The 72,089-nt window shown below is 38.9% G+C and overlaps 1 protein-coding gene across 2 annotated transcripts; it reads right to left on the bottom strand.

Annotated features, from left to right (window-relative positions):
* Window positions 1-19,114: 19,114 nt before the first annotated feature.
* AKR1D1 (aldo-keto reductase family 1 member D1) lies at window positions 19,115-58,400 on the bottom strand. Of its 2 annotated transcripts, XM_065884155.1 has the most exons (9): window positions 58,236-58,400; window positions 50,490-50,657; window positions 46,850-46,966; window positions 43,357-43,434; window positions 39,290-39,412; window positions 26,183-26,292; window positions 25,325-25,490; window positions 22,076-22,158; window positions 19,115-19,529 (listed from the first exon to the last, which is right to left on the bottom strand). In XM_065884155.1, the coding sequence occupies exons 1-9, from the start codon at window positions 58,326-58,328 to the stop codon at window positions 19,487-19,489; spliced, it is 981 nt and encodes a 326-aa protein (XP_065740227.1). In that variant the 5' UTR covers window positions 58,329-58,400; the 3' UTR covers window positions 19,115-19,486. The 2 variants fall into 2 exon arrangements, with proteins under 2 accessions (XP_065740227.1, XP_065740228.1); XM_065884156.1 differs by lacking the exon at window positions 39,290-39,412 and having other exon boundaries at window positions 19,487-19,529; window positions 58,236-58,328.
* Window positions 58,401-72,089: the final 13,689 nt, after the last annotated feature.

Below are 72,089 nucleotides of genomic sequence, written 5' to 3'. Positions count from 1 at the left end.
CCAGTAGGTTGGCAAACAGACATCTTCAGTCTATAGATCAGTGATAGTTACAGCAGACATCTTTTGTCCAGGCAGCTCTCAGGGTCATTGTACCTACAACGGATACAAGCATTGAGCTGGGCATTTTTGTTTTCACCTCGGTCCAGAGAGGAGTCACTCACTCCATCATGCATTTCCCTTCAGTGAAGTCTAGCCTCCCTAGAGAAAGCCTGCTGTGAAAGGCGTGGCCTTCTCAAATATCAGTGCATAGTCTGGTTTATGCAGACACAATGAATAATGCACAGAAAATAAAATTAATGCAACTGACCCGAGGTATTTATCTCTGGCACTGGAATTCCCTTCCCAGAAGTAGAAACCCTGACTCTGTGAAGAATGAAAAGCACATAGTACAACAATTTCAAAGCAAAACCCCCAGTGTGCACAAAACACTGCTTTGGATAAAAGATGGCAGCTGCCCAGAGCTGGAATGGTAGCTGGTTGCCATGGTTACCAAGGCTCTGATTCAGCCACCATATGCCACCTGGTGTTCTCAGCCTGAAAAAGCAGGTCTGTGGTGTCCTAGATTGGAGATGGAGCTATGGCCACAGTTCTTCAGAGAAATAGTACTAGCTTTGGATGTGAAGCAATATTTGCACTATTTTATCCATTGATAGATTTGGAGTCTACAGCCTTATCACTTAAGGCAGGGGTTCAGTTGGGGAGAGGAAACAAAAACAGCCCCTCCTCCTTTTTAAATAATTCTTATACTGTCATGGAAACACTGCTATATGGACATTCATTCTCAAAGATCTTTGTCCTCTCTTCAGGGCAAATTTGCTCCCCAAATATGCTAGGTCATACAATATTGCAATAGCAACAAACTCAAACAATAATTGCAGAACACTAGATTATACCAATTCTAAGGCATCCAGAATCTTTAGTACCTTATTTCCTTCTAAAAGTGCTAATGGCAAATAATAGCTGTATGACTTTATTTTAATATTGAGTTGTGTCCAAGTTTTATTTATATATATAAATTATTAATATATATTACAAACTATAATAATTTTTATCCTGTTCCACAATAGAATATAGAAGTTCTTAGTACTTGTCTTGGGCTTCCTTGAGAATGTTCATAGTTACTGGGTAGTTGTCCTTATGCAGTAATAAATAAATATACAACATACTATATAATGATAATAGCATATAACATTTTCAGCCTTTACTATAAATTTTAGGGACTTCATGTTTGATTTTTGTATATGATAAAGACACCAACTAGGTTTAGCAATTGCCAGTGGTTTAACTTTGAAATCAACATTTCATGTTGTACTACTTTCTAATTTCAAGAGCTATTTAAAAAGTGATTACTGACTTCACATTAATGATTTGAGCATTCAAAATTGTATATGTTATTTTGCTGTCATTTTTACCAGAGCTGAGGAAACAATTATCAATATAATAAATAAGGCGGGTAAAAAAAATAAGAAAAAAAATAGTAATTGTTACTGTTTTCAACTATTCCTATATTGTGTCAGGATTTTTAGTACTATGCAATTAAAAAAAGGAAATTTGATCTAGAGATTGCTATAACACTTAATATCTTAAAATTTGGGGGTTTATCAAAACATCCTCATTATTCTAATTAATTGACTTTATAATAATAAATATTACAAATTTGAATTTATAAATTGCATTATGTCAATTAAAAATAGCTTTTATTTCTCTTATATATTGGGGTCCCAAATTCAATTTTTTTTTTCCCCAAATGGGTTCTGCTGCTAAAAACAAGTCTGAAAAACACTACACTTGATAATGTTAGGGCCCTAGTTAAATACCCTTTTGGAGAGGATTGACCCAATCTCAGTAGACAAATCAGTTGAGGGAATTTCAGGGAATTTGGCTTCCCTTCTGGTCCAGGTAGAAGTGCCAGTAGTTTTAATCATCCCCCAGAGAAACTCCATTAACAGCTGTTCCCCATTTCCCCAAATCTCCCAAACCTAGGTAACCACTAATCTGCTTTCTGTCTTTATGGATTTGCCTATTCTGGACATTTTATATAAATGGAATCATATAATATATGATATATGACATTGAAAACAGAACGGATAAAATGTTGGTATCTGATCCAAAGTTAGAAAATAAATATTACAATTCTCCAAAATACAGAAAAGATATTTGCTCTATATCATAACTTAGGTGAGAAAAGGCAAAAACTGTTCAAATTACTTTTTTTTTTTTTTTTTCGGAACGCGGGCCTCTCACTGTTGTGGCTTCTCCTATTGCGGAGCACAGGCTCCGGATGCGCAGGCTCAGCGGCCATGGCTCACGGGCCCAGCCGCTCCGCGGCATGTGAGATCTTCCCGGACTGGGGCACGAACCCGTGTCCCCTGTATCGGCAGGCGGACTCTCAACCACTGCGCCACCAGGGAAACTCCCTGTTCAAACTACTCTTGATCGAGTTTTTTTTACAAAGAAATAAAACACTTGAATTCTCAATGTTACTAAAATTTAAATTATGGCATAGTGAATATTCTATTTTTTTTCAATTTTACTCTACATTTATAATTAAGAGAATTTTCAATGTTTTGACAAAAAATTTTAAACATCACAGGCAATTTTAATTTTTCCTATTGATTATTAAGATTGCTTTGCATAGTTTTAGCTTGCATGGACTATTTTTAATAGTCCTACATGCAAAGGGAGGATTGCCTGTAGTTGATACACTGTTGCTTATTGGTATAAATTTATGTACATTTATTATTTAAAATAATTTAATATTATTAATGCTTTTCTACATTAAACTTCAAGCTTCTGTGCTGTGCCTGGCCCACAGAAGTTGCTTAATTTTATACATAAATATTTTCTTTTTCTTGAATACCTCATTTCATTATGTTTATATTTACTTCTGGATACAGCCTTTACCTTATATGTTGGTAAAATAAATGCTTTAAAATTTTCCAGTTTTTAAACAGTATTGTAAACGTTCTGCTCACCTGTGTGTGTGTGTGTGTGTTTGTGTAAAATAAAAGAGAAATGGTTTAATCTAAAATTTCTTTTTTCCCCCTGCTCACTCTGAAAGGAAAGCAATTACCAATCACCTACTTTCTAAAAATTGAAACTTCAACATATTAAAAAATACTATGATATATAAGAAGATAACTTAGAATGATCTCTAGATACAAAGTAAATAGTAAAAAATCAACAGCTTTTCTTTATAATAGCATTCCAGTTAGAAATGGAAATTTAAAAAAATTTATAGTAACAACAAATTATAAATTACCAAGTATAAGTTAAACAAGAAAGGTGGAAAACTTATCTCAGGAAAACTATACAATTTTACTGAAGGACATAAAACAAAAGCTGGAATACAAAGACGTACCATGCTCCTGGGTGGGAAGATATAATATAAAGCTGTCAATATTTCTCGGAATAACATGTAAATTGTATGTGATTCCAAACAAAATTCCAATAGAGCATTTGGCGGGGATCTATTTTTGATCTGAAGGGAAAAAATGTGATAATTACCAAGAAATTATTGAAAAAGAATAATAGGGAACACCTAACATATACTAAATATACTAAAATATAAAGCAACAGTAGTTAGTAGTTTGAGTAGAATAAACAAATAGATCAGAGGAATAAAAAAGAACCCAGAAATAGACTTGTGTACATATGGGAGTTAAGTGTATAATAAATGGAGCATTTAAAATCAGTGAGGAAAGGACGGCTCCTTGAATATATTGCATTGGGACTAGATTTCCATTAAAAATATGGTTATGACTATTCTGCATAGCAAATGCAAAAGCATTTTCAGATGAATTAAAGATCTAAATGCAAACACACAAAGCAACTAGAAATGATTAGAAAAATAGAGGTGATTTATATAATTTTAGGGTAAGGTAAAGAAGTCAGAATGTCTAAAGGAAAATACTGACAGATTCAACTATGTGACATTTTATTTTATATATGTTTTTCTTAGTCAGACTTTATGTACAGGGGGTTGAGTTAATCACAAGCCTCGTTTTATGGCACGTTAATATTATTAGGGAGTGTGAGGCACCTCTTTTGTTTTTACATATGTATTTGTGTATTGTTATTTATCCCTTTTCATTTTCTCCTCTCTCTATATAAGTAACCATTCTAATTTTTTTTTTTTTTTTTTGTGGTACGCGGGCCTCTCACTGTTGTGGCCTCTCCAGTTGCGGAGCACAGGCTCCGGACGCGCAGGCTCAGTGGCCATGGCTCACGGGCCCAGCCGCTCCGCGGCATGTGGGATCTTCCCAGGCCGGGGCCACGAATCCTTGTCCCCTGCATCGGCAGGCGGACCCTCAACCACTGCGCCACCAGGGAAGCCCCATTCTAATATTTTAAATGCATATTCTGTGTTTGTATTGCTCTAACACGGGTAACATTGCTTAGAATACATGCCTCTAATTATGTAAATTGTATCATTACAGCTCTCATCTTGTTTCTTATTCTTTTATATTTTTCTCTCTCAGCACTATGTTTTAAAGATCCATATTGCTATGTTTACAGTTAGCCTGGTGCTTCTTCTGGCTGCATTAGTACTCTGTGCATTTACCGTATTTTTCTCATTCTCTCCCCTGCCATGGGCATCCAGATTGCTTCCGACATCCAACTACAACAAACAATACTTCCATGAATATCCTTGTGCATGAAACCTTATGGACATGGATGGGGATTTCTTTGGGATAAATACTCAGATGTGGAATAGCTGAACCACAGGGTATTACAGACTTAATTTGGCCAAGTGCCAGATTGCTCTCCAAAATGTTTGTACTGGTAGAATACACTTCCATCAGCAGTTCATTAAGGCCAATATCCCCCAATTTTCCTAACAAGTATAAAATGATCTCATTAATTTGTTTACAAAGATATATTTTAAATGAGTGTCCTATAGACAGCATATATACTTGGGTCTTACATTTTTATCTAGTCTGACAATATCTGCCTTTTATTTTGAATTCTCAAACAAATTACATTAGATATAATTATGAATTTGATTGGGTTTGCATCTACCATCTTACTATATGCTATTTGCTCCAAATGTTCTTTGATCCCTTTTTCTTTTTCTGCCTTTTGAATTTACTGAATATTTTTTATTACATTTATCTCTACTATTGACTTATTAGCTCTGCACTTTAACGGTTGCTCTAGAGTTTTCCTCATGCATGTTTAACATAAAATAGGCTATTGTCAAATAACTTCATATTCAATATAAAAGCCTTATTATAATATACTTTCATTTCCCCACTGGGTAGCTAGTTGGCAGCTAGTATGGGGTCGGTCTGGATATTCTGTCCTTAAGAAGGCCAACTATGGGTATCTAAGAACTTCATTGGTTTATGGATTCTCCAGAAGAATTTGGGAGTTTAGTCATGGAGTACACACAATAGCTGTCTCTGTGTAATGTCTGCCTGGGTCCTTTGGTTAGCCCCACCCTTCGGCTGCACCACTTTCCTCACAGGAATTTCTCAGCTTCCCCCTCTTGGTCAAATGAGCTCCAAGTGAAACAGGTTTGTCCGTAATGGGTTAGGCTCTTCTTGACACAGTCTTATCAGTTGAGTGTCAGCTTGGGATAATGGGATGGCTACACAGCAACATTTTCACACCTGGTTATTTTCACACCTGGTGGAGGAGGGCACAAAGGGATGAGGACAGCCACAGATATTAACAGAAAATTGGGAACGTAAAGCCTAGCAAGAAAAGTAGCTTCACTAAATTTAAATAAGCTGTTTTTGATGTGCCTGTCTTGATGGAGTATTTTAACTGTTATTTGGTTTATCATCAAAACTAAATTATGGATCATACATTGTAGTTTTTGAGACTTCTCACCAGAGTAGAATCCTCATAGAAATCAGTGAAATCAGGACTTCCCCGTGGCGCAATGGTTAAGTATCCTCCTGCCAATGCAGGAGACATGGGTTTGAGCGCTGGTCCGGGAAGATCCCACATGCTGCGGAGCAACTGAGCCCGTGCACCACAACTCCTGAGCCTGCGCTCTAGAGCGCGCGAGCCACAACTACTGAAGCCCGCGCAGCTAGAGCCTATGCTCTGCAACAAGAGAAGCCACCGCGATGAGAAGCCGGTGCACCACAACAAAGAGTAGCCCCTGCTCGTCACAACTAGAGAAAGCTCCCATGCAGCAATGAAGACCCAACACAGCTAAATAAATAAATATTTTTTAAAAAAGAAAAAAAAAGAAATCAGTGATATCCAGTGTCTTAGATCCTTTTTGATAAGTTTTGATATCAGGCTTTGTTTTAAATACTTTGGAAGGTTGGACAACAAATTTAACAGTTGGAAATTGATAGTGTTGCCCACAGAAAAGATTAACGTGAAAGGAGTAAGGAAATGGAGGTGAGATGATTATTAAACCTAAGCTCAAATGTAAATCCTATATCCTGATTACGAGTCTTGATTTGAAGGCCTTGGCGGGACACTGTCTGCACCCAATGTCATCTTGAGTCAGAGAATCTTAATTACAGAATTCACAGGAAGCTGTCTGCTTTGGTCGTGGTCTGTTTCTGGAGCCTTTTAGTGGGTTTCAGGGTCAGGCCTCTAGCAGGTTTGTATGGCCAGGTTGTAGAATCTTAAGTTCTTCTCTCTCCTTCTCCTTTTCCTTCCTGTGGTATAGTATATATAAAACGAATTTTATCATTTTAACCACTTTTAAGTGTATAGTTCAGGGGCATTACTCACATTGTGCAACCATCACCACTATCCACCTCCAGAGCTTTCATCTTCCCAAACTGAAACTCCATATCCATTAAACACTAACTCCTCATTCCGCCATCTCCCTCCCCACCCCCCTGCCCCATCATCCCCTGGCAACCACCGTTTCTGTGAGTTGACTATTCTAGGTACCTCCTCTAAGTGGAGTCATTCAATATTTGTCTTTTGTGACTGGCTTATTTTACTTAGCATAATGTCCTCAAGGTTCATCCATGTGGTAGTGCTTCTAAACTAGTTGGTCTGTAGAGGTGTATTATTGGTTTCCCTTTTGGATGTGTGGCTGGCAGCTGCTGGGTATACAACTAAGCACATAAATGAGCTAAATAATAATACTCAATGAGATCAGGATGCATCAAGGCAGAATCTGTCAGTAGAGAACTCAAGCCAAGCCTAAAGGTAATTTTAGTAACAATATAATGAGAGTTCATGGAGATTTAAAAATTTTTAAATTTATTTTTGGCTGCCTTGGGTCTTTGTTGCTGCGCGCGGGCTTTCTCTAGTTGTGATGAATGGGGGCTACTCTTTGTTGCCGTGCACGGGCTTCTCACTGCAGTGTCTTCTCTTGTTGCAGAGCATAGGCTCTAGGCGTGCAGGCTTCAGTAGTTGTGGCACGTGGGCTCAGTAGTTGTGGCTCACAAGCTCTAGAACGCAGGCTCAGGAGTTGTGGCGCACGGGCTTAGTTGCTCTGCGGCATGTGGGATCTTCCCAGACCAGGGATTGAACCTGTGTCTCCTGTATTGGCAGGCGGATTCTTAACCAGTGCACCACCAGGGAAGTCCCCATAGAGATTTTGAGATAAGATCCCATTATCATTCGAGGGAGAGTAAGCTTCTTTGGAAGCTGGGCAGTATTGACTTTAAAATGTCATTAGCTTGCCTTTTTCTTCTTAGAGCTTTGAAAATGATGTGGACTTTTCAGTTAAATGTGAATACTTTGCATACATTTAAAAAATATTTTACCTGTAAAGTGAGCTTTCACTGTTATTGATATTTCCAGGTGGGAAAATGAAATCTTTGTTTTTATATCAGCATGTTAGTCTTTTGGCAAAAGACTGCTTAAATTCAACCAAAATATTTATTTATAAATAATCATTAAAAAATATATATCAAAGCTTGAAACAAAAAAGTGAGATTCATTTGTAAATGTTCAAATGATTCACTAGGTAGGGGTTTCAGTTCTTGCCCTACAGCTTCAGTTTATTAGGGGTTTATAAAAATTACAAATAATGGAAGATTTTATCAATAAGGTTTTTTTCCTTCTAGAAACTATATTACATAACTATCTTTCTATTGACTATAAATGTTTAGTCTCTTTTGGATGAAAACCAGTAAGAGTCACTAGTTTGCATAATAATAGAAAATGCATTTTCTTCATTGGTTTTAAGCTTAATAATGAGATTTTTTTTTGATGTTGGATAATCTCCAATAATTTTCTTGGGCTTCACAAAGAAGTTGGAAAACTCCTTTATTTTTGTAGCATGGCAAATTCATAAGCAACTTTAAAGGCATAATATCTACTATTAAGTATATAGATGTTAATTCTTTTTTTTGTGTGTGTGGTATGCGGGCCTCTCACTGTTGTGGCCTCTCCCGTTGCAGAGCACAGGCTCCAGACGCACAGGCTCAGTGGCCATGGCTCACGGGCCCAGCCGCTCCACGGCATGTGGGATCTTCCCGGACCAGGGCATGAACCCGTGTCCCCCGCATCGGCAGGCGGACTCTCAACCACTGCGCCATCAGGGAAGCCCTACAGATATTAATTCTTAAGCCTCTGGTAATGTGGCATGCTTGGGTCAATTATCTGAATGGGATGATTTGTTAATAACATATTTTAAATAAAATATTTAGAAATTACCTTAAGTATTCCTAATACCAAATAAAATCATATTAAGATTGTCATCAGAGTTTAGTATCAAATTAGAATGAGAAAAGTTTAGGATTTTAAATTGGAGTTACTACCCTAAAACACAAGCTTGACTTTTATCAATTAATAGTGAAAAGAGGCTTAGCATAGTTTGAAATGCCCAGAGACTGGGGGCTGTTGCTATAACACCTGTTAAGAAAGGAAGGTCTATTTAGGATCTGGCTTCCAAGAGAGGGCTTTTGAGATCTTTAACTATAGCAAACAAATTTTGTACCCAATTAACAGAGAAAATTAAAATGAGAAGAAACAAGGTCTACAGCTATGTTTGTCCATAAGTACTAATTATCTACTGTCAACTGAAATAAAAAAAGCACAACGTGAGAGTTGTGAGTTAAGTTTTACTTGGGATAAAATGAGAACTATAGCCAGGGAGACAGCCTCTCAGCTCTGAGGAACTGTTCTTTCTTTCTTTTTTTTAAAACATCTTTATTGGAGTATAACTGCTTTACAATGTTGTGTTAGTTTCTGTTGTATAACAAAGTGAATCAGCTCTACGTATACGTTTATCCCCATATCTCCTCCCTCTTGCGTCTCCCTCCCACTCTCCCTAACCCACCCCTCCAGGTGGTCACAAAGCACCGAGCTGTTCTTCCTATGCTACGTGGCTGCTTCCCAGTAGCTATCTATTTTACATTTGGTAGCATATATATGTCCATGCCACTCTCTCACTTCGTCCCAGCTTACCCTTCCCCCTCCCCATGTCCTCAAGTCCATTCTCTAAGTCTGCGTTTTTATTTGAGGAACTGTTCTGAAGAGGTAAAGAAGGAGGTCAGTATATCCAAGATTTTAGTGAAGGGGGAGACGTGCAATCAAGCACACATTTTGCTGGAAGTTTACTGCTAGTCATGAGGAGCAGATGTCTCTGTTAATGATTTTAGTGCTTTTCTGGATATGAGAAGATGTAAGAAATTAGGCTCATAAAACCTTCTTCTGAAAACATCTAACTATCTGAAGGCCTGTTATGCCAGTTTTTCCATGATCTCCGCGCTGAACCCCTTTCGGGGTGTGCTGAAGGACTGCAGTGGCTAGTGACCTAATCCCTGTAGAGGCAGATGGTGAGCAACAATTTTTCATCCACACTATCGTCTTATCAAATTTTAAGTTGGCAAAAATATTCATGTATATTTTCATTTAAGGGCAAGTTCATCCTTTAATCTGCTGATTGCCATTCTATAGTTTTTGTAAAAATAAGAAAGAGGGTAAATTAATATGTTTAGTGATCAATGTTTTGTGTCTTTATCTTACCTGGAAATTTTTCAGGTACCCACATATAACTCAGTGATTAACACAATTTAATATTAGTTTAAGTATTTAAAAGTAAGGATTTGGATATTATAATTTATGCTGACACATTAGTCTGTATGATTTATAGCATTGTAAGAATCCCTCTTATAAAGAATTACCTATTATAATTCAATTTATTTTGACATATAATTTTAATATTTTATAATCTATTATGAATTGGCTTATTTGGCCATTAAAATCAGTAGAGGAAATCTAGAAAACTCAAATTAATTAGCTTTTTTATTAGAAAATAAACCCAAGAAAATATGCTAAATAGTATTATACTGGTAAAATCAGAGAAAAGATAGCTATTTCTAAACCAAAAGATTAAACCAGTATAATTTATCCAAGGTATCATCTTATTATATAAAACTTTTCCCTATATAACTATTACCAGTTATTAAAATTTTTAAGTTTTTTAAAAACAATTTTTGCTCTTGACATATTTCCAAGTAACCGATTATCATAAGCTTCTCTTAAAACATTTTTTTCTGTTACTACCTTAGCAAGACACTTTTCCCCCTTAGAGACTACATATAAATCATAAAAAAGCAAAAAAAAAAACAAACCTAGAAATCTTTGCATTTTTCTTCAGATTTATATTAATATTTGATATATTAATGTTGTTTCACTGGATAATTGGAATAAAAACTTGCTCCATTAAATTTTAATAACTCTTATAATCTGGTTTATTAAGTCTTCCTGGAGGTAGATAAGACATATTTTTGGTCAAAATGAGAGGGCTTCCCTGGTGGCGCAGTGGTTGAGAGTCCGCCTGCCGATGCAGGGGACACGGGTTCGTGCCCCAGTCCGGAAAGATCCCACATGCCGCGGAGCGGCTGGGCCCGTGAGCTATGGCCACTGGGCCTGCGCGTCCAGAGCCTGTGCTCCGCGATGGGAGAGGCCGCAGCAGTAAGAGGCCCGCATACCGCAAAAAAAAAAAAAAAAAAAAAAAAATTATAACATGGGAAATTTTACCAACTCTTGTGCAACCTAGACTTGCAATGGTGACAAAGCAGGACACTCTAATGTGGCGTCACTATTAGGAATATTGATCAGTTAAAGGATATTAGGAATGACATTAGGAATGACAAAGCAGGACACTCTAATGTGGCGTCACTATTAGGAATATTGATCAGTTAAAGAAACAAAGATATAATTACGTACCAGCAGGACCCTTGAGGGAGAATCATTATTGGAATCTAAGTAGTTTTATAATTTTTTTCTATAGTAGCATAATCTCGCTGTTTTTTTTTTTTTTTTTTTTTGTCCAGTTTCTATGTCCCTATGATGATGGCAATCTCCTCCCTTTAGTCTCTGGAGTAGGGCAACACCAGAACAAAAGGGTCCAGATGATTGCAACATGAATGATGGTCTATCCTGTTGCTGAAGGGCCACTGCTATGTTGCTGCCAAGGTACTTTATAGTCTGCAGCTGGACCCCAAGGGGTGAGTCAGAGGCCTCAGGCCTCATCAAAACCTGGCAGAAGATGAGAAACTGCCTCACTGTGGCCTCCTTCTTGGCAGATAGGGAACTGAGTGAGAAACGGCCTGGTAGCAGCTCCTCACACGCCTCCAGCACACTCTTGTTTTCAGAGGACCCAGGATGTTCGGCCAAGACTCAGATCAGCTGCAGCTAAAGCTTTGCCTAAGTGCCTGTGTGGATACGTGCAAGATCCTTAGGTATTAGCACAGTGCTGTTCTTTAACATTACTCAGATAAAAACCTGTGTTTAGGGGCTTACCCCAAAGGAAACACGTGTGAGGCATTCCTGGCAGGGTCTACCACCTGGTCAAAATGCAGTTTCCAGTTTAAAAAGCCTGGGAATGGAGGTGGAAATTGATGGTGCTAATAGTCAGGTGCAGCTGTGACTGATGACACCTGTGTATATGGGCCGTCCTTTTCATGCCGCACACCTCTGAAGAATGCTCCTGGAATTTTGAGTATCAGCAGTGCATTTGGAGCCTCGTAGCTACATGGTTCTGCCTCCTAGCCTACCAATTGCTCAAGGCCGTTTTAGGCAAAGCCCTGTTGCTGTCTTCTTTGGAGTTGGCTGGTGTAAACTGTGTTCTGCTCTTGTTCCTCAGTTTTCCATAGTTCACCTTAGAGTTTAACTTTTCTTTCAGAGGCTTCTTGCCCAGAAGGCAGGTGGAGTTGGCAAGAGGAGACAACCGGTCTTATGGTTTCCATGATGATTGCTCATGTCATTGGCTTCTTTGCCTCCCTTATTAAAAGGAAACTACGAGCTTCTATCTGACATAGTCTTATAGGTGAGGACGAATCTCTTCCTCTACCCATCTTAGGTTCTCCAGCTGGAGCCCTGTAAATTGGACTGACAAAAGACAGATTAACAAGAGAAAAACAAACAGAAGTTTACAAACGTGTATTCATGCATGTTACACATGGGAGTTCCCAGAGATGAGTAACTCAAAGGCTTGGTTAGAACTAGGTCTTACATAACTTCTTAACAAAGGAGCAATACATTTTTTGAGAAGTGACAAGACAAAAGAAAAGGACTTTGAGTCTAGGGGCAGCAAATCGTGGGAGGACAAATATATGGGAGACCAACAGAAGATAAGGTCTAGTTAGCAAAGTTTGTTATGTAAATTCCTCTGGTGCCATCTCCAGACTGATAAGGATCTAAAGTTGTCTCTAGCAGTTGAACTATTGTCCTTCCTGGTAGACAGGGAGGAGGGACACTTTGTAAGTTTATTTCCTCCTTTTAGGCAAATCGGGGGAAGACAGATTCCTTATATCTGTTTCTTCTCAATTGTCTTCAGCACAAAATAATTCTTATGCCAATGTGGAGTATTTTAAGGTGGTAAAATCTGTTCTGCTTCAGTTATAATACACTGGTTCTCATATGGACAAGGGTAGCCTTTAATCCTCCCGCTATTGTCACTTCTTTTCCGCCTCCCCCACTCCATAGCTTTATCCTGGAAGTAAATGCCAAAATCAGCTTTGCTCTTTTTTTAAATCCTACCTTTTTTGGGTTTTTTTGAAGTTTCCCAGGTTGTGATCTGTTTCTCCAGTCTCAATATTGAGTTACCTGCTCTCTTCTGGAACAGTATTCACTTTGATTAGAAAGAAGTAGGTTTCAGCCTGAAGAACAAACATGGCAGGTTTCGCTGGTGGTGCAGTGGTTAAGAATCCGCCTGCCAATGCAGGGGACACAGGTTCAAGCCCTGGCCCGGGAAGATCCCACATGCCACGGAGCAACTAAGCCAGTGTGCCACAACTACTGAGCCTGAGCTCTATAGCCCACAAGCCACAACTACTGAGCCCATGTGCCACAACTACTGAAGCCTGTGCACATAGAGCCCATGCTCTGCAACTAGAGAAGCCACGACAATGAGAAGCCTGTGCACTGCAACGAAGAGTAGCCCCTGCTCATGACAACTAGAGAAAGCCCAGGCACAGCAACGAGGACCCAACACAGCCAAAAATAAATAAATAAATTAAGCAAACAAACATGGCATTTAGGAGCCCCTCAGAACTGTTTGTATGGAGGGGATAGTCCTGTCAGATGTGAGGTCATGGGAACTTCTACTATTATTGTTTTATTCTAAACTTGAAGCATGTCTAAAATTGCTATTACCTTTGTAGCAGTTGTTTCCAGCAAGTATGTTAGGCTACGTTGTGTACTCTTACTTCTTTGTCAATCCAATTACCTCGGCTTTCTTATCTTAAGGATTTGGGGTTCAGTGATGGTACCCTTTATTTTAGAGAGGTGCTATAGACTTAGTCTATTTAATTGGCTCTCTGCTTAGTTATTTCAAGAAATTTGGGGGGACTTCCCTGGTGGAACAGTGGTTAAGAATCTGCCTGCCAGTGCAGGTGACACGGGTTTGAGCCCTGGTCCGGGAAGATCCCACATGCCACACAGCAGCTAAGCCTGTGCGCCACAACTACTGAGACTGCACTCTAGAGCCCGCGAGCCACAACTATGGAGCCCATGTGCCACAATTACTGACGCCCGCGTGCCTGGAGCCTGTGCTGCGCAATGAGAAGCCACTGCGATGAGAAGCCCGCACACCGAAATGAAGAGTAGCCCCCGCTCGCTGCAACTAGAGAAAGCCCGCGTGTAGCAAGGAAGACCCAAGGCAGCCATAAATAAATAAATAAATAAATAAAAAAGAAAGAAATTTGGGACAAGAAGGAAAGTAGATTACCAGCTTAATCTAATCTTTCAGATTGCTTCTATTTTTCAATGGTGGTCTGTTATTAGAGCAATTTTTCTCTTGACTCATACTGAAGAAATTATTTTTTAAAATTTATTTATTTTTGGCTGCGTTGGGTCTTTGCTGTGCACGGGCTTTCTTTATTTGCGGCGAGCAGGGGCTACTCTTTCCTGCGGTGCGCGGGCTTCTCATTGCGGTGGCTTCTCTTGTTGCAGAGTGCAGGCTCTAGGCATGCAGGCTTTAGTAGTTGTGGCTCACAGGCTCTAGAGTGTAGGCTCAGTAGTTGTGGTGCACAGGCTTAGTTGTTCTGCAGCATGTGGGATATTCCCGGAACAGGGCTCGAACCCGTGTCCCCTGCATTGGCAGGCGGATTCTTAACCACTGAGCCACCAGAGAAGCCTGGTTTCCTGCATTAACTTATTTTCATTGGGACTCGCTTGCCCATGTGTTTTAAACTCAAATACTAAAAGCATGGCATCCGTTAGCAGTTTAATAATCTGAGAAAAGATAAAATACACAAGAAAAAAAACATAGCTGGACAGTTTGTTCAAACTGTCCATGTAAAAGGTGGACAGTTGTTTACTTCAAGCACTATAAACAAGGCTAAATGGATTCGTTTTCAGTTATATGCAATAAATTGAAATTACGGCATTAGGAATCAGCACATTTTAACATCTATCAAGAAAGACTCTTCTGATAGCAGGGTTTCTCAATCTCAGCAAAAATTACTTTTTGGCCCAGATAATTCTTTGTTGTGGGAGCTGTTCTGTGCATTGTAGGATGTTTAGCAGCATCCCTGGCCTCTTCCTACTAAATGCCAATATTATCTCTCCCCACCCCCACCAGTTGTAACAATCAAAAATGTCTCCAGACATTGCCAAATCTCTTAACACCCAGTTAAGAATCACTGTTTAAAAGAAAGAACCACTCACTCAAATAGCTCTTCTAATACTAGATGATAAAAATGTATAACACAGGATTGTATGTCCGTTATATCCAACTCAATACTTTAAAATAGAATGTATCTTTTCACAGTTCCATGAAATGTTGAAAACACTGACTGATGATATCTGAGCTCAGTATGATTAAAAGTAGAATATAAAAGCTAAAAAAAAGCTCTAACACTAGAAATTAAAGTAAGACAGGAACTCTTGTAAACAACTACTAAAGAAGAAAGCAAACCCCAAACTCAGAATATCTGTAAAATTACAAAATCGACTTAAGAAATCTTAACTAAAACAGTACTCAATGGACAATTCATTATATTCAATGTTTATATTACTATACAAGAAAAACCAACAAAAATCAATGAAATAAATATCCAACCTAAGAAGTTAGAAGTCTATGGATGAGTTATAAAAAACAGACAAGAGATAAGTAAAAGAAAATGAGATATGAATGAATTAAGAAACAGAAAGACAGCAGAAGTAGTCAATGAATTTTCTATGAAATCCAGGAAAAATAAAAAATAACTTGATAAACCATTAATTACAAAACAAGACCACAGACATACAAAAGAAGAATTGCAAGAGGGAGGTGACCACATGTTTAGGAAAATTAAAGGAATTGGAAGAGTACAGGCGTGCATGAGAGCTCAGGGACTTTTGTTTACTGAAATATCCCAACTGCCGAGGATAGAGCCTACCATAGTGGCACACAAAAATCTCGTTGACTAAATGAACAAATGTACCTCCATATGCTAAATATGTGACATTGATAAATTATAGAAGAAGATAAATTTGCAAAATTGATTTGAGATGAAATAGAAAATGTACAGGCTCTCTATTGACAGAGAGGCAATTCTCAGGTGAATTCCACCAATACTTTAGGAAATAAATCATTTAAATTTGTTCTAGAGTGGAGAGTGTGAAAGAAAATCTCACTTTCTCCTTTTAACAATGAAAGGAGCACAATTTGATAATAGAAATTAATTAAAGAGTATACACAAAACTACACAATAGTCTTATATACGAATGTCAATAAAAAATGCTCAATAGTACATATCAAATAGCAACACACACACACAACACAGTTTAAAAACATATGTTCAATCATTTCCACGAGCTGCTCCTCTCTGACCAACATGTGACCAACTTCAGCAGGACATAAAGTGAGGGCTACCCAGCTCCAAATTGTCCTTTGGCAATTTTATCTCTTCCTGACAAGTCCCAAGACAGAATTAAAGGGGCCCTCATGCTCCTAAGGATGCCACATAGTCTTTGTAGGAAGATTTACCAATGGCCAGATTTAAGGGGGGGGACCTGAAAAGTCCATGTACTTTTGTCAAGACCACTGCTACTCCCACCATGCCTCCCACCATATTCTGCATCTCAGCTCTCAATCTAGCTAAAATACCAGTGCCCAGAGGAGATTATCCTATCCCTCCTCACCCCTTGCCCCCATCAAGAGATGTGAGAACTTGGGGATTTGGTATCTGGAGATAGAAACGTGGTGGGTACAGCTCAGATTCCGGGAGGGTTCACACGCGAGGACCAGGGCTCCACAAGATATCATGATTTAGTTACTAGTTTGGAATGGTCAGAAATTGAAGTCACCAGTGAAAGCTTGAAATTTTAAGGGAGTTCCAGAGAAATACCAAGCCTGGGAAATATAATTTACCTCAACCTTTTACATCTCCATAACTGTGGTCATGAAGTGTGCAGCATGTCGCAGTGTTGAAGCCTGCAGACTTGGGATTGGTGCCTATGTGCCTCTTGTGGCCTCTTCCAATAATCTCTGTGTCATTATGGAAGACAGTGCCTGAGGGAGGTCTTCCAAGGAGAATAGTCAGTGATGGGCAAACAAAAAACATTCTGCGGGCTGGGGCAGAAAGTCCTTGCTCTTCTGGTCCATGTGTTTTTATGGATCAGTGGGTACGCTGTTGGCCTCCTCTCCTTTTCCAGGCAGGTTATGTAACTATTGATGTATCTTACTCCATATTCCATTAGAGGCCTCTGATTAGGAAAGAGATTGATTTGGGTTAACAAACATCTTCGGGGTTGCAAAAGTCCCCAAGAAGGTCAAAAATATTGGTCATCAATACCTGAGCTCAGTAAAGCATTGACTAAGTAAGGCCATTTTTACTGCTGGTGTCAGCTTGAGAGACTGGAAATCTTGACTGAGAGATGGTATATTTGCTTGCTAGGGCTGCTTGAACAAAGTGCCACAAACTGGCCACTTACATAACAGAAATTTATTGTCTCACAGTTCTAGAGACCACAAGTCCGAGATAAAGGTGTTGGCAGGGTTGGTACCTTCTGAGGGCTATGAGGGAGAATCTGGTCCATGCCTCTCACCTAGCTTCTGGTGGTTTGCTGGACATCTTTGTAAAAGCATCACCCTGACCTCTGCCTCTATCTGCACATGGTGCTCTCCCTGTGTGTTGCCTGTGTCCAAGTTTCCCCTTTTTATAAGGATACCAATCATACTGGATTAGTGTCTACCATACTCCAATATGACTTCATCTTACCTAATTGCATATGCAATGACCCTATTTCCAAATAAGGTCATGTTCTGAGGTACTACGGGCTAGTACTTCAAAATATGAATTTTGGGGGCATACAATTTATCCCAAAATAGTTGGGAAGCTTGAGAGGAATGAGAGTGAAGGGAGAAGTGACATGCAGAAACTCATGCAGACCATCACTCTTTCCTGACCTCTGTTTTCTGTCTCCAACTCATTTTCCTCCATCTCTGTTAAGACTAAGACAGAATTCCCCTCTTCCAATCTTTAGAAATACATGTATACATTTCCCCTGACAAATAGTGGGACTCTTTTCCAATGCCTGTCTTTGAAAAATGGTTTGATAGGTGTGGTCCTTCTTCCACACCAGCCCCCTGAAATATTTTGAAGAGTTTTGACAGTAGAGGTCAGGACTTGAGTTTCTGTTCTTTCATTATAGTACTCCCTTTTCTTCCTATCTTCCCTACCTTCCCAGTGCTAAATGTACAGTAGGAATTCAACCAAAGGTCTCTAATTTAAATGAATTCAGATGATTCCCCCCACCCCAAGCAACAAAATGGAGATTCATGTGGTAGAATAAATCATCATTTTTATTATTTCTTGTGAATGAGATATTTTCCAGAGAATAGCATTGTAAGTATTCATATTAGAATTATTGGAAACAATAAGTAGAGATCAATTTTTTAAAATGATAATTTCTCAGAAATGTACGTTTTCAGATCATGGAAGATTATAAGCAATTGATCTTGGACAAACATAAGTTTGTTCTGATGTTTTGAAGTTTTGAAGTGCTCTCTTGCCCTGTGAGAGTGACTTAATATGAATGGATAAAATATACTGCTCTGGCTGGATTGAAAATAGGTACATCTCTACTATGGAATTCTAATAATCATTTTATTCACTTAAAAAATTTACATATAGTAAAATTATCAGTGTTCTTTTGAACTTGCTACTTTCTCAATATTCAGTTATCCCAATAACTTTCAAAGTCTTTAAGTCTAATGATTCTATAAAACCTCTTCTTTCAATATGTTTCCTAAAGCTTCCTTTTTATATGTCTTCTTTTGAAATAATGGTCTGTGGGCTATTTTACAATACAGGGTATGCAGGTTGTCTCAAGCCACTTTGCATAATGGTGGTCATATAATGAATGGGGGCAGGAGTTGCAGGCAGTGTTAGCATAGATCACTAGCTTACTGAAGCTCAGGCCCTTTAAAGCATGCAAGAGAGAACAAGCAATTATCCATCTTTCAAGCTGGATAAAAGCTACACGAACACACATTGGATGGAAACAAACAACAATCAAATCAGTATGGCTTTGTTGACCGCTGTGGTGTTTAATTAGCTCTATAGTAAGACTTTTCTATACTTAGCCCTCTCTCTCTACTCAAGGTGAAGCAAATCACTTCCCTGTTAATAATGCATGTGTGGATCTTACCTTGGCTGTGTCTGTGTTACAGTCAATGGTCCAAACCATCAAGACCACTGCCAGCACACTGGCATGGTCCAGCTCTCCATCCTTGCTGTTGCCCTGTTAACTGCTAAAGAACTCAGACTACCCATGGCAGCAGTATCCGAATTCATGTGTTATTTATCTTCATATGTTGCCTTTGAAGTCTTTTCTAAAGCCTAATATTTTTCTTTCTGAAACCCAGAAGACATTGATTTAATAAAATATTAGCTGATAATTTCCAAGTTATTTCAACAGATTTAAACCTATTTTTTCCCCCCACATAGCTAAGTCAAAGTCACTTACACTACACAAAAGTTAAGTGTGTCTCCATCACCATTTCATCTGAGGATAGTAAAGTCCTTTGATTTCCATAGCTGGAAGAACCACCCAGCCCAAAGTCCTGGCACATATAGAGGGAAAATGTCTGTTGCAGAGCTCTCTGAAGTCAGTATTCATCATGAAATGGGTATTCAGGATGGTCACACCACCTGCCAAAACAATTCCCCCACAGGGAAAAAGTTCACTTCAAATGCTGCATGGCTGTATGTGTTACTAGCATTCTTTGGTAACTTCACCGACCATTCCCTCTTTCTCTTACTCATTCCATTTCTGTTTCGTGCCTATTCTCCTCCCCTGTTTCCCCTTAAGCCAGCACCTTTTACTGAAGCCCCAGATAGAACCCTGGGTGTAAGTGTGGGGTGGGGGGATTGGGAGGAGAAGGCTAGTTGTCTCCATATTAACATTTTCTTAAAACAAAAGCACAGGAGGTGAGCAATACCTGCCTACTTACACACTTTGTCCCAACTTCTTCCTCCTTCTGCTCTCTTGATATAAACCTCCTCCCATTTCAATAAACCACATAAGCATTTCTCTTCAAAACTCTATTATGGGGCTTCCCTGGTGGCGCAGTGGTTGAGAGTCCGCCTGCCAATGCAGGGGACACGGATTCGTGCCCCGGTCCGGGAGGATCCCACATGCCGCGGAGCGGCTGGGCCCGTGAGCCATGGCTGCTGAGCCTGCGCGTCCGGAGCCTGTGCTCCGCAACGGGAGAGGCCACAGCAGTGAGAGGCCCGGGTACCGCAAAAACAAACAAACAAACAAAAAAACTCTATCATGAATCAGTGTCAGTCTCTTCCCAGAGTTTTTACTTGCCCCTATCACGAGGCCTCCTGAGAGTTGAAAGTCTGAGATTTAGAAAGTTGATGACCAGCAAAGTAAGTTTCCATGATGATGATGACAGTGATGATAATGATGAAGCTACCTCTTAAACAGAAATGGTGAAACAGTCTATAAAAGGACTGGAGTGTGTGTGTGCCTGTACTGAAGCACACCTAAGATTTAGTTCTCTGCAAGTACTATGAGCTTTAAATTAAAATATAAAACAAAACCAGAGAAGGCTCTCAAATATCAAGGATCAGCCAGATGAAAAGCAGCAGAACCTTGGCCCAGCATCCCTAAATGATATTTTTTTGATCAATGGGGCCTAATCTTTGTTTCTCCTTGCTGATTTTTCTAGTTATTTCCAGATGTGATGAGTTATTTTCCCAGTGTTGCTAGAATTAGGTATTAAAAATGTCAAAGGTCGGGCTTCCCTGGTGATGCAGTGGTTGAGAATCTGCCTGCCAATGCAGGGGAGATGGGTTGGAGCCCTGGTCCGGGAAGATCTCACATACCATGGAGCAACTAAGCCTGTGTCCCACAACTACTGAGCCTGTGCTCTAGAGCCTGTGAGCCACAATTTCTGAGCCCGCGTGCCACACTACTGAAGTCCGTGCGCCTAGAGCCCGTGCTCCGCAACAAGATAAGCCACTGCAATGAGAAGCCCACGCACCGCAACGAAGAGTAGCCTCTGCTCACCGCAACTAGAGGAAGCCCGCGTGCAGCAACGAGAACCCAACACAGCCATAAAGAAATAAAGAAATAAATAAAATGTCAAACCAAATAATGTCACTAACCAACTTTAAAAAAAAACAAAAACAGCATATTGGAGGATTGGCTATCTCTTACTATTTTTAATTTAATGATATTTATTCAATAGAAATAGTTTATCTTCAAGAGCTGTTAATTAACGTGTAAGGGTTAGTTCTTTGTTTGTGTTTACTTTTATGTTCTTGAGGCTAGGAGGTGCTTCTTGATTTCAAATAGTTTTTCCCCTGGAAAATTCACATTAGAAAGCTGTTTATTAATTCAGAAATTGATTCAGAAATTCAGTGTTAGCACAGTCCGCACTTTCTGACTCATGAAAAATAGTGGGACCAATAAGATAAGCGCCCAAACTATAGAAACCATCTTAACGAGCATTTTCTAAATGCACACTTAAAGAGAAGATTGTAAAAAGAAGAATACTATCCAGGTTATTTCAAGAACTGGAAATATTAATGAAGAATGATTAAGAAGAAAAAATGTGGGTATGTATGAATACAAATATATATGTGTGTATATATACATGAACTATATTCTTTTTTTTTATTTTTAAGGCTCTGTAATATTCAGAGAATAAAGGGTTAGTTCAGTTGATAGTTAAATTTGGCAACACTTCCAAGGAATTTTGCTTGTGGGAAGTCAGACAATAGGTGAAGCCAGAAGCTCCAAATCTTATAGGCAAACATTTGTCTAAAACTCAACCTGGTGCTCTTTCTACTGCACTCTAATGCCTCTCTCCCAGGAATTGTTCTTGTTGACAGCTTTGCTCTAATTTGTGCCCACTTTGATTTCTAAGGAAGAAATAAGTATGTCGTTTGCATATCTGTGCTGCTGTTGTATTAACATAACGAAAACTGTGATTTAATTCTCCTCAATATTTTTTGCCTGTGATGCCTTAACCTAACCAATGGGAATGTCATAAACGTCAGAAATATTCTTTTAAACAAAAATGCAGGTTTGTAGGAAGTTCCTGATTCAGAACATGCTGCCCACTGGCGTTTACCCTTGTGCCTTCCATGGACATGGTCCCGATTCATGAGAGCCTGTTGGTTGACACTTGACAATCCAACATCACTGCACAGAACCTGATTAATGATCCCCCAGAACTCACATGAGCATTTCCACGAAGCGGACATTTTTATTCAGGTCTTCAATGTCCTTCATTTCTTCTTCAGTGAGAGAAAAGTCAAATATCTGAAATAACAGAAACAAAAAAACAGACATTTATAATAGTAGAAGATGGGTCAAGCTTGGGATCAGGGAGTGAGGCCAGCAGTGGGAGCCCTTCAGAGGTTTATGAACATCTCTGCAAATGTCTTAGAGGAGTTGGGCTAGTGCGGGGGGACCACCCCACCCATGTGGAGGTGGAATTCTTTCTGCCCTTTGTCTTTAAGACAATCCTGCTGGGGACATCTTGCAAGAAATTTCAAATGTTCTGAAACAATACGCATTCAGCACATCTCCTAAAAATCTAAAAGTGAAGAATTCTTATTATTTTGGTATAAGATGCTGAACTTTTGATTCTGGACTATGGCCTTTGTGCACTTTTTTTTTTTTAACAATATTCCCTAGTCTGTAAATTTGCTTATGTATTTTTTTTAACTTTTAATTTGCTTTGGTTCATCATATTAATCCTTTCTCTTGTCATTTTTAATGTCTCTTTATCTACCTTTTAATTCTAATTACTTTTTCATTGTTTTTTTTTTAGCTTGTACAGTTTGTACCTTGGTTTTATAATTGTCCTTTATGAACATTTTAATAGTTTATTTTAGCTTATTTATATTTTTAACAATTGGTTTGTTTATAATTTCTCTTATTATTTTATCTTTCTATCCCTTAGCTTTTAATTTAGTAATTTACATGAATAAATTTTTTTTTTTTTTTGCGGTACGCAGGCCTCTCACTGCTGTGGCCTCTCCCGTTGCGGAGCACAGGCTCCGGACGCGCAGGCTCAGTGGCCATGGCTCATGGGCCCAGCCACTCCGCAGCATGTGGGATCTTCCCAGACCGGGGCACGAACCCGTGTCCCCTGCATCGGCAGGCGGACTCTCAACCACTGCGCCACCAGGGAAGCCCTACATGAATAAATTTTAATTGTAAAAGTAATACATGAACATATGCTTTTTGTAAAGAAATGAAACACTACAGAAATACATGGACATGTATGGAGTAAAAAAAACAAAAGTGCCTCTTGATACCCACCACCGCAGTCCTATTCCCCTTCCCACAGATTCCTTCCAAACATTCAACACAGCAACAGCAAAATGCAATTGTATCATATTTCTATTATTCTGCAACTTTATCTCATTCACATAATATGTCTTGGTGATCTTTTCTGTCAAAATATATAGACTGACTTTATTTATTTAACAACTATATCCGTAGTATAGATGTAATACGATTTATTAAGTCATTCCCCCAAGGATTGTTTCCAAGTGGTCTTTTCAGAGCATTCTTTCCTTTGATTATTAATTATCCAAGAATTGGAGTTATGAGATTGTAGAAGGAAATTTATTATAACATAAAAACAGTCATGAATGAACCAGTCACTTATAAAAGAAATCCTTACAAGCTTCCTTTTTCTTTAACACCTTCCCGCACCTAGTAGGACTATTTGTCACATGACCTCACCTCCTTCAGCACAAGAATAGGGATGTAGCCCAGGGGACCAATCAAGGTATCTTTTTCATTAGATACAGTGATTATTATGGGAGTAGCCAATGACCCATAAAAGGACAAGCAGGGATTGACAGAGACAGAAGCCTTTATCTGTGATCATCTTTACTAAATGTGGGTAACAGATTAACCCATATTAATCTGTGTGTGCCACCTTGTGGAGAAAGGGGGTGGGGAGCACTCAATCCTTTTATAAATCATTAGAATACCTGTGTCCAGTCATGTCTGACCTACCCAGGGACTTTCCAGTTATGAGAGCCAATAAATTATGTCTCTTTTTCTTTGGTAAATTTGAATTTCATTCCTTCATGTGGTAGCAAAAAAGCTCTGAAGATAATTGTCTAATATCATGGATGTCTTCCCATGTCAGTACTTATATTTTCACTTTATTATTTAAAAATGGATATAAAAGTACACATACTGTGTGAATTCATTCATTTGAAATTCTAGGAAATGCAAAGTAGCCTATAGGGATAGAAAGAAAATCAATGCTTGCTTGGGATTGGGGACCAGGAGGGATAGATTGTAAAAGGGCATGAAGAGACTATTGGAGGTGCTGGGTATGTTCATTATCTTGATTGTGGTGATGGTTTCATGGGTGCGTACATATGTCAAAACTTTTCCAATTTTATACTTTATGTTCAGTTCATTGCATTTCAATTACACCTCAGTAGAGTTCTGTTAAAAAAGAAAAATAAATAAAAATTCCTATATACTGTTTCATTGTACAAATATATCATAATTTGTTTTACAATATCCTATTGAAAATTGTTTCCAGTTTTTTTTAGCTGATAAAGTATGCTGTAATAAACATCTGTATATGTGTGCATGAATATGCAAATACATCTATGGGAAAAAGATTGTTGGGTCAATGGACATGTATGTTTGAATTTTGATGGATCTGGAAAAATGACATCCTTCTCCAAATCTTACATCAATTTATGTTTCTAATAGTATTACATGAAACTGCCTGTTTTCCCACACACTGTTAACATTCTGATTATTTTCCTATCTGAGGGGATAAATACTATCTCATTTTTATCTTTAATTATGAGTAAGACAAAAAACAACTTACTTTTGAAATTTAAATTATTAACTGATGGGTAACTGACTAACTTTACATGGTACTTTTCTATGGCTGCATTTACCTAGCAGTTTATTCTTTGGAAGTAGCACAGTAAACTAATCACTCCATTGTCTAGTGGCCTCTTTTCTCACCTATAATTTATAATGCTGATTACAGATTACTTATAGAGGAAATAAAGGGGGTTGGCATTTATGAAGTCTAAATGATCCTCTTCAATAATTTCCAAATTTGTCCCCAACTTTTTCCAGAGCCATTAAGAAGGTGGAAAGTTGACTGTTATGAATTTCCAATTTTATACCTTCTATTCCTGCTGTGCTGGTGGGGAAGGGAGTAGATAGTGTCCAGAGTCAATAGGTAAGGAAACAGAAGAAATAAAGGAGCTAGATAGCCTACAAGCAGCAAAGAAATCCCTGAATTACTAGGAATTGTCTCAAATTCAGCTAAAATTAAATCCAGGTATGGGCGGAGGGGGTCGGGGAGCAGGTATAAAATAACATATGAAGGCATTGCAACTTTCTTATTAATCTGAACACAAAATTCTCTCTAAAAAAAAAAAAAATACCCTACTTTTTACATTTCCAGAAGCAGTTCTCTTACTTGAAAGTTTTCTTTGATCCTTTCAGGGTTAAAGCTTTTAGGAATGACAACCACTCCTCGCTGGATGTTGAAACGCAAAACAACTTGAGCTGCTGTCTTATTGTATTTTTTCCCCAGTGAGTTTAGAAGTGCATCCTTTAACAAAGGTGGGGAAGACACATTCACCCTTTAAAAAAAAAATCGAAACATGCATCATATTTAGTCCGAGTAATGAGAACCAGTGGTTTACCAGTTACCCTCCTCCTCTGACCCCCATTCACCTGGTAACCTATCCAGAACACTTCAGGTCACCTGTAACCAACTTCTCTGAGTGCAGAGTATTCAGAAAACTTGCTCTTAGTATGGGAAGATCAAGACAGGCAGATTCACAGAGCTGCCTCTTCCAGACGGTAAATAATATTGCTTTGATGGATCTTATAGAGAGAATGGGGTTGGAAGTAGGCACAGAGGGGAAGGCAAGAAGACTGAAGTAGAAGAAACAAAGGCACGACTCTTGGAATCATCTTAGAGTAGAAAAATTTCTACTTAAGTCTGTGGAATGCATCACAGTAGAAGTGTTGCCACTGAATACAGAGATTTAAAACATTCAAAAATTTCGGAATATGGCCATAGAGACTCTTTGTCAAATAATAAGGTCCTGGTAGGCACTTCCACAGGTAGAGTCTAATCAATTATTACAACACCTCAGTGAGGAAGGTTGTGTTAGCTCTAATTTGCATACGTGGAGAATGACTTGAAGAAATTACTTCCTTAAGATCAAACAGCTGAATAGAGTCATTTCAGTCAAGTAATTTACATTAGCCTCATACTCTACACCAAGGAAATATACTTCCTGAGGAGACAGACAGCATTACTTACCAGGATGGATTCCTAGAGGTCCCCAAAGGGCTGTATGCAATAATGACAATGTCATGTTGTTGGCAAAATTTCAAGAGTTTTGGCTGGGTGAAATATGGATGGCATTCAACCTATGTGGTTGCATTGGAGAGCAGAGCACAAAATTAAGGGCTTTTGGATGAATGCAATTTTATATAGTTTGTAAAAAGTTCTTCAATAAAATCGATTGAAAAGTATTCTGGATAGCAAGGCAAATCTTAAATATTTTTCCCAACAAGGAAGTTTACATTGTTTATATATCGGTGAGATGCATTAAAACAAGGTTAGTGAGGTCACCATCTGTGGGTTAATCCTAAAATAATTGGGGGACAAATTCAATTTTTACAGCTATCAGTTTAAAACTTTAAGTGAACAGATTCAATTATTTATAGTAAATATTCTAGCAAATACAATTTTCCATAACAAACACGCAGTCTCAAGGTTCACATTACAGTCTTGGTAAATAGAAGTGACGTGTTGCAGAAGCCCTCTGTCCCTCACTATCAAACATCTAAGAATATTTTCACAAGAGGTAGAGTGTGTATAAAACTAAATTTACAGATGAATTTTGTCTTCTTGGTGGAGAGTTCTTTACCCCAAGTGTAGGCCTAGTTTCATTTTCTGTATCTTACTGACAGGATTCCTGCACTAAAAACACATGTGTCAACAAAAGTTCTTCTCAAAGTTTCTTCTTAAACACTATGGTAGTTTTTGACCTACGTGTTTGCTTTCTTTTTAATTAAAATCAACCAAGTCTTAATTAAAATATTTTAAGTATATAATTATTATTTTCACTATCTAAAGTATTAAATACTTGACGTTACATTTCTAGAAGGCACAAGAAAATGCTATTGATGAAGTGGAAAGGTAAACTGGAACTCTTAGAGGTGGGTCTTCTTTCCTTTTCCTAATTTGATAAACTTTCTTTTTCCCCCTTGTCAGTTTCTCCCATTTCTTCTTTTTCCCCTGCTCCCTCATAATCTTGATCCCTCCTTTTCCCTAAGACACTTTTGTTTTCTCCCCAACTTGGGAACATTTCTTAATTCTAAAAAGTGACACAGGGGGGGACCTTGAAGATGGCGGAAGAGTAAGACGCGGAGATCGCCTTCCTCCCCACGGATACACCAGAAATACATCCACACGTGGAACAACTCCTACAGAACTCCTACTGAAGGCTGGCAGAAGACCTCAGACCTCCCAAAAGGCAAGAAACTCCCCACGTAACTGGGTAGGGCAAAAGAAAAAACAGAGACAAAAGAATAAGGACGGCACCTGCACCAGTGGGAGGGAGCTGTGAAGGAGGAAAAGTTTCCACACACTAGGAAGCCCCTCCGCGGGCGGAGACTGCGGGAGGCAGAGGGGGCAGTTTCGGGACCGTGGAGTAGTGCACAGCGGCGGGTGCGGAGGGCAAAGCGGGGAGATTCCTGCACAGACGATCGGTGCCGACCAGCACTCACCAACCCGAGAGGCTTGCTGCTCACCCACCGGGGCGGGCGGGGCTGCGAGCTGAGGCTCGGGTTTTGGTTTTGGACGGAGCTCAGGGAGAGGACTGGGGTTGGCGGCTTGAACATAGCCTGAAGGGGTTAGTGCACCACGACTAGCCGGGAGGGAGTTCGGGGAAAAGCCTGCACCGGCCGAAGAGGCAAGAGACTTTTTCTTCCCTCTTTGTTTCCTGGTGCGCGAGGAGAGGGGTTTAAGAGCGCTGCTTAAAGGAACTCCAGAGACGGGCGCGAGCCGCGGCTAAAAGCGCAAACCCCCGAGACGGGCGCGAGCCGCGGCTGAAAGCGCAAACCCCAGAGACGGGCGCGAGCCGCGGCTAAAACCGCGGAGCCCAGAGACGGGCGGGAGACGCTAAGGCTGCTGCTGCCGCCACCAAGGGGCCTGTGTGCGAGCACAGGTCACTCTCCACACCCCTCTTCCGCGGAGCCTGTGCAGCCCGCCACTGCCAGGTTCCCGGGATCCAGGGACAACTTCCCCGGGACAGCGCACGGCGGGCCTCAGGCTGGCGCAACGTCACGCCGGCCTCTGCCACAACGTCACGCTGCCTCTGCCGCCGCAGGCCGGCCCCGCACGCAGTGCCCCTCCTTCCCCCATCCCCCAACCCCCGGCCTGAGTGAGCCGGAGGCCCCGAATCAGCGGCTCCTTTAACCCCGTCCTGTCTGAGCGAAAAAACAGACGCCCTCCAGCGACCTACACGCAGAGGCAGGGCCAAATCCAAAGCTGAGCTCCTGTGAGCTGTGAGAACAAAGAAGAGAAAGGGAAATCTCTCCCAGCAGCCACAGAAGCAGCGGATTAAAGCTCCACAATCAACTTGATATACCCTGCATCTGTGGAATACCTGAATAGACAAGGAATGATCCCAAATTGAAGAGGTGGAATTTAGGAGCGAGATCTATGATTTTTTTCCCTTTTCCTCTTTTTGTGAATGTGTACGTGTATGCTTCTGTGTGACATCTAGTCTGTATACTCTAGCTTCCACCATTTGTCCTAGGGCTCTATCCGTCCATGACTTTTTTTTAAAAATTCCTTTTCTTAATAATTAAGTTTAATTGTAATAACTTTATTATACTTTACCTTCGTTCTTTCTTTCCTTCCTTCCCTCCCTCCTTTAGACAACGAATCACCCCAAATTGAGGAGGTGGTCTCAGGGAGCAGGATTTATGATTTTTCCCCCTTTACCTCTTTTTGTGAAGGTGTATGTGTATGCTTCTGTGTAAGATTTTCTCTGTATAGCTTTGCTTCCAACATTTGTCCTAAGGTTCTATCCATCCCTTTTTTTTTTTCTAAATATTTTTTAATTCAATAACTATATTATACTTTATTTTATTTTTACTGTATCATCTTTCTTTCTGTCTTTTTTTTCCTTCTTTCCCTCCTTCCTTCCTTCCTCCCTCCCTCCCTCCCTCCTTTCTTTCCTTCTTTGCTTCTTTCTTCCTTCCTTCCTTTCCTCCTTTCCCTCTTTCTTTACTCATACTTCTACTAATTCTCCCTACTTTTTCTCCCTTTTATTCTGAGCTGTGTGGATGAAAGGCTCTTGGTGCTCCAGCCAGGAGTCAGGGCTCTGCCTCTGAGGTAGGAGAGCCAACTTCAGGACACTGGTCAACAAGAGACCTCCCAGCTCCACATAATATTAAACGGTGGAAATATCCCAGAGACCTCCATCTTAACACCAGCACCCAGCTTCACTCAACAACCAGCAAGCCACAGTGCTGGACAACCTATGCCAAACAACTAGCAAAACAGGAACACAACCCCACCCATTAGCAGAGAGGCTGCCTAAAATCATAATAAGGCCACAGACACCCCAAAACACACCACCAGACGTGAACCTGCCCACTAGAGAGACAAGATCCAGCCTCATCCAGCACAACACAGGCACTAGTCCCCTCCACCAGGAAGCCTACACAACCCACTGAAACAACCTTAGCCACTGGAGACAGACATCAAAAACAACGGGAACTACGAACCTGCAGCCTGCAAAAAGGAGACCCCAAACACAGTAAGCAAAATGAGAAGACAGAAAAACACACAGCAGATGAAGGAGCAAGATAAAAACCCACCAGACCTAACAAATGAAGAGGAAATAGGCAATCTACCTGAAAAAGAATTCAGAATAATGATAGTAAGGATGATCCTAAATCTTGGAAGTAGAATGGACAAAATGCAAGAAACAGTTAACAAGGACCTACAAGAACTAAAGATGAAACAAGCAACAATGAACAATGCAATAAATGAAATTAAAATCACTCTAGATAGGATCAATAGCAGAATAACTGAGGCAGAAGAACGGATAAGTGACCTGGAAGATAAAGTAGTGGAAATAACTACTGCAGAGCAGAATAAAGAAAAAAGAATGAAAAGAACTGAGGACAGTCTCAGAGACCTCTGGGACAACATGAAACGCACCAACATTCGAATTATAGGGGTTCCAGAAGAAGAAGAAAGAAAGAAAGGGACTGAGAAAATATTTGAAGAGATTATAGTTGAAAACTTCCCTAATATGGGAAAGGAAATAGTTAATCAAGTCCAGGAAGCACAGAGGGTCCCATACAGGATAAATACAAGGAGAAACACGCCAAGACACATATTAATCAAACTGTCAAAAATTAAATACAAAGAAAGCATATTAAAAGCAGCAAGGGAAAAACAACAAATAACACACAAGGGAATCCCCATAAGGTTAACAGCTGATCTCTCAGCAGAAACCCTACAAGCCAGAAGGGAGTGGCAGGACATACTGAAAGTGATGAAGGAGAATAGCCTGAAACCAAGACTACTCTACCCAGCAAGGATCTCATTCACATTTGATGGAGAAATTAAAACCTTTACAGACAAGCAAAAGCTGAGAGAGTTCAGCACCACCAAACCAGCTTTACAACAAATGCTAAAGGAACTTCTCTAGACACGAAACACAAGAGAAGGAAATGACCTATAGTAGCGAACCCAAAACAATATATAAAATGGAAATAGGAACATACATATCGATAATTACCTTAAATGTAAATGGACTAAATGCTCCCACCAAAAGACACAGATTGGCTGAATGGATACAAAAACAAGACCCTTATATATGCTGTCTACAAGAGACCCACTTCAGAACTAGAGACACATACAGACTGAAAGTAAGGGGATGGAAAAAGATATTCCATGCAAATGGAAACCAAAAGAAAGCTGGAGTAGCAATTCTCATATCAGACAAAATAGACTTTAAAATAAGGACTATTAAAAGGGACAAAGAAGGACACTACATAATGATCAAGGGATCGATCCAAGAAGAAGATATAACAATTGTAAATATTTATGCACCCAACATAGGAGCACCTCAATACATAAGGCAAATACTAACAACCATAAAAGGGGAGATCAACAGTAACACATTCATAGTAGGGGACTTTAACACCCCACTTTCACCCATGGACAGATCATCCAAAATGAAAATAAATAAGGAAACACAAGCTTTAAATGATACACTAAACAAGATGGACTTAATTGATATTTATAGGACACTCCATCCAAAAACAACAGAATACACATTTTTCTCAAGTGCTCATGGAACATTCTCCAGGATAGATCATATCTTGGGTCACAAATCAAGCCTTGGTAAATTTAAGAAAACTGAAATTGTATCAAGTATCTTTTCCGACCACAACGCCATGAGACTAGATATCAATTACAGGAAAAGATCTGTAAAAAATACAAACACATGGAGGCTAAACAATACACTACTTAATAATGAAGTGATCACTGAAGAAATCAAAGAGGAAATAAAAAAATACCTAGAAACAAATGACAATGGAGACACAACGACCCAAAACCTATGGGATGCAGCAAAAGCAGTCCTAAGGGGGAAGTTTATAGCAATACAAGCCCACCTTAAGAAGCAGGAAACATCTCGAATAAACAACCTAACCTTGCACCTCAAGCAATTAGAGAAAGAAGAACAAAAAACCCCCAAAGCTAGCAGAAGGAAAGAAATCATAAAAATCAGATCAGAAATAAATGAAAAAGAAATGAAGGAAACAATAGCAAAGATCAATAAAACTAAAAGCTGGTTCTTTGAGAAGATAAACAAAATAGATAAACCACTAGCCAGACTCATCAAGAAAAAAAGGGAGAAGACTCAAATCAATAGAATTAGAAATGAAAAAGGAGAAGTAACAACTGACACTGCAGAAATAAAAAAAATCATGAGAGATTACTACAAGCAACTCTATGCCAATAAAATGGACAATCTGGAAGAAATGGACAAATTCTTAGAAATGCACAACCTGCCAAGACTGAATCAGGAAGAAATAGAAAATATGAACAGACCAATCACAAGCACTGAAATTGAAACTGTGATTAAAAACCTTCCAACAAACAAAAGCCCAGGACCAGATGGCTTCACAGGTGAATTCTATCAAACGTTTAGAGAAGAGCTAACACCTATCCTTCTCAAACTCTTCCAAAATATAGCAGAGGGAGGAACACTCCCAAATTCCTTCTACGAAGCCACCATCACCTTGATACCAAAACCAGACAAGGATGTCACAAAGAAAGAAAACTACAGGCCAATATCACTGATGAACATAGATGCAAAAATCCTCAACAAAATACTAGCAAACAGAATCCAACAGCACATTAAAAGGATCATACACCATGATCAAGTGGGGTTTATTCCAGGAATGCAAGGATTCTTCAATATACGCAAATCTATCAATGTGATAAACCATATTAACAAATTGAAGGAGAAAAACCATATGATCATCTCAATAGATGCAGAGAAAGCTTTCGACAAAATTCAACACCCATTTATGATAAAAACCCTCCAGAAAGTAGGCATAGAGGGAACTTTCCTAAACATAATAAAAGCCATATATGACAAGCCCACAGCAAACATCATCCTCAATGGTGAAAAACTGAAAGCATTTCCACTAAGATCAGGAACAAGACAAGGTTGCCCACTCTCACCACTCTTATTCAACATAGTTTTGGAAGTTTTAGCCACAGCAATCAGAGAAGAAAAGGAAATAAAAGGAATCCAAATCGGAAAAGAAGAAGTAAAGCTGTCACTGTTTGCAGATGACATGATACTATACATAGAGAATCCTAAAGATGCTACCAGAAAACTACTAGAGCTAATCAATGAATTTGGTAAAGTAGCAGGATACAAAATTAATGCACAGAAATCTCTGGCATTCCTATATACTAATGATGAAAAATCTGAAAGTGAAATCAAGAAAACACTCCCATTTACCATTGCAACAAAAAGAATAAAATATCTAGGAATAAACCTACCTAAGGATACGAAAGACCTGTATGCAGAAAATTATAAGACACTGATGAAAGAAATTAAAGATGATACAAATAGATGGAGAGATATACCATGTTCTTGGATGGGAAGAATCAACATTGTGAAAATGACTCTACTACCCAAAGCAATCTACAGATTCAATGCAATCCCTATCAAACTACCACTGGCATTTTTCACAGAACTAGAACAAAAAATTTCGCAATTTGTATGGAAACACAAAAGACCCCGAATAGCCAAAGCAATCTTTAGAACGAAAAAAGGAGCTGGAGGAATAAGGCTCCCTGACTTCAGACTATATTACAAAGCAACAGTAATCAAGACAGTATGGTACTGGCACAAAAACAGAAAGATAGATCAGTGGAACAGGATAGAAAGCCCAGAGATAAACCCACGCACATATGGACACCTCATCTTTGATAAAGGAGGCAGGAATGTACAGTGGAGAAAGGACAGCCTCTTCAATAAATGGTGCTGGGAAAACTGGACAGGTACATGTAAAAGTACGAGATTAGATCACTCCCTAACACCATACACAAAAATAAGCTCAAAATGGATTAAAGACCTAAATGTAAGGCCAGAAACTATCAAACTCTTAGAAGAAAACATAGGAAGAACACTCTATGACATAAATCACAGCAAGATCCTTTCTGACCCACCTCCTAGAGTAATGGAAATAAAAACAAAAATAAACAAATGGGACCTAATGAAACTTCAAAGCTTTTGCACAGCAAAGGAAACGATAACCAAGACCAAAAGACAACCCTCAGAATGGGAGAAAACATTTGCAAATGAAGCAACTGACAAAGGATTAATCTCCAAAATTTACAAGCAGCTCATGCAGCTCAATAACAAAAAAACAAACAACCCCATCCAAAAATGGGCAGAAGACCTAAATAGACATTTCTCCAAAGAAGATATACAGAATGCCAACAAACACATGAAAGAATGCTCAACATCATTAATCATTAGAGAAATGCAAATCAAAACTACAATGAGATATCATCTCACACCAGTCAGAATGGACATCATCAAAAAATCAAGAAACAATAAATGCTGGAGAGGGTGTGGAGAAAAGGGGACACTCTTGCACTGCTGGTGGGAATGTGAATTGGTTCAGCCACTGTGGAGAACAGTATGGAGGTTCCTTAAAAAACTACAAATAGAATTACCATATGACCCAGCAATCCCACTACTTGGCATATACCCTGAGAAAACCAAAATTCAAAGAGAGTCATGTACCAAAATGTTCATTGCAGCTCTATTTACAATAGCCAGGACATGGAAACAACCTAAGCGCCCATCATCGGATGAATGGATAAAGAAGATGTGGCACATATACACAATGGAATATTACTCAGCCTTAAAAAGAAATGAAATTGAGCTATTTGTAATGAGATGGATAGACCTAGAATCTGTCATACAGAGTGAAGTAAGTCAGAAAGAAAAAGACAAATACCGTATGCTAACACATATATATGGAATTTAAGGGAAAAAAATGTCATGAAGAACCTAGGGGTAAGATAGGAATAAAGACGCAGACCTACTGGAGAACGGACTTAAGGATATGGGGAGGGGGAAGGGTGAGTTTTGACAGGGCGAGAGAGAGTCATGGACATATACACACTAACAAACGTAGTAAGGTAGATAGCTGGGGGGAAGCAGCCGCAAGGCACAGGGATATTAGCTCGGTGCTTTGGAACAGCCTGGAAGGGTGGGATGGGGAGAGTGGGAGGGAGGGAGACGCAAGAGGGAAGACATATGGGAACATATGTATATGTATAACTGATTCACTTTGTTATAAAGCAGAAACTAACACACCATTGTAAAGCAATTATACCCCAATAAAGATGTTTAAAAAAAAAAAAGTGACACACAGTGTCCATAGTACAGTAGTCCCTAGGTATTCACGTAGGATTGGTTCCAGGACACACACCCCCACCCCAGCAAACACCAAAATCCGGAGATGCTCAAGTCCATTCTATGAAATGGTGTAGTACAGTGGGCCCTCTATATTTGCGGGTTCTGCATCCATGGATATGGAGGGTGGACTGTATTTCTTTCCCTTACCCTCTCCCACTCCTAGCATTACTCTCCCCCTTTGGTCTCTTTCTCATTTTCTATCTTATTGGTACACTAATCTTTTCAGACAATTTTTTTTTTTATCATGTCACGTCATCGCTTAAAGACTAAGTGTGAATTCCTTACTTTCATGCCTGCCTGCTTGCACCAAACACATTTAATTTACCCCACAGGGACTCCTTTCTAATCAGCTGGAGTGCTGTTATGGTCTCTGGCCTAAATGTGTGTATGCACATGTGTATATAGCATGTGCATTTACCTATATACATATATATGTGTGTGTATTTGTGTGTGTATATATATATATATATATAAATATAAAAAACAAAATGTATACATAAAAAGGCTAATACAATTAAAAAATAAAACAAACAGGTATGTGAATATCCATTCTGTGAACAAATTCGGGAGTTTACAGAAAGTTGCATTGGGCAACATACTAGAAACCCATACTCAACAAAAATTTGAGTTAATGTAATATAAACTCAAATATATAATATAATATGTAATATAACAAAGATCTTTGCATAGATAGTTTTTTGATTAAAAACTTGAGGGCATATGGCTAAAGGACCACTCAGTGAAGGAAATTCTAGGGATGGAGGTGAGGGTGGGGGTGGGAGTGGGTAAGCTAACATGACCCAAGTGCATATGGCCTCAGAGAGTCACATTCCTTCTCTTCAGAGCATCTGTCTCAGTTTCCAATTACATATAACTTTCCTGACTCCATTAATGTATGATCCACGCGAGCAAGGACTATATCTGTCTTTGGTCACTTTTGCATGCCTAGAACCTAGCACAGTGCCTGGCATAAGGCAGGTGCTTGATGACCATTTGTTGAATGAGTGAAAACAAGAGTTATACAGCGAGGACGAAGCCAGAATCTTAGGAAACATCACTCTCGATGCTGCAGACTGTTGGAGGCTGGGCTTCGTATGGGGTACAGCTGGTAATTTCTGGTTGGGACCGGATGCTCAGTTTAAGGTAGAGGGTGGTGATGATTCCTGATGTTGCAGGGCCTTGATGTCATCCTTATTTCTAAGGAGAAGGGTACCTCAGCACACTTGCCTTCCTTCTTTGCTAGGGACTGCTTAGAGCCCTTTGTGAATGAGCCAGTGGAACTGCAGTATTTACTTTTCCTTGTTTGCTATGTAAAACTGATGTAAGTTGTCAGCGTCTTGGTGTGTCCGGGGTTTTACAACACCCTTTGGTAATGCTGTAGTTTTAGATATCAAAATCTCACAGGGTGAAGTTAAGAAGCGGGACAGAATCCATGAAGGAAAATAGCAAAAGTCCTTTCATTAATTAACCCAACCTCTTCTGTCTTTCCATGAAAAACTGCATTGAATTTTCATTTCATTAATGAAGTCACTCAACAACAATTTACTAATTTCTGTGTCAGGACACCTGTGAGTTAGGCATGGTGAATAGGATCAGGAAAAACTGAAGAATGTGGAAAGTTTCCTTACTCCTTCCCTTCTTTCCTTCCCTCCGTCCCTCCTTACCTCCCTTCTTTCCTTCGTTCCTAGAGTTAGGTGTTGGAACTTTGTATGAAATTAAATGGCTTGAGATAGATCCACAGTCCCCTTTGAACTGGGCTGGGAGAGCACTGTATGACGCTAGGAAGGCTTTCAGACAGTATAAGCCAGGGGCGGAGCCTGGAGGGACATTGCTTCAGACGGACATCATAGGGAGTACTAAGGAATCTTGGATTGCTCAAGCTCTGAGAACGAGTATAGAGTGAGGTTATATTCTATGTCAATTTGTTCACGAAGTCAATGAAAAATATAAAATTTTGCAAATTTTACGTTAGATTTAGTCTAATGGGAAAATTAGTTTTGAAATACGTGAATTTTGAATCAGGCAAGCCTTCAGGTATCTATCCCTTGCACATGAAATGTGTCCACTCTGTCTAATGCCCAAAATTTGCTCACCGTATTCCTGGGTTGAAAGCTGCTCATTTTGTATCTCTGGAGTAGAGATGGTCTTACCAGGGCATAGGGTCATGGCTGGTGGCTGGGAGACCTGCAGTTTGACCTTGCCAGCTCTAGAGTTTTGACATATTCTGCTTTCAGACACAACAGGACACATGAATAGGTTCAGGCTATGATCTTCCAACAAGCCTTGATTCTTTTTCAGGGTATATTTGTGAAGCTGATCGACATTCTTGTGCCAACAGATCAGGGTATTTCCTCCTTGGCATGAGGAAACACACTGTCGAATTTTCACTATTTTTCATTCTCAGGTCGAAAATCACCATCTGTCTCTGTGCATTTGTAAGAAGAAAGCTGCTTGTCACTTCAACATTTTTAGAACAAAATATTGTTCTTAGGGGTGCAGGAAGGAGATGTGAAGGATATGCTGGGTAGGGGATTGGTTAGGAATAAAGGGATGGATTGAGATCAATGAGGAAGGCAAAGGTTGTTGCTCTCTGTTCCTGAGAGCGTATGATATAGCGCTAGCTGCGGTATCAGTTCGGAAGTGGTACTTCTAAATATGGCAACACTTCTATTTAGCTGTGGGCTACTGTCATGATGTAGGTAATTCATTTTTTCTGTTATGAATCCTTTTGAGTTTCTAATAACAATGAATTCAACAAACAAGTCCACCATAATCCAAGTTTGTGAATATTTACCAGTTCCAAGAGCATTTTTTAGTGCAGCTTCTTAATGTTTTATGAAGTAGGGGGAAGAGGATGTCATATCCCCATTTAACAATAATATTTTGTTGTGATTACAAGAGTAATATATGCTCACTGCAGAAGACTTGAAATACAGAAAAGCATAAAGAAGAAAACAGAATTTACTTGTAAAATTCACAGCCAGAGATAGCCACGGTTAGCATTTTGACATATTTCTTTCCAATATTTGCACTTTTAAAATAATATAATCGCCTTCATACTATATTATGTTTTGTATCCTGGTCTTTCCATTTAATATCGTGGCCATTTCTATTTTCCTCAAGAGTGATTCAAGAACATTTTTTGTTAAGATTTCACATATTATAAATGTTTCAAAGTTTATGTAAACATTCCCTGAATTTTTCATATTTATGTTGTTTCCTTTTTGGTGTTTTTTTTTTTTTTTTTTTGCCATGATAAACAGTGTTGCGACAAACATACACATAAAGTGCTGTGACAAACACACATATGGGTGTTCTGATTTTTTTTCACAAGGATGGATTCCTAGAAATCGAAAACTGAACACTTTTTAAGGCTCTTGCTACCTATTGCAAAATTGCTTTTCAGGAAGGTTGAACCAATTTGCATTTGCCAGCACTCCATCACTTGCTTACATGGAACACTATATTAAAAAATAAAACAGAAACTTTGCTAATTTGATACAAAATTACACTTAAATTTAAATTTCCATAATTACTAGAGCAGCTAAATATTTTTCATACGTTTATCAGTCTTGCAATCTGTCTTCTGTGACTTTCTGTTCATTTCTTTTGAGCCTTAGTATTTTTCTCATTGATTTTTATTAGGCTTTTAATTCGTAAGGACATGATCCCCTTTTTCTGTTATATTTTTAGATATAATCATCTAATTTTGTTTGCTCTTTGTTTCTAATATTTTTAGTGTTTAACATTTTTACACTATTACATGTATTGGTTTTCTTTATAATTTTCCCATGGCTTCCCTTTCTATCCATAGCTCCAGAAAACTAAAATTCTTTTGTAGTATTCACAATTTCTTGTTTCTTCTTTAACGCCTGATCAAAGGGACACTTTGGAGTATAACATGAGGCAAAGATCTATATTTGTTACTATATAACTCTCAATTTTCCCCACACTATTTACTGAAAAATCAATTCCTTTGTCATTAGTTTGTGCTATTTTATTTTACATTAAGTTTTTATTTTATTTGAGACCGTTTCTAAGGTATCTCTTATTTTCTATTTATTTGTATGTTGGTTCTTGTGCTAATCTTACATTATTTTAAATACTCTGTGTGTCAATGTCTGGTAGGTTTTGTTCCCCTACATTATTATTTTTCTTCAGAAAAAGTTTGGGTTACTTTTTGGATTTGAACTTTCAAATCTTTTTTCTTAAGAGACATAAATTGACTTGCCCACGGTCTAATGATGAGATATACGTAAAGTGACCACAAGACTTCCTGACTCCTAGTCCAGGATCCTTTCTGTTGAGTAATGGATCCTCCCACATTCTCCAATCCCCACACCCCCCCTCCCCTCCCTCCCCTTGTCAAGCTGTACCTGGTTGCTGACTGGCTTATGCTTAAGTCCTGGTTTGTTCAGAATAAGCTCCAGCTGCCTACGGTTAAAATTGGATACACCGAGGGATTTCACCAAGCCAGCATCTTTGCAAGCTTCTAAAGCCTGTAGGGTAAGAGCCAATGGGTCAAGAAAGAAACCTCAACACAAGCAAGAATAAACATTTATAAAGGTGACTGTGCATTCTTTAAAAAGTAAAGTCCCTGGGTATATTAATAGGCATTCTGTGAACTAAAGAAAAGTGGAGGAGATAGGCAGGAATTCTGTAATTGAATGATTTTGGGGAAATGCTGTATATCATATCTTCCCCTTGTATTTTCATAATGTATACCAGCATGATAATAATGATCTTATTTCTTAAAATTTGTTGAGGCTTTCTTTATGGTATAGTACCTGAAAATTTTTATGTGTCTGGTATGTGTGGAAAATGTATATTCTCCTATTTTTGGATACAGATCCTTCTTGTTTCTCTCTCTCACATACACACGCATTATATAGAAGATTAGGTCTAGCTTTTCCTGGCTTTTCAATAATTTAGAGAAATATATCAGAAATCTCCCACTGTAACAGTGGATTTACGAGTGTCTTTCTGTATTCTATCAATTTTTGCTTTATATATATTGAAGATATTTTATTTGGTACATATGTGTTTAAGACTGATATATCTTCTTAGTAAATTAAATCTTTATCATTATGGTTTTTGTACTTCCCTATACATTTTAGAATCAGCTTTTCAATTTCCTTTGGGATAGTCATTGGGATTGCACTGAATCTATCCATGAATTAGGGGAGAATTAACAAATTATCTGTATTCAATCTTTCCATCAAAGAACATGATACAGCTCTCTATTTGTTCAAATTAACAAAAAATCCTCTCAGTAAAATATTGTAGTTTTAACTATATGTCTTGCATAGATTTTGTTAAATTTATCTCTAAATATTTAACATTGTTTTTAAAAAATTCCATTTCCAATTGTGTGTTGCTAGCATATAGAGTACATATAGATTCAGATTTTGTTATTTTTTCTTTATCTTACGGGTTATTTACACGTATCTTCTTAGTTTCCAAATATATAATGATTTTTCAGATATATATATATATTTTTTTCAGATCTATTTTTGTTATTGACTCAAATTTAATTCCAATGTCATCAGATAGCCTACTTTGCATGAAGAATCTCTCTTTTTTTTTTTTTTTTTGCTGTACACGGGCCTCTCACTGCTGTGGCCTCTCCTGCTGCGGAGCACAGGCTCCAGACGCGCAGGCTCAATGGCCATGGCTCACGGGCCCAGCCGGTCCGCGGCATGTGGGATCTTCCCAGACCGGGGCACGAACCCGTGTCTCCTGCATAGGCAGGCGGACTGTCAACCACTGCGCCACCAGGGAAGCCCTAAGAACATTTTTAAATGTATTGAGATCCGTTTTATGTCTCAGAAAATGAACTATTTTGTGAAGTATTCCATGTGCACTTGAAAAATAGCATTCTGTTATATTTTGGAAAAGTATTCTATAAATGTCAATTAGGTCAAGTTGTTTGATAATGTTTAAGTTCCTATATTCTATAGACTTTCTGTCTACTTATTATCTCAATTATCGAAAGAGAGGTTTTGAAATCTCTGACTAGATTATTCTTTTTCTCTTTTCACTTCTCTTAGTTTTGCTTCATGTATTTTGGAGTTCTGTTTTTAGGTGCATAGATGTTTAGGATTGAACCCTTTATTATTATAAAACAAAATTCCTTATCCCTGGTAACACTCTTTGCTCTGAAATTTTTGTTGATATTAAAATGGTTACTCCAGCTCTCTTTTGATTACTGTCAGCCTAGTACATCTTATTCTAGACTTTTACTTTTTTTTTTAACCTTTTACTTTCAACCTATTTGTTTTATTATTTATTTATTATTTAAAAAATTTTTGGCTGCGTTGGGTCTTTGTTGCTGTGTGCAGGCTTTCTTTAGTTGTGGTGAGCAGGGGCTACTCTTCGTTGCGGTGTGCAGGCTTCTCATTGCGGTGGCTTTCTCTTGTTGCTGAGCACGGGTTCTAGGTATGCGGGTTTCAGTAGCTGCAGCACGCAGGCTCAGTAGTTGTGGTGTGTGCTCTCTAGAGCGCAGGCTCAGTAGTTGTGGCACATGGGCTTAGTTGTGTGTCTTATTATTTAAAATGAGTTTCTTGTATATAATATATAGTGGGGTTTTGCTTTTTATCCATTCTGAAAACCTCTGCATTTTAACTGGGTTGTTTAGGCTCTTTATATACACTGTGATTATTGACACCACTGAATTTAAATCCCCCATATTGCTATTTATTTTCTGTTTTTCCCATCTATTCATTTCCCCTTTTTTCTTATTTTCCTGCCTTCTCTTAGACTGATTATTTTTTATTATTTCTTTTTGTCTCCTTTACTGGCTTGTTTGCTATGCTCCGGAAGTTTTAACATTTTCTCTTTATGTTTGACATCCTGAAATTTCACTATAAAGCATCCAGGTATGGGTTTCTTTCTCTTTCCTCTGGTAATTCATGCCTTTTCAATATCTCTGGGTTTTTTCTTCAATTATTACTTCCTTTTCTTTTTTTCTAAGACTTCTATTGTGTGGATACTGGAAATTCTAATTTTATGATTTACATCTCTTAGCTTTTCATATTTCACATTTAAAATTTTTTCTTGTCCTTTCCTTCTTCAAGTGGGAGATTTCCTCATTCTGATCTTTTAAGCTGATCATCTTTTCCTTGTCTGTACCCATTCTATTTTTATCCCATCTACTGCCCTGTGTTTTTATTTTTCATAATTATTATTTTTGCTTGTTTTAAAAAAATGTTTTCTTGTTCTTATTTCATATTGCCGATATCTTTCTTTTATCTCCTTGAATATATTAATTGGCTAATTAAAAAGTTCTTGGTCCTCTGTTCTGTTTTTGTTGCGATATGTAATTAAGATATGTTGTTTCCTTGTGAAATAAATGCCTTGTTATTTTGGGCTCTGGGCTCATTTTCTCCTGAGGATATTAGGTACACTGTGAGGCAGTCCCTTAGAGGAGAATGCCAGACTCCAATCCTAGTCAGCTCCAATGAGGTCAGGAGTGAGTGTATAGTCTTTCGGGTGGAGAGCCCCAGACAGCAGAAAACACAGTCAGTGCCTCCTCACCCCTCAAAACAAGCCACAGTTCAGATCCTCAGCTGTAACCTAAACAGGGGGAAGTCTATTAGAATGAGATGATCATTAGAGTATCATTTCCAGCATTTGGAGTTTGAATTGGGAGAGGCAGGAAACAACTGCCAGAGGTCAGGCAGAGGCTCATGTTTTTATCAGCTTCTCATAAGTGCAAGATTTCAGTGCTGCTCTGACTCGATTCCTGAAGACATCTGAACACGAGTCCTAAGTGTCTACATGTGTGGAGTGTGTCCCAAGGCTATAGCAAGAGAGAAATAAGAGCAAAAATAACTCCGATAGTTCCTCTCCTATATTATCTTACTGGTTGCTGAGTTGCCTTTCACTCTAGGTAAAAGCTTCTGTATTACCTCATAAACAAACCAGTTCAAAATATCTGTACCTGCCTCCCACCTAAATCCATAAGGGTTTTCTCATTATTTTCCCCTAGTTTCTCACTCTTATAATCTTGGGGAAAGAGCCAGCAGCCTGCTCAGAAATGGAACCAGAATTGTTTTTCATATATTATTTTACATTTGTTTCTTTTAGACATCATATTACTGAATTTTAAAAATTCAATTTGAGAAACCAAAAATTTGTGAGTTTATCTCATTTATATATTTTTATTTACTGTTACAGTAGAACTTATTTCCTTTACTTTATTTTTCCTCCCACACTTCTCTCTTCCTTATCTTTGGCATTCTTCTCTTCCATCAAAGCAAAATCAAACATTTTTCAGCACTCAGAAGTGGAGATTTTATACATCTTTGCTCGTGGTTAGAAATACCTGACTACTACTTTTCATTGGGAGTAAAGGTTGCAACTCTCCGTAAATTGAATAGGAATAATCAGATCACAATTTTAAAATGTACTCTTTTAACATAAGAGGCCCACGTGAACTCACCTCCCAAGTGGCACACAGATTTGACTTGTGATATAACCATTTGCCATTTTCATCTTTAGGATAGAATTCATCTCCAGGCTGTTAAAAAAGAAAAAGAAAACGAAAAAGTGTAGTTAACTTTATTTATATCTGGGGATTGAAATGATGGAATTTAAGTTGTCAGTATTCCAATATACCCGGGCCCTGGGAAACCAATTCAAGATATATATATATATATATATATATATATATATATATATATATATATATATATATATTTTCCCCTCCCCCGTGGAACTGTCCAGAAATTCATTTGTCCAACATATATGACACATTAGTCTCATTCTCTCACCCCAGCATTCATTATTCTTTATTTATTGACAGATTATTGTTGTTCTTAAGCCATGAAGTTCTCTCTTAATGATAAAATTTCTCATTAAAGAAAAGTAAAAGTTGAGAATTAGGACTTTTAGACTCAGTGTTTGGATAGTCTATCCTGGCCAAAGTTGAGGACAGCAAATTTCTTACTCTTATAAGAAACCAGAGGTCATCACTAAGGCTGAGAGGAGGAAATTCTTCAGCTAAGTATAGTTGATGAATGCAATATTCCTTAAGTATAAGGGAAATGCATAGCACATAACTTCTCAGGTCTGGCTAATCGCCCCATGGTTCTTTTCTTACCCTTTTTGGGCCCTCCAGGAGTTCAGCATCTTTTTTTCTACCTCATACACTATGTAAGCATCAAATCTCCTCCTCTAACTTTTGGATGACACTTTCCCAATGGAGATTGACTATGGTGTGGAAATTGTCTTTCAGATTTCTCCTTTTTTGCTATATTTAAAAATGGAACCCATCTCTTATGGGCTTGGAAATGGGATAGAAATAAAAGATAATTTCTAGACTCCTTGAGCAGATGGTGGTAATCATTTCCTGAGGTTGGACAAGGAATTGAGAGTTTTGTTTTGGATAGTTTGAGTTTGAAATGACTGTTGGACAGTCAAGTGGATATTTGAAGAGAACAGAGAAGTCTCAGAGAGTGGCTCAGAGAGAGGTCATGGGTACAGATAAAATTTGGGAGTCCTCAGCATATAAAATGGTATTCAATCCATGCAACTGGATGAAATCACCAATAGAGAGAGTATGGCTCAGTAAGACAAGAATATTGAGGATAAAGCACTGGGTAAAACATTTGGAGTTTAGCAGAGAAGAAGCTGTCAAAGAATCACCAGAGGGTGATATCATAGAAGCCATGAGATGAAAATGTTTAAAGAAGGAGGCAGTAGTCAACTGTGCTGAAAGAGATCAAATAAAATATGAGGACAAAGTGTCTACTGGATTTGGTTGGTGGCATAGAAGTCTTTGTAGACCTTGATAATAGGAATTTTTTGTTGTTGAAAATCAAGCAATTGGATAAAATCCATTACATTCCTAAAAATTTTCCCTAATTTTTCGCTTTGCCATCTCACCTGAATTAATCTTTCACCTGGTGATAACAATTTCTCCATGCTCTCTTTAGCAAAGATAATTTCACCTCAATTTTCTTCTATTTCACCGAGAGCAGGAAAAAGACTCCTTTCTCCTCAAAGCCATGTAATCATTCATATTAACTACCCTGGTTACCTCTGATTTCTAAGCCCTTTGGCCTTCTCAACACTTAACGAGGCTTATTTCCACTCCAGACTCCCTCCATATTTCTTGCTTTTTGCACTTCCTAATTTTACTTCTGACCTGAAATGGCTTTATATCTCCATTATGAACTCTTACTATTAATAGTTTTTACTCTCCCAAATTTTAATTAAGTCCTCTCCAAGTCTGAACCCATGTTAGATATTTCTATGATGTTCCACTGTGCTTACTTTACTCATCCCTTCATTTGGATAAACTCATTGTCTTTTTCCTCCTTTCCTGCTCCTGACTGTAAGGCATTATTAGAAGAATAACTCAACCCTCTAAAAACCCATGCTATTGACCTTCATTCCTGTTTAGCAATAACTTCGTCTTTTTAAAATGTCTTATCATGATTTTTTTGTACTTTTTGTTGTTCTGAAATTGTGTCTGCTTATTAACTTTATATTTAAAAAATAACAAAGTGGTAAAATATTTTAGCGAGAAAGGTTTTTCTTTAAAAAGAATCATGAGATTCAAAAAGCAAATGATGTTTTGGCTTCAAAGACTGATTTCTCAATTACAGGAAGTACAGGTTCAGTTGGGAGGTAATGTCACTATACTGTGTAATTTCTCACTGTTAAAAATTTACCTTCTCTGTGTCCTTGAGCCTTGATCCTATTTAAGAATAGAAATAGAATTCCTTTATTTACCTTCTCCAAAAAGATTTTACAAGTCATTCGTCAGCCACAGAGGAGTAAATTTCATTTTCTCACTTTTATATACAGGTTCTTTCCAAATCTGTAAGACTCAGCTTAGAACTGCCATTTGAATAAGAATCGAAGTTAGTTGAGTGAGGAGAAGGGCTAAGGTCAAAATCCCAAGAGCCTGAAATAAAAAAATCACTGTAGTCCACAGGACACTGCGATTATTAGGCTTGTGAGGATAAGGCGGAAGGTAGTGTAGTATAAGGGAACACGTATGAGATTGGCATCAGGCGACCCAGGATCTGGTTCCAATTCTGATGGACTTTAATCCTACGTAGTTCATTGCTTTTCCCGTCTGTGAAATGAGGTTTTTGGGATATATAATTGCTAAGGTCACATCTTGGATGTGACCAAAGAGGAGAGTTAATAAGGAAGGTGCTTCCAGAGAACAGAACGGGGCAGCCAGGTTGGCTGTGTAAAGAAATTCTGGCCACTGCCATGGCAGAGAGTCCTTGTCTTTCCTGTCCAGCAGGATCTGGTTTACCTCATGGACAAGTGGTCAGTTTTGTTTTTCAATCTCTCCTTCCCTCAGTGAAACTTTAAAGCAGCTGCTGCTCTTCAGCAGTGTATACTGGGTGTGTTGGTGGTGGTTAAACTGAGTCTGTATATTGAGAAAGTTCAAGGAAGGAGTGCATTTGAGTTAGAGGAATAGATATCACCTAGAAGTCCTGATCTTGGAGCTGCCTTCAAAAATCTGACGACTCTTTGGGTTATTTTCCTTTGGAGAGGGTGGAGTGTGAGTAGGTTTTCAGTTGTATTTATTATTTTACATTATGTTGTGCAGGGATGTTTTTGTGACTGTGTGAATGGGAAGAAGGGTGTGTCTGGATGCTGGACAACTGCAATGTGGACTACAGTTAGGAGACTACTTGTTGGTTTGGTGGAGAGCGTTTATAGCTGCAAAGACATGATATAACAGACAGTGCATTGGATTATGAATCTAGAAACTTGGGATCCAGGCCTGAGTTGGCTACACATAATCTTTCTTGGCATTTGTTGGGTTAGGTCAGTACTACCTGATTTATGGTAACAAAACATCATAATATTCTATGGTGCTAAGTAATGAACGAGCTTCCCATACATAGATGTTGGCCCGTGGTTGCCAAAGAGCAGAGGCCTTACCTTTAGGCATATGAACTTACCTTAAAAGCCATAGGTATTTCAATGATGTAAAGATCCACATAATCTAGCTGGAGGTCCCTGAGCGTCCTCTCCAGAGTTGGGCGGACCATCTGTGGGTCATGATGTGTAGCCCACAGCTGAAAGAAAAAAAGGGAGATAGTTAACTAATATCCTGATTATTATTATTATTTTTAACAATAATGCAGCCCTTTAAAATTTCTTTTTACTGTTTCTTTTTTTGTGGCCGCACCACGCAGCATGCAGGATTTTAGTTCCCCAACACGCATGCCCGCTGCAGTGGAAGAGCAGAGTCCTAACCACTAGACTGCCAGGGAATTCCCCAGCCCTTTATTCTTTACAAACACTCATACACATTGTATTCACCCATTTCATTTCACAAAAATATGTTTACGTTGCAGTGTCATCTGAGTATAGGTTGAGCTGATATAACTTGACATCCAGAGTATAACTTTATCCAAATGTAGTACCAGAGATTTAAAGATCCATCTGAACCACAGAGTACCTAATTCAGCAATAAAGTCTTCCTCTGCTCTGTGCTAATTGCCTAATCGACTCTTTGCACTTTCACTTTTCCTCATTGTGTAATTAGGGAACGTGTATCTGACTAGTGGTTCTGACCTGGCTTGGCACTTTACTTTCATTTCACTGATAAAAGGTGTGCTTCATCTGAGTAAGAAATATGGTTGTGTATGTGTCTTCACCAGATCCTCCACATTGTGATGGGTGGTGCAGAAGCTGGTGAAATTTTAAATTATTGCAAAAGTTTAGATCCCTTTTCACTGCTCCTTTGTTCTCATTTGGTTCACTTCCTCATTTCCCCAGGAAAATTCTGCCAATCCCTACTAAGATCTGAACCAATAATGTTACCAAAATGGCGGCACGGGAGACCCCAGCCTCCAGTCCTCCAACAAAGATCAACAATTAAATAGCTATCCATGGGGCATCCCTGGTGGCGCAGTGGTCAAGAATCCGCCTGCCAATGCAGGAGACACGGGTTCGAGCCCCTCGTCCAGGAAGATACCGCATGCCGCGGAGCTACTAAGCCCGTACGCCACAACTACTGAGCCTGCGCTCATGAGCCCGCGAGCCACAACTACTGTGCCCATGTCCAACAACTACTGAAGCCCGCGTGCCTAGAGCCTGTGCTCCTGAGAAGCCACCACAATGAGAAGCCTGCACACCACAATGAAGAGTAGCCCCTGCTCACCGCAACCAGAGAAAAGCCTGTGTGTAGCAACGAAGACCCAACGCAGCCAAAAATAAAATAAATAAATTTATATTAAAAAACAATAAAATAGCTATTCATGAAAAAACAAAACAAAACAAAACAGCTATTCGTGAATACAAATGGGGAGATGTTGGTCAAAGGGTACAAACTCCCTGTTATAAGATGAATAAATTCTGGGGATCTAATGAACAGCATGGTGATTATAGATAACAATACTGTATTATATACGTGAAAGTTGCCAAGAGAATAAATGTTAAATGTTCTCATCACAGAAAATAAATGGTAATTATGTAATGTGATGGAGGTGTTAGCTAACACTATGGTGCTAACCATTTTGCAATATATAATTGTATCAAATCAATGCGTTGTACACTTTATACAAGGCCATATGTCAATTATATCTCAATAAAGCTGAAAAAGTAAATAAAAGGAATGTAGACAGCTTAACATAAATAAGAAAAAAAAGAAAAAGAAATTACTCGTTCTCTGAAGTGTTAGGTAATGAAAGATTAAGCCTTGGGTTGTCAAACTGGAGCATGTGTACCCTTGAGGTCTGTAAAACATGGGATACTGAAGGGTACCCAGAGCTTCAGGATAAATGAATACATCTTCTTGGAGCATCAAATTTGCTTACATATTTTTTGGAAAAAAAAGCTTTGAATTTATGTACATTTTTTGCCACAAGTTAAGAGCAAGCAAAATTAGCAAAATTTGATTTTTTTCCTATGTTGGACAATAACTTTTTTTCTTGCCTTCAGAGCATAGAGAAGACAATGTGAGAATAGAGAAAAATGTGCTTTTGTTGTTACTGTGGGTCCTTTTGGTGTATTGGTGAAATCTCATCTAACTGAAAATTCTGTTGTACGTTTTAATCTATTTTTATTCAACAAACATGCAGTACTAGTTCTAGGTACTCTTTAAGTGCTTTGTAAATGTTAACTCATATCAAGCCTTGAAATGAAATGAAATGGGTGATTTAATTCAGTTCAATTTTTTCATCGTGATAGGTATTCCAACAGCTTTAATGGTTTACCAAGGAGATAAGAATGAAAGTTTTTTTTTTTTTTTAATAACTTCAAAAATATTTCCAGCTTTGGGCAGGCTTCTTTGGCTCAGGTCCTCAGGATATGAGTTCAAGTTTATTTTTCCCCAGAAACCCTTGGTGAGTTGTAATGAGAGACTCTGTAATAACAAAATCTTTAGGAATCAGGCTGTAAAGCTATAATAAAGTGAGAAGCTTCAGGCTGATATTTTGGGACAGTGGCTCTACATGGCCCCTTGAAATCATAGCCCATAAGTGGCTGGTGACTTGGGGAACTGCAAACTCCTGGAGAGGCTGGAAAGGAGTAGGGAGGACAGGGTTCTGGGGAGTGAGTGAAGTCAGAAGCACCATTTTGTTCTCTTTAGAAAACTTAGGAGAATTGTATTACAAGTTCTCTAAAGTTATACAGTTTTATTCCTGCAAGGCTGCCTGTAAATATGTATCCTATATTTCCACTGGCTTTCATTTTATCATGATGCTTTATCTTTCTGACTGCTCTTCAATGGATAGTGATTTCTGGAGATTTCAATTTCTCAAAAGGTAGTGATCTAAACAAAATGTGGTATATCCATACAATGTAATATTATTTGGCCATAAAAAGAAATGAAATTCTGATATGTGCTACAACATGGTTGAAAGTAGAAAACATTATACTAAGTGAAAGAAGCTAGACAGAAAAGAACACATATTGTATGATTCCTTTTGTATGAAATGTCCAGAATAGGAAAACTAAAGAGACAGAAAGTAGATCAGTGTTTACCAGTGAATGGGGGAGAGGGATAAATGGGCAGTGATTACTAGTGGGTAAGAGGTTTCTTTTTGGAGTGATAAAAATATTCTGGAAAAGGTAGTGGTCATGGTTGTACAACTTTGTGAATATACTAAAAATGGTGAACTTTATGGTGCATGAATTATATCTCAAAAAAAATTAGTGCTCTATGGACAAATAGGCATATACAGAAGGAAAAGCTGCCTCCTTTTAAAAGAAGTTTTGACACATGCTTATTATAACATGAACCACCTCCTTACTTCCCTTCGCTCCTCAAATCAACTTTCTTTGTAGATTTGGCTCTTCCGTATTGTCTTAAATCAATGCCCAAGTATGAAGAAAGAACTTTTCCCTAAACTTAATGGGGCTAATTAGTCCCTAAATTCTTGGCAAGATTGAGGAATTTGGCAGTTAAGAACTCACTCCTCAGGACTTCCCTGGCAGTCCAGCGGTTAGGACTCTGCACTTCCACTGCAGGGGACACAGGGAACTAAGATCCTGCAAGCCTGCAGGGTTTGGTGAGTTCAATATTCTTCAGCAGAGAAAAGATGTCAGACCCACCATGAACGTAAGTCGTGTAGGGTGAAGGGAAGACCTCACCTTTCCGCAGTAGAAGATATCCTGCCTCTGCACCTTTCCTTCTGCTATCTTCTCCCTGATGGCCTCCCCCACTTCGTGCTCGTTCTGGTAGAGGTAGGCGCCATCAATGTGCCGGTACCCCGTGTCAATGGCAATTTTCACTGATCTTGCACAGGTCCCCTTAGGGGTCTAAAATGATAGGGGGGTTGGGTTGGGGGAGAAGAGAAATGTGTCTTTAATCATTCTTAATCAGGACACTTGGCACATACATCGTTTTATAGTGAAAACGACAAATTCGGACACCTAAAAGGACAAGAAAGACCCCTGCGTAACTGGGTAGGATGAAAGAAAGAAAGGAAAAGGAAGAGGAGAGGAAGTGGGATGGGACCTGCACCCCTTGGGGGAGCTGAAGGTGAGGAGAGGTTCCCGTACTCGGGGAAGCCCCCTCACAGCAAGGAGATCAGTTGGGACAGAAGGGGAACTTTGGGGGCTACGAGAGGAGAGCCCAGCAACCTGTCTGTGGCAGGCAGGACAGAGTGAGACCTACACAGATGGTCCTCACCACAGCCCTGTGTGCCCCAGCCTGAAAGGTGTGTCGCCAGTGTGTATGGGGGCTGGGTGCTAAAATGTGGGGTTTGGAGAGCAGACCCGGGGAGAAGACTTCTGTTGACTGTGCGGAGACAGCCTGAGGGGATGGAAGTGAGGAAATCCACAACTAGGAATGCTTGTAGAGGAAACCCAGACCGCCATAGAAGCGAAGCACCATTGTTAAGTGACTTGCAAGGGGCAGGACTGCCATTGCAGCCTCTCTCCCCGCATGAGGCCCCTGCCTCCCTGGGCACGGGGAAGGGCTCCTGCCAGGGCAGGAGCTCTTGTGACCCCCGTTGTTGCTGCATCCACAACCCCCTCCTCGCCGGGGCGGACTTGTGTGCTCCAGGGCAGCCTCGGGAGCAGACCCCTGTGGGTGGCCCACATGCAGAGGTGGTGCTGAAACCACAGCTGAGCCCCAGAGGCTGTACAACCGAGGAAGAAAAGCTGAAGTCTCTCCTCGCAGCTGCCTGATCTGCGAACTGACGACCCTGCGACCAGCTTTGTAAGCCAAGTGCCTGCAGAACATCTAAACGGACAGCAGCTGCTCCTGCAGCCAAGACAGGCCTAGCTTAACAGCTGTAGACTTTGTGGGCACTTACACAGGGGGTCGGGCCAGCCCAGAGTCTGAGCTGCTCCCATAGTGCACACAGCGGGTCCAGATCCATGCTTACTGCAATCCTGGGGCATGACTTCAGTGGATCTGCGCTGGTGGCCTGGTGAAAACAATGTCTGAGGGACACTGGGGCCAACTGCAGGCATTCCCACGGTCAAGGTGGGGACGAGAGCAGTACCAACAACAGTGTAATCTAAGAACTTGTACAACAGATGAAGGTGACACAACAGAGCACACCCATAGGTGAACAGCTCCAGAGGAGGAATGCTCCAGTCCCACCTACCTCACACCGCAGATCAGAAACACAGCTCAGAAACAGATCTGGGGGACTCTACTCTGACGACTAGGGAGCAGACCCCACCCCTGACAGGGCAGTGACAACCAGAGAGCAAAGGGGAGGCCCTGCTCAATATCCAGTGCAGGTTCTGGTCACCACATCAGTCACACCTCCTGTCAAAGGGATAACAGCCAGCATACACTGAGGAAAGAGGTGGCAGACATCTATACTAAAAAGAGCCCTCACACCAAAAAATATTAAACCCATGCAGGCTACACAGGGATGTTCCCATATAAAAATAGCCCTCTGTGCCAGTCTGAGGGTCTGGCATTGAGAGCAAGGACCCCCAGAGCATTTAGCCTTGAAGGCCAGTGGGGCTTGAGTGCAGGAGCTCCACAGGGCAGGGGAAACAGAGACTCCACTCTTGGAGGGTGCACACAAGGTCTCACATGCACTGGGATCCAGCACACAGGAGTACTTCCATAGGGACCTGGGCCAGACCTACCTAGGGGTCTTGGCGGGTCTCCTGGGGAGGTGAAGGTAGACTATAGCTCACTGTGGGGGCAAGGACACTGGTAGCGGAAGCCCCAGGGAATATTGATTGGAGTGAGCTCTCCCAGAGGTCCACATTTCAGCACTAAGACCTGGCCCCACTCAATAACCAGCACACTCTAGTGCTGGAAAGCCTCACACCAAACAACCAACAAGATAGGAACACAGCCCCACCCATCAGAAGACAGGCTGCCTAAAGTTGTACTGAGCTCACAGCCACCTCAAAACACACCCCTTGACATGGACATGGCCCTGCCCATCAGAGGGACACGACCCAGCTCCACCCACCAGAGGGCAGGCACCAGTCTCTCCCAACGGGAAGCCTGAACAAGTCCCTGGACCAACCTCACCCACCAGGGGGCAGACACCAGAAGCAAGAGGAACTATGATCCTGCAGACTGTGGAAAGAAGACCATGAACACAGAAAATCAGACAAAATGAGAACACAGAGAAATATGTTGCAAATGAAGGAACAAGAAAAAACCCCACAAGAACAACTAAATGAAGAGGAGATAGGCAATCTACCTGAAAAAAGTTATATGACCTTTAGAAAAAAGCAAGAAAATAATTGCCATGAAAGTTAGAAGATAAATTACCTCTTGAGGGAGAGATGGTTTTGAATTGGGAAGGGCACACAGAGGGTTTCTGGGGGTTGGTATATTCTAATTTTGGATCTGTGTGGTGGTTACTCAGATGTTAGCTTTAAAAGTATTCACCCTTCTATATATTTCAAAATTTTAAATGTTAAAAAAATAAGGAAGTAGATCAAAAATAAAAGGTAAGTGACTCAAATAAGTTCAAAACTTTAGATCCAAAGAATGTAGTAACCTGGGCATGAAACATCCATTTTTGGCCTTGGACCTACTATTTGTCCTCCTTTGTTTGGATCCAATTGGCTGCCAAGCTTTGTAGAGTCTACCCCATGATTTGTATCCTTCAGCCAAGTTACTTCTTTTTTAGGCCCCAGCCAAATTATTTTCCTCACAGCCACCGACCAAGTTTAAGTTCTTATTATTTTTTGCCTGATTTATTAGAGAAGCCATCTCATTTGATCTCTATGTATTTCGCCTCTTCTCATTTTAATTCGTTTTAACGTTGGCAGGGTAATAGCTTTGAAATATGAACCTACTTTTTTCTCCCTGGTATTTTTTTGTTACCATCTACCCCCCCCCAACACGCCCCCCTCCCCCCGGCAAACCATTTTTTGTAGCTTGATGTGCAGCATTCATTGCCTCTGGAGAGGAATGATATAAAATGCAGAAGTCAGTTCTTGGTATTTGCTTTCTAAGAGCCAAGGCTTCTGTGGCACGAGTGTGAGTGTGAAGGGGTCACAGGTACTGCAAAGAACTCAGGATACACACTCTACTAAAAGTAAAAACAAACACCAGCTGAGTTATTTTCTTTGACTCTTAAAATACTAGCTCATATAGCGTTTTACAAAAATATAAATGTTGCCATTACTTAAAAATTATTAATTACTTTACAATATTCTTTGAAAAATGTGAGAAGATCAGGCCACACTGGACTTTTGTTTATGCATGACAATTAGCTGTAGCGGAGAAATTACCATCTTCATTTAGAATGGTGAGTGGAATCTCTGGTACTCTGTTTATTGTGTCTCTGTTTATTGTGTCAATCGTCTCCTAAGTGTTGCCTGCACATGTTTTTTGTGTTTTTTTGTTTTTGTTTTGTAGCAAAGAAGAAGAAAGCATTTCTTGCACTTATATCTACTATCAAAATGGGAAAGCAGAACAAAACTGAGAAATAGACTTGGCTCTCTAGGGCCACTTATTTACGGTTCCTGCCTTGTCCCTGGTCCCTTTAGGTAGAGATTGTGGGAACATCCTCAACCCTGACAAAGATTCTTTCATGGACCAAACTCTAATCAGGTTCTTTTGAACTCTTTTCCAACATGGACTTTCATACTCATCTCTGCTCTGTCCAAGCTTAGCAAGAATCCTGCTAAGTCAGTTTAACCACAACCTCTCACCCTCCATAACTGATCATGCTTCATATCAAATCAGGTTCCTCCTCCTCCACCATGCCCCAGGAGATGTCTAGTCACCCAACCCTGTTTTCAGCAAGAATCCTGTTAGGTCAGTTTAGCCAGAATGGCCCTGTATTCCTGATGTTTCCTCTTAGTAATTTTCTACCCACAGATTCCAACCCTGCACCTTGGTTATAAATTCTCACTTGCCCATGTATTCAGAATTGACACCAATCTCTCTTCCCTACTACAAAATTCCATCACAGTGGCCCCTTGATGTTTCAGGCTCCTCCTTAGTACTCAAGAGATTGGACTTCACCTCTCCTTTGCCCCATATACAAAGCCTTTGGCTCACTCTTCAGAGTGAAAACTGTTTACAGCTATAGAAATCTTAACCAGAGCCACCCAGGAAGGGATACTGGATCAGTTACAACCCCAGTCTAGGCTACTCCTTCCCTATAGCTTGGTGTTTCATGATCTACCCCATAACTAGCTTTGTTCACTGTTACTTTCATCTTTGAACAAGCACTTCAGCTTTTCTTTATATTTTATTTATAAGTGTATTTATTTTTTCTGCCTCAGTCACTCACGGATTTCAAATCCCTTGTTTCTAGTCCATTGTTTCGATCCCTGTGTTACCTAGAAAAATGCCTCATACATGGTAGGCACACAATAAATATTTATTGAACTGAATTATTGCCCATTTCCCAAAATATTTACCATTGGTCCCAGATTTGTGTCATTTGCACACTTGGTAACATTCTTGAGTTTTACTTGAAGTTTTTGATAAATACTGGTTATTAACTCATGGGCTGATATACATAAAAACCAAATTAATTTCTATCAAAGCAGAAAAACGAACAAGATTCAAAACTCTTGCCTATTGGACTTTCTCAGACAGAGATATAGGGAGAGAGACAGGAAGAAGGGAGACTTGCTGGGAGGCTATTATAGACTATTTCATCCCTGTATGAAAACATTCTGGGAATCTGTCCTAGGGAAATGGTGCATAGATAATTTGTACAGTTCAGTTTTCATTAGTTAGTGATTGTCAAGTGAGGAAATGCACAGAGCGCTTGGTGCTACTAAATGCTGGTTCCATCTCAAATTCCCTAACTCCACAGGCATGAAACACCTTAATAAGAAAGTTGGGCATATTAAGAGAAAAAAAATCTTTGTAAGTCCAGAGAAGCTAGGCCGGTTGGCCTCACACAGCTGCACGATAATGTTCCTCCGGGATGCTGTTCTACAGTTCCTGTCGCCACGTATGTGACAGTGGAGTCTCAAATGGGCAGATGCTGGAGGAGAGGTTATTGTTAGTCTTCCTTATCTCAGCCTTTCATCTCTGCTCCTACCCCAACTCCCCCTGAAGACAAGCCTAAATCTTCCCCTGGCGCCTGCTAACTTCTGTATCAAAATGCAACAGGATCCCAGGACAAATATTGACTGACTTGATTATATACATGAAATGTGAAGCATTTCAGTTAATGAGTTACCTCAGCCTGTCATTCTCCTTCCATCTCTTGTGGAATGAAAGGTTTTGAAAAGCACCTCAGGCAAGCTGAGGAGAGAAGACTGAATTTTGGCATCAGATTTCATCTCTAGGACTAAGATTCTGACGTTAAATCTAATTTGGTACTTTTATTTCCTGGTGACCGACTTGGGCATGGGTACTCCTAGTGTCTGTCTCATCAGCCCTGGGTAGATGGTGAGGGAGTTGTCAGTTGTATGGCTTTGAACAGAAACTGCTGAGTGTTCCAGCTAGGAGATACTCCACCCTCCCCACTCCCCGTCTCCCCCTCAACCTAGCTCTGCCTATACCCCTCCCCCAAATCTTCCATGGTGGGCATTTTTCTTCACATTAGAGTTTCCAATTTTGTGAGACATACCTTTAGTTCTGTATTTCTGATCACAAATGTGGTTTGTGCACGCACAATCTTCATTTCTAATAATATTCCTCGAATGCCATATTCTCTAACTGCAGTAATGTCTTACCTTCTGAAGTGAGTTACAACTCTTTTTGGGAAATGACACATGAATGCTTTTGAATGTCTCCATCCTGTAGCATTTAATATTACTAGACACATAGCAGGCACTTAATAATATTTATTGGTAGATGCAGCACTTTGAGCCCCACTGAGTTTCAGGAGACAGATAGAGAGACAGAGAGATAGATAGAATGATAGATGTGCAAGCAAGGAGCCATATAATTGATAGTCATTGAAATGAGTAGAGGCATGACATAATTAGATTCATATCCTAGATGTATCATTCTATCTATCTATCTATCCATTCTAGGTACTTTCTGGATATATATTCCTAGATACTTTCATATATAGAAATACATATAGAAAGTCATAGAAATATGCAGCTGCATTGACATAACATACATTTATAACAGGTAATATAGTATAGGGACTCAGAGGATAGGACCTGGACCAAAACTGCATTGGTTCAAATTCCAGTTCTCTTCCTCACCATTATAAGTTTGGGACATTTTACTTTATCTTGCCATGCTTCAGTTTTCTCATCTGTAAAATGGTATCTCTTTCATAATGTTGTGAGGATTAAATTAGAAAATGCATGTACTATAAAGTACTACAAAGAGTACTACAATAATAATAGCTAAATTTTTCTGTGCAATCTTCCCTATAAGATGTAAAATCCATCAGGAAAGAGACCATGTCTTGTTCAGCTCTATATTCCCAGTATAGTATGCGTGCTGGGTGTTCAGGTAATCCTTGTCAAGTGAATGAAAGGAGATATATATATATATATATATATATATATATATATGTATGTATGTGTATATATATATATTTATATATATATGTGCATCAAAGGATATGGAGATGTAAATGCATACAATAATAATAGCTAAAATTTTTTTAACACTTAACTGTGTCAGGCAGAGGCATGACATAATCAGATTCCTATCCTTGCGCCTCTGTGCTTCTCTTTCTGCCTACAATGTCCTGCCTCAGCTCTGCTTCTCTGCCTAGCTAACTTATACTTAGTTTAACAGAGTTAATTCACACATGATCATTCAAATTTCAGTAGCATTTCTAGATATAACCACTGTTTATTCTGGTAATTAGTATTAAATGTGGAATTGCAATGTGGAAAGCAGAAAGATATTTTACTTACAAGTAGAAGATTTTCTGTGTTTTAATGGAAACCCACTTCAGTCCTCATGGTCAAATCTAACTATTCCCTTTCCTGTGTTTTCAGAGAGATACTGTTCAAAATTCTCAGACAGCATATACTCTTCATTGTTCTATGATTAATTAGTTATTAGAGTCTGTCTCCTCTATTAGATTTTTAATCCCTAGACAGCAGAGACACTCTTCTCTTCATATTTGAAGTTTCTATAGCCTAGTGCTTCATACATGGTACGTTTTCACTAAATGTTTTGTTGGACTGAACTAAAAATTCTCAAATATGAACTTAAAAAAATCATAAACTCAGAAATTTTACGTACTTCAGTTCAGCCTTATAACCAGCATTCAGGCTGAATTTTAGTAAAGGAAGCAGAAAGGTCCCATTCTTTAAGCCAAGATACTTTAAAATCATAAACTGATTTAGTTTAACCATTGGCTCAGTACTTATTCAGCCAAACAGCAGTCCTTCAAGGTTGCATTCATTATTACAATAATTAAATCAATGAAATCCATTCAAAATGAATTACAGATTATCCTTTAGGAAAGTGTTAATTAAAAAAAAAAAAACAGAGAGAGATAAGCTTACCAATCTAGGTTCTGAGTAGGTACCAAGACCGATGATAGGGATGCTGTTTCCATCACTTAGAGGTATGCGGTGATATGCAGCACTGAGGTACATCTTGGAAAGTCGGAGGTTTCAATTTCTAGAAATGATTCTGAACACCACAGAAAAGCCTTTTTGAAAAGGTGTCCTAATGCCTATTTAATCAAAGAAAGGAGAGCCAGAGGGAGGAGCAGTGGGAGGGAAGAGAGATTTCTCAACCTGTTTTTTTTTCAGGTTGTTCTGGAAATCCTAATTGAGGTTGTCCTTTGAACTTATCAGAGGCATGTAAATAATAACCCATTTTGATCTTATGCTTACTTCCCTGCAAAGAAATGATTTTAAAAATAAAAGGAAACAAATCTAGCTGGCTTCTGTCAGCTAGGATGCTTTGGTTGGTAAGTAACAGACCTATCACAAATTCTCTGAAATAATAAAAGAAATCTATTGGTCTATATTCCTGAAAACTCCAACCTTAGGGCTAGCTCCAGGTGTGACTAAGTTTTCCGGGACTTCCCTAGAGATTTGGGCTAGCAGGACTGGGAAGGGGTCTGTTATTTTTTATCACCTACTTAAGTGGGAAACTGGACTGGAGGGGAAAATGTTATGGCCGGGAACCAGTTTTTCACTCTCAGTTCATTTCTCTGCCTCCTTGCTCTCTCAGTGGATTTTCTCTTTATCACTGAAAGATGGTAACCAGTCCTTAGAGTGACATGGTTCCAGACTCAAACCCAACAAAAAAAGGGATTTTACGTTATAGCTCACACAGTAATCCAGAAATAGGGTCCAGTTGGCCTCTTTCTTAGTTCCTGGAGCCAACCACTAAGTCAATCACAGGGGTCAAAGAAAATAAAAGACTGATTGCTTTAATGTAATTAGAAGCCATTTCTAAATTTGGAGTTGGGCTTAATCCCACCTGGGGAGATTCTGGAGCTGTTAAGAAAAAGGAAAGGAGTAGCAGTTAGTGAAACAATTAATACATGTTTATTATAGTCTTCCTCCAAAGGATTGTGCTGTGTATGAGAGTTTTGGACCTGGTGACCTTAAAGATAACTGTGTCCATGATGGTGAAAGTATCCTGAAGTTTGTCTCTAACTGACTTGTCTTCTCTCCAGGACAACCTCATTCTTGCTTACACACACATAATCAGCCAGTGGACGCAATAATTTCAACTATGTTGGGGCAGGGTGAAATATGGGCAGTAGTGATCTTCAACATTGTTTCTAATTTGATCCAACAAACACTTACTGTGCACCTTTGTGTGCTAAGATGTTGGCTATATATGCTTCTTTATTTTTCTTATTTTTGACTTTTTTGGTGTTTAGCTCCATGAATTTAAGCACATGTACAGATCTGTGTAACTGCCATCACAATTGGGATATTGAAAAATTCTATAACCCGAAGAACTCCTTCATGCTATTTGTTTGTAATCAAAAGCTCCCCCACCAGCAACTCATAAAAATCATTATCTGTTTTCCGTTGCTATAGTTTTATCTTTTGAGAATATCATGTGAATTGAATCATACAGTATGTGACCTTTAGAGATTGGCTTCTTTCACTCAGCATAACACCTTTGAGATTCATCCAGGTTGTTGTTTGTATCAATAGCTTATTTGTTTTTAATTGCTGAGTAGTAATGTATATATACATTATATAGATGTGCCACAGTTTGTTTCTCTATTTGAAGGACATTGGTTTGTTTCCAGTTTTTGATGACTGTGAAGACTGCTGCTATAAATATTTGTGTACAGGTTTTTGCATGAATATTAGTTTTCATTTCTCTTGGCTAAATACCCAGGAGTGGGATTGCTGGGTCATGTGGTGTGTTTAACTTTGTAGGAAGCTGTCAAACTGCTTTTCAGAATGATTATATCATTTTGCATCCCCATTAGCAATGCGCGTGAATTGCTATTTTTCCGCATCTTTGACAGCACTTAGCATTGTCGGTATTTTATAATTTTAGTCATTCTGATAGGTTTGTCATGGTATCTCATTGTTAATTTTAATTTGCATTGTGGATAATGATGTTGAACACTTTTTCACATACTTATTTGCCATCTATATCTCCTCGTGGTGAAGTGCCTATTCAAACATGGGGGTTCAGTGCCCATCTTTTAGTGGGGTTGTCTTCATAGTGTTGAGTTTTGAGATTTCTTGGTAAATCCTTGATACATGTTCTCTACTGAATACATGGTTTACAAGTATTTTTTTCTCAGTATGTAGTTTGTCTTTTCATTCTCTTGACTGTGTCTTTCATGCAGCAAAAGATTTTAATTTTGATAACGTTCAATTTTTTTGTATTGTTTTAGAGTTTCATGTGAAAGAACTTTTTTGTCTAACCCTAGGTCACAGAAGTTTTATTCTATTTTTTTTCTAAAAGTTTTACATAGTTTCATTTTTCCATTTAGATCAATAATCCATTCTGAGTAAATTTTTGTATAATCTAGCATATTTAGGTAGAGGTGTTTTGTTTTGTTTTACGTAAGGGTATCCTATTGTTCCAGTTCCATTAGTTGAAAAAAATTATGCTTTCTTCATTGAATTTCATTTGCACTACTGTTAAAAATCAAAGGTCATATTTGGGTAAATCTACTTTTGGACTTTCTACTTGGTTTCATTGATTTATGTGTCTCTTCCTTTACTGATACCACATTGTTTAAATTATTCTAACTTTATAAAAGGACTTAAAATCAAATGGTATAATTTCTCCAACTTTATTCTTCTTTTCCAAAAGTATCTTAGCTATTCTTATTTATTAACTTTCTATATAAATGTTAGAATCAGCTTGTCTGTGTCTTCAAAAGTCCTGCCAGAATTTTTTGAATTGAGTTAAATCTGTAGATCAATTTCTTATCTTTACTCCTTTGAGTCTTTGAATCCACGAACACAGTATTTCTCTCCATTTATTTAGCTCTTCAGCATTTTGAAGTTTTCAGCCATACACATCCTATATTTGTTTTGTTAGACTTATACCTAAGTATAGGTATAAATATTTATTTTTTTAGAGCCATTGTAAATGGCATTTTAGAAATCCTGTTTCCAACTGTACATTGCTAATACATAGAAATAGGATTGATTTTTATGGCTTCGATCATTTAGTATTTATTGAGACTTGATTTGTTTTTGTTGCCTGACATACTGTCTATCGTGGAGAATATTCCACATGTGCTTGAGAAAAATATGCAATCTGCTGTTTTGGGTAGGGTCTTCTCTAGATGTCTTTTAGATATAGTTGGTTCATAGCATCATTCAAGTCCTCTATTTTTAAACTGATCTTCTGTCTTGTTTTATCTATTCTTTAGAGTGGGGTATTGAAGTTTCTAACTGTTACTGTAAAACTGTCTATTTCTCCTTTCAATTATGTCAGTTTTTTGCTTCATATATTTTGTGGTTCTTTTGTTAGAGGCATATATGTTTATAATTGGTATATCTTGATATATTGACCCTTTTGTCAACATGTAATGTCCTTCTTTGTCTCATCACGATTAGTGACTTCAAGTCCATGTTGTCTGATATTAGTATATCCACCCCAGGTCTCTTTTTGCCTTTTTTTATTGCATGGAATTTATTTTTCATCCTTTTACTTTCAATCTATTTATGTCCTTGGATTTAAAGTAAGTCTCTTTTAGACAACATATATTTGGATCATTTTTAAAAATCGATTCTTCCAATCTCTTCTTTTTAATTGGAGGGTTCAATCCATTTACAGTTCAAGTAATTATCGATAAGAAAGGATTTACTTCTGCAATTTTGCTATTTGTTTTCTCTATGTCTTATTTTCTTTTTATTCCTCAATTTTCTTTTTATCCCTCCACTACTGCCTCGTTCTGTGAGTGATTTTTTCTTCTAGTTTACTATTCTGACTCCCATCTTGTTTCCTTTTCTGTATACTTAAAAAAGGGTTATTTCCTGGATGTTTTAGTCAGCTTGGCTGCTATAACAAAATATCATAGACTGTGTGGCTTCAGCAACAGCCATTTATTTTTCACAGTTATGGAGACTGAAAAGTCCAAGGTCAAGGTCAAGATACTGGCAATGAGTTTCTGATGAGAGCTCTCTTCCTGGCTTGCAGAAGGCCTACTTCTATTTATGTCTTCACATGGTGGGGAAAAGAGAGAGAGAGAACAAGCACACTCTGGTCTCTTCTTATAAGGGTATAAATCTCATCATGAAGACCTCACCCTCATGACCTCATCTAATTACCTCCCAAAGGCCCCATCTTCAAATACCATCCACATTGGGAGTTAGGGCTTCAACATATGAATTTTGGGGAGACACAATACAGTCCATAATACTAGGGTTACCCTGGGGTTACAATTAGCATTTTAACTTTGTAAGAATCAGGTTTGAATTAGTACCAAGATACTTTCAGTAGTATTGGGTTTGCCAAAAAGATCATTCGGGTTTTTCCATAACATCTTACGGAAAACCCCAAATTAATTTTTGGCCAACCTAATACATAAAAACTCTGATCCTTTAAAACTCCATCTCCCCCCTTTATGTTGTTATTTTTACCAATTACATGTTTATACATTGTGGGTCAATTAACATAAATATATAATTATTGCTTTATTTATCTTTTAATCATGTAGGGAAAAAAAAGGAGTTATAAACCAGACATACAATATTACTGGTTTTTATATTTATCTATGTAGCTACATTTACTGTTGTGTTCCTTATCTCCTCATATGGCTTCAATTATCCTTTTATTTCAGCCTGAAGGACTCCCTTTAGCATTTCTTGTAGCACAGGTCTTCTTGTAGCACAGGTCTTTCTGTTTTTGTTTTGCAGGATATGCAATTATTGGTGGACAGTTCTTTTCTTTCAGTCCTTTATATATGTCACCCCACTGTCTTCTGGCTTCCAGTTTCCAAAGAAAAATGGGCTATTAATTACACACATTATCTCTTGTATGTGATGAATCACTTCTCTCTTGCTGCTTTCTAGATTCTCCCTTTGTCTTTGGGCTTTGACAATTTGACTATAATGTGTTTTCCTGTGAATCTCTCTTGGTTTATGCTTCTTGGAGTTCATTGAGATTCTTGGATATTTAGATTTATGATTTTCATCTAATCTGGGACACTTTTGGCCATTATTTCTTCAAACAGTCTTTTTGTTTCTTTCTCTCTTCTCCTTCTGGGACTCCTGGTATGTGTATGTCAGTATACTTGATGGTGTCTCATAGGTCTGTTAGGTTTGGATCATTTCTTTCCTTCTTTTCTCTTTTCACTTCTTAAACTGGATGTCAATTGATCTATCTGTACTTTTCATCTCCAGAATTTCTATTTGTTTCATTTCTATAATTTCTACTAATATTCTGTATTTGGTGAGACATATTCTCCTGGTTCCTTTGTTCTTTCTCCATGACTTCCTTTAGCTCTTTGAGCATATTTAAGAGAGTTGATTTAATGTTTCCATCTAGTAAGTCTAAATGTCTAGGTGTCCTCATGGACAGTGTCTATTAATTTCTTTCCTCCCCCCTGTGAATGAACCATACTTCCCGGTTTATTTGCATGCGTTGTAATTTTTTGTTGTTTAAACGTGGAGAGTTTTAATATTAAAATGTGACAACTTTGGAAATCAGATTTCCCCCTTCTTCAGGGTTTGTTTTTGCTGTTTGTTGTAGGCTGTTGCTGTTTGCTTGTTTTGTGACTTCTCCAAACTATTTTGGTTAAGTCTGTATTGTTTGTGATGTGAAGTCTGTGTTCCACTAACTTGGGGGTCACCTGGTGTTTTGACAGAGTTTCTTTCAATGGAAAAAGAAAAGGAAAGAAAAGAAGAAAATACTCTCCCAGTCTTTGCAGATTGGTTCTATGTTGGAGCACTCCTTCAAAGCTTAGCCATGCTGCTTACAATTCTGCCTTAGCCTTCACTCACAGCTTGCACAGAGCCTGAAGGCCACTCAGAGGTAAAAGCTTGGAGTCTTCTCAGGCCTTCTTTGAGCGTGTACCCACCCCTGACACTATGTATACCTGATTCCCTGGTATGCATGGGAGCCTTTAAAGGCCCCTTTACCCCCACATATCTCTTTTCCCTGCCTGCTGTTTCCCAGGGTTTTCAGTCTGTTTGTTGCTTGTCCCAACTGTTATCCCTAGCCCGAGGCTGCCACAGCCAATATTTCTGCCTTTAAATGCACATAGCAAAAGCCTCCTAGGCTGTCACCTTAGCCCTAGAAATGTTTGAGTCAGGCAAAATAAAGGCAAGCCCTTCAGACAGCCACCGGATGGGCTGGAACTTACAACCACAATTCTTAGAGAATTCTTCGAGAAATTCTGCATTGCTCCCTCTGGCACTAGCCTCCTGCACCAGGAATGTGGCTGCAGTCCTGGTGGCTGGCACCAAATAGGGGTACAGCATGTGGGACGTAGGCAATTTAAGTCACCACAGCTGTCTCTTACTGCAAAGCAACAGCTTCTTTCTTCATCAAGCTTTCCCCTGGTTGTAGGTTTTTGACTAGACTCCAGAGTTCTGCAAAAAAATGATGCTGACAGCTTTTGCCAGCTCATCAGTTTTTTTGTAAAGGGACAGAGCCCTGGCGTTCCCTACTCTCCTATTTTCCTCTATTCATTTTTTAAAAATCTTTTAAAATTTCTGTTTTTTTTTTTTGCTGTACACGGGCCTCTCACCGCTATGGCCCCTCCCGTTGCGGAGCACAGGCTCAGCGGCCCGCTCCACGGCATGTGAGATCTTCCCGGGACCGGGGCACGAACCCGCGTCCCCCGCATCGGCAGGCGGACTCCCAACCACTGCGCCACCAGGGAAGCCCAAATTTCTCTGTTTTGAGATTGGATTATTTCTCTTGACTTATATTCAAGTTCACTTCATCTTTCCTCTGTCTTCTTTCTTCTCTACTCCATTCTGATACTGAACTCATCCATTGAGTTCCTTTTTTTTCTTAAATCGACTTTATTTTTTAGAGAAGTTTTAGGTTCACAGCAAAATCAAGCAGAAACTACAAGAGTTCGCTTGTACTCTTTGCTCCTCCACATGCTTCTCCCACTATCAACGTCCCCACCAGAGTGGTACACTTGTTACAACTGATGAACCTATACTGACACATCACTAGCCACCAAAGTCCATGCTTTACAGCAAAGTCCATGGTTTATATCAGGGTTGACTCTTGGTGTTATACAGTCTATGGGTTTTGAAAATAATACCATGTGTCAACCATTACAGTATCATACAGAATAGTTTCCCTGCCCTAAAAATCCACTGTGGTCTGCTTACTCACCCCTCCTTCCTTCCTAATCCCTGGCTTCCATGGATCTTTTTACTGTGTCTGAAGTTTTGTCTTTTCCAGAGTGTCATACAGTTGGAATCATAGCTTTTCAGATTGGCTTCTTTCACTTAGTAATATGCATAAAAGGTTGCTCCACATCTCCCCCACCCTTCATGTCTGTTCATGGCTTGATAGCACATTTCTTTTTAGCAGTGAATTATATTCCATTGTCTGGATGGACCACAGCTTCTTTTTTTTTTTAAAATAAATTTATTTATTTATATTTATTTTTGGCTGCGTTGGGTCTTTGTTACCGCCCGCGGGCTTTCTCTAGTTGCGGCGAGCGGGGGCTACCCTTTGTTGTGGTGCGCGGGCTTCTCATTGCAGTAGCTTCTCTTGTTGCGGAGCACAGGCCCTAGGCGCGCGGGCTTCAGTAGTTGTGGCATGTGGGCTTCAGCAGTTGTGGCTCATGGGCTCTAGACCGGAGGCTCAGTAGTTGTGGCCCACAGTTTTAGCTGCTCCATGGCATGTGGGATCTTCCCGGACCAGGGTTCGAACCCATGTCCCCTGCATTGGCAGGCGGATTCTTAACCACTGCACCACCAGGGAAGTCGCCACAGTTTCTTTTTCCATTCACCTACTGAAGGACATCTTGGTTGAGCCCAAGTTTTGGCAATTATGAATAAAGCTGCTATATACATTTGTGTGCAGGCTATTGTGTGGACGTAAAATTTCAACTCCTTTGGTTAAACTCCAAGGAGCACGATTGCTGGATCATGCTGTAAGAATAATTGTTTAGTTTTGTTAGAATATTTGTTTAGTTTTGTAAGAAACTGCCAACCTGTCTTCCAAAGTGGAGTTCCCACCAACGATGCATGAAAGTTCTTGTTGCTCCACTTCGTGAGTTTTTTATGTTTTTCATTTCTAAAATTACTATTTGATCATTCTTTTAAAAAAATATTTCTTTGTTGAGACTCTCTATTCTTTCACTGGCTTCAAGACTGTTCTTGATTTTTGGTAAGGCACTCTTGTAATAGCTGCTTTAACATCTTTGCCAAATAATTATAATCTCTAAGACATCTTGGCATTGACATCTTTTGGTTTTACCCTACATAAATTTATATTTTCCTTGTTATTCACTTGCAATGTAAATTTAGATTATATTGAAGAGTTTTTGAAAATTAATTAAGACATTGGGTCCTATTTATATCCTGTAAAATGTTGATATTTTTGTTTTAGAAGGCAGTCGACCTGGTTAGGTTTAGGCCACAAGGTTCCCCTGCCTCTGCGAACTATGGTTCATTTCTCAGATTTTGCAGTGATCTTTGGATTTATCTTGCATGTATACTACCTGATGGCAAATCTGGGACTTAGGCAGTGGTGTATCTATATAGTTCATTTCTCAAAATATTTGATATAATGAATAGTATCTGATCCAAGCATACACAGTTTAGGGGTGAGCCCAGGGTAGTTCATAAACAACTTTATGGGGTCACTTTCCCAAATTCTTCCCTCACTGCAATCTCTTGGTTACATTCTAGATCCTTAATGTTCTCTTTTTGGTCTTCTATCTAGAAAGCTTTAGTTACCCCGCTGCTCTATTGTGTGCTTCCACAACTGCACCTGAATCTAGGGCCATGTGACAAAAGACTATAGAGACAGTATAAAGGCAAGAGAGGTTGGATCCACTCTCTTGGAACTGCAGCTCCCCTGAAAAAAGAGGAAGCTTTCCCTTCTGCATAGTTTTGGATCCTGCTGGCCTGTATTACCTGAGAATGCTACAACACCTACCATGGAATTTCTTGGGAACTAGGTCACAAGTTAATAGAGGGGAAAGAAAGAGAGGCAAAAAAGTAGGGGAAAGTAGGGGATTTTCAGATTCTCTAAGTATTATGAGTTTCTCTCTCACGTCAGAACTAGAGGTCTTCTCCTGAAGTTCTGTCTGCACTCTGGTGCCCACTATCTGGTTGGCAGGGTGATACTGAGAGAGCCCAGTGACACTTGAGTTTTGTTCTTCTTTCCTAATCCACCTGCTACTATTTACTTTTCAGAGTCCTGAACTAACTTCCTCCCATACTATTTCATGTTTTATAGCTGTATTCAGTGGGAGAGTCAGGGTAGAATATGCTTACTTCATATTAATGGAGCTAGAACCCTCACTTATTCCTAAAATTAATTTTTAATTTATCACACATACTGACTAAATTGATGTGAATTTACATATTGGATTGCTTTTCTTTTGAGAAATGGCTGGAGTTACTCTTTATATATTGATACTGATACTGATACTCTTTATATATTGACGCTTAAACAATATGTTAAGTTAAACAATTCCTTCAAAGTAGGATACAGTGACTCTGAAGAGAGCAAACTGACTATTGCAGTGAGGGTGGTTCCTGCTTCTCAGTAAACTAGGTTTGGTTGGCAGGGTTTAATGATCTTACAAGAATCATTCTGTTGATGTGTATAGTCCAATTTTTACAAGGTTGAAGGTTGGGATTTATAATATGAGAGAACTTTTAGGACCAGAAGAAATCTGCATAAGGAAGTCTATTTTGAAAATGTTTTTAAAAACACCTATTAATTTTTTTCAGCAGGGTCAAGTGGGTATTGATCCACCAATTAGACTTATAGCAGTGATTATGGTCTGAGGAAAATGCATGAGAATGTTTTGTCTCTCTTTAAATGGCACAAAAAGACCCTAGGGGTTTAGAAGGAAGAAAATGAAATTGTAGAAAGCTGTACTGAGAACCCTTTAGTCATTTACCAGGCAGCGTCAATGTAGAAAACAAACCCAAAGAAAAAGGGTGTTGAGTTCTCTGAAAATGAATACTGTTCCAGAGATTTGAGCAGAAACTGTCTACTTTGTGTAATTAGTTTCAGCTGAGGGTTTTGAGTCAACTGTTATTTTGGGGGACCGTCTACTTCTGGGAGATTTCAAAGAACTCTCAGCTTGAGGTCTACCAATGAAATGGAAGTCCGATGATTTAGAGAAAATGATGTATTGCTTTTAATTGAAAATATGAATCCAAGGATCACTACCCTAGAGTTTCATTACTGTGTTAATTATTAGCAGTACCTGATAAGGTCCTATTTGTTGGAGCCAAGGCAAATCTCCCGTTATTTTCTTTTCCAGAAGACTCAATCTTCAGATTTCAGGTCATTCAGAGATTGCTTCTGTGATTAATTTGGAAAAGCCACTCATACCTGTTTAATGATAAGATTACTAATATCAGTTTGCAGTAAGGCAAAACTAGGATTAGAGTGAAACTTCTAAATGCACAGAGTGGGCTGTTATTAACTCATAAAGGGAGTTATAGCCCATGTCATTACGACTAATGGGAGTACCTTGAGATGTGGAAATTCCAGTCTCTGAGAACTTGACAATTTTCAGTTTTAGAATTCCTTGGCTTTCTTTACATTTTTGTAAAGATTAAGGATAAAGATAATGAAGTTTTTGAGTAAAAGGCAAAATTCTTCAAAGTTTTAATAATAGTCTGGCAGAAAAAGTCTTAATCTACCTTAAAAATAAGCAAAGAATGATCAAAGCATAGTAGAAAATAGTGATTGGATCAATATTTGCTCTTTTATTTCATGCTAACTGGCAGGCTGGCCCAGGTAATTGTTATCTGAAGTGAATTCTCTTTTGGAAGAGGCCCATATGCCAAGAGTGAATTTGAATCCGGGCGCATAACTTGCTTGACAACCTCTAGTTTTTGTGTTTAAGTATGAACTATAAAAGAACAAAATTAAATTAGGGTTACCAAAAGGTGCATTATTATGTTTGACTGTTTAATTACTGAAAGGATTCACAGGACTCAATTTATGCTCATGTTACAGGCAACAAATATAATATAGCAATATTATAGCTATATATATTATATATTATAATAGCAGAAGAAGAATATGCACTGGGAGGGCCCTGGAGATCTCAGGTGCAGGTTTCCTTACCCTTCCACCACTGGGTTGCCCAGGATATACTTTGTCTTCAGGTTTTGAACGTCCACTGCCATGTGTGTGAAGCACCTTGGTGCCAAGAAACCCAAAGCCTCCTCCAGGTAAGCTGGTTGGTGGCCCAGGCACATTCCAGCCAGGTGACCAGTCTGAACTGGCAACTCTGCCCATCAGGTGCAAGTTAAATAATCAAAAGAGTTTGTACAGTTTTTCTAAATTAATGAAAATTTGGAGAATGCCAAATAAACCTGATTATTTTTACCTATTTTTAAAATAAAATTTTGTGGTACCTAGTGGTCTTTCCAGGAAATTCAATGATAGGTTAGTCATCAAAAGACATCTTAATTGAAAAAATTTCCCAAGTTGGGACATTTGAAAGGACTCATGAGACCCCACAGAGTCAAAGTCAGGTAATGCTTTGATTTACAGGTGAAGGAGAGAGCACAGCAAGAAGTTCAGGCAAGAATGACAGGTCGGAGAAGCGGCCTCTACCAGGCTCAAGCTTCCCAGGGGACACGTTCACACACACACAGCACGTCCAGTGTCCTGGCTGAACTACCACGATCTACGAGGGGTATCTTAGCCTCGGCTGGAACTCAAAACCGAGGCTCCCAGAATAGATGTTTATGACTCTGCCAGCTAACTTAACTGGTTGGGCCAGTTGCACACCATCAGTAAAGAAGCTGACCTTGGGGGTAGAGCTGATTTCTAAGGGAGTTTCATTCTTTAACTCACAGATCATAAAACTGACCCTTTTTTGGCTAAGAGTCAAAAATGCCATCCAGGAGATCCAGAGATAGAGTTTTTCCATTCCATCTGTAAATCAACTCTATCGTCCATATAGTTTTATTTTTCTGAATTTGGGAAAGGCAAAATCAAGAATGCCTAGAGGATAAAAGTTATAAACATAAGACACAAGTTTGTAGAGGCAGGCACAAGTTATAGGGAATGTTTTATTTTGTCCAGGCATTATTCTTAAACCAAATCACAGCCAGAAACAATAATTAGTAGAAACTTTTAACTCTTTGAAGCAATAAGGAACTTTTTGTTAAAATGATTTAAGAACATGCCAGAATTAATGAGGGCTAACAGAATACTGAGACAATAGAAAAGACATTTTTTTATTGAAAAAAAATTTATTTTGTACTATGGCACAAAATAATTGAGTCATTTTACATGAAGACAACCTAAATTGTAATTTTCACCTTTGGGTCAATATTCATGTAATAATTTGTAATAATGGATTTATTAATATGTAAGTATTTATATGTAAGTATTAAGACATTCAAAGATATATAAATATACAAATAGATGATAAATGTAAAGGTTTTAATTTTAGCCTTAATGTATAATTAATTTATAAGCATGTTAAATAAATTATGTTTATCATATTGAGTTTATAATCTTAATCATGTGCAACAATTTCTTTGATAAATAGACAAATTATATTTACTATCCTGTCTTGATATTTGTATTTTTCTGTATCTACTGCTAAGCCTGTAAGGATCGCCTCTACATCAAAGCCTAAGAAACAATAATAAAAACACTTGTCTGGGACTTCCCTGGTGGTCCAGTGTGTGAACCGTTCCACACTCCCAATGTAGGATCAGGGAACTAGATCCTGCATGCTTGCTGCAGCGAAGATCCCGTGTGCCGCAACTAAGACCCAGCACAGCCAAAATAAATAAGTAAAAATAAATAAATAATTATATTAAAAAACCTCTTGTCAATATTATGTGACTGATCAGGTTTGGTGGGCATCTACTGTCTGCCTAGTGCTCTTGCCATCTTTGGGAGGCAATCTTCCTTCCATCTTTTTGAAAATTGCTCCTTTACTTAGTCTAGTCACGTGGTTATTATAGAGGCTGCTAATCACAGTATCTTTCACTCTTCCTGGCCAGTGTCAATTGGTCCAGAGGTAAGCACATAAAGTAGGTGGGGTCAGTCAGAATCCCTGACAAGAAGAGGAAGATGATCTGAGAGAATGTAACCGACAAGAAAAGGAAAGCAGTGACAAGTGATGGGAGAATGTCCTGGTTGTGTTTGTATCCACCCTTCAGGCTTTCCCAAGGTCCAGCCCTTCTCGCTACTACATGAACTAGAAGGAAGTGTGTAAGAGGACTTATAAGGAGAGAGATGTAAAATATAGGAAATGTATTGTTAAAAAACAAATCAGGAAATTTTTTTAGTAGACAATATAAATGTGAACAAGGTTTGCAAGATTCAGAAAACATTTTTGCATTATATATGATGTAACCCATTATGTATGATGTTACCCATATGCAAAAATTTCTTCCAGGTTTATTCCCAGGTATAGCAAGGGCAAAAAGTAATTCTACATGACTGTAAGAGCGATGTTTATGCAGCTGCATTCTGATACTGCAGTCTGACAATTTCACCAGCTATTGTTAAGAAAAATTTCCTAAAACTTGGAAATCATACAGGGGTATTGTTTAAAAAGTTCCTCCAAGAATTATTTAATTCTCTAGGACTCTTTACTACTTGATCAAAATCTAGGTATTGAATTTATATGTTAACTTGTAGATTTCTGTTAGAAAAGATAGTCCCAAAAGTTATAGCTGTCTTGCTCTGTGGGACATTAACCAGTTTTGTACCTAACCCAGCATTTTTTTTTCTAAATGTTTAAAATGTCTTTCCTGATGGAT

Source organism: Phocoena phocoena, chromosome 9 (genome assembly GCF_963924675.1).
Source record: "Phocoena phocoena chromosome 9, mPhoPho1.1, whole genome shotgun sequence".
Taxonomy (NCBI): Eukaryota; Metazoa; Chordata; class Mammalia; order Artiodactyla; family Phocoenidae; genus Phocoena; species Phocoena phocoena.
This window is presented reverse-complemented; position numbering and strand designations above follow the sequence as displayed.

What these genes read in the sequence shown, in the direction of transcription:
- AKR1D1 (XM_065884155.1), bottom strand. Translation starts at nt 58,328, where the DNA reads ATGTACCTCAGTGCTGCATATCACCGCATACCTCTAAGTGATGGAAAC. An exon ending in CCTACTCAGAACCTAGATTG is followed by an intron (nt 50,658 to 58,235) that starts GTAAGCTTATCT and finishes CTATCATTTTAG; the next exon opens with ACCCCTAAGGGGACCTGTGC. An exon ending in GGATCAAAGAAAACTTTCAA is followed by an intron (nt 22,159 to 25,324) that starts GTAAGAGAACTG and finishes CTGTTATTTCAG; the next exon opens with ATATTTGACTTTTCTCTCAC.